This window comes from Sciurus carolinensis, chromosome 11 (assembly GCF_902686445.1).
Source record: "Sciurus carolinensis chromosome 11, mSciCar1.2, whole genome shotgun sequence".
NCBI lineage: Eukaryota > Metazoa > Chordata > Mammalia > Rodentia > Sciuridae > Sciurus > Sciurus carolinensis.
The window spans coordinates 118131792-118202074 of NC_062223.1; the positions used below are offsets into that span (position 1 = coordinate 118131792).

Sequence of the window (70283 nt, forward strand, 5' to 3'; positions counted from 1 at the left end):
TCATGGCCCAGGTTACCTTGAAGTAACCTTGATGTGCCTACCCAGCACCTGCAGCCCATTTCCTCCCTGCGGACTCCTACCTGTTACCTAATGACAGAGGAGCTGTGCGTGGGTGCTGCCTCCCAGCAATGACAGCCTTCACCACCCACTTCCTGTGTTGACTTGTGCTGTTGGGTCCCTGTTGCCTGAGTGAGCTGTTAACATTTATACTACTTCCCACTACCATCTGAAACTCAGTTTCCACATCTGTAATGTGGTAATACCAATATCTAACACTTAAAGACGGTTCGGGGGATGAAAGGAAATGATAGTGTGAAGAACTTAGCTCAGCTCATGGCACATAGTAAGTACCTGATAAACAGCCCATAAAGAGTTTAAGCCTAGTTTTCCCGTTAGATAGGTAAGCGCCTATCACGTACAAAGCAGTCTCTTCTAGAAGGTCACATGGTCTTGTACAGTAGCAGATTTGGTGTCCGTAGAGCTGACTTTAGACGGTAACTCTGCAAACCACTCTCCATAATCATTAGCAAAATAATGAGACTGTTTCTCATCCTCTCAAAAATATGGCCAGGGATGGTGCTGATGTATCCCGTAAGAGGTGTCTTGAAGATTATATATAATTAAATGTAAAGAGTTAGTGAGGTAGGAAGCCGGGTATAGTGGTGCACACCTGTTATCCCAGTGGCTCCAGAGGCTGAGGGAGGAGGATCGTGAGTTTAAAACCAGTCTCAGGGGCTGGGGCTGCACAGCAGTTGCCTAGCATGTGTGAGGCACTGGATTTAATCCTCAGTACCACATAAAAATAAAAGAAGTATTATGTCCATCTACAACTAAAAAACGAAAATTAAAAAAAAAAAAAAGCCAGCCTCAGCAACTTAGCAAGACCCTAAGCAACTCAGCGAAGCCCTATCTCAAAATAAAAAGGGTTGGGAATGTGACTCAGTGGTTAAGCACCTCCAGGTTCAACCCCTGGTACCAAAAAAAAAAAAAAAAGAGAGAGAGAGAGAGAGAGAGAAAGAAAGAAAGAAAGAAAGAAAGAAAGAAAGAAAGAAAGAAAGAAAGAAAGAAAGAAAGAAAGAAAAAAAAAAAGACTGAGGTGTGAAGGTTTAGTAAACTAACTTTAAAAAATTTAAGGTGAATAGATTGGCAAGTGCTGTGCAAATGTTATTGAGACTCTCTTTGGGGACCTAGAGGGACACCCCACTCTTCCTGAGGTTGATGAGGTGGTGACCTGTGGAACTCTGTTCTGCATTGTTGAAAGAGACACAGAAAAAGAAGAGAACAAGTTCTCTGCCCACATAAGAGGGAGACCATCCCAGGTTAAAGAAAGGAACAGGGGTAAAATCCCAATCAATTCCCTATAGCAGCACCTCAAACCTCTGTGGAACAGTTGAATTTTTCTATAGACCCAAGTGATTATAGCTGATATCTAGAACAAATAGAAATTTAATATAACCTATGAACAGCAAGGTATAATGACTGAGAAAACTCCACCTAAGCTGATGTTAAGCAGCCACCCACACCAGACACAAACCCAGTCTTGGCAAAGCTACCAATGCTCATTTCAGTGGAAAGCCAAGAACACAATTCAGTCTCAGTGAAGATGCCCACTGACCGGGTGTTGGATTCCCACATAGATGAAACATAAACAAGTAAAAAACTTAAACAGAATTTGGGTTGCCTTACCTGGAAGGGTCCCACCCCATCTGATTGTCATACACAGGAGGAAGCCCAGTCATTGCATCTTTAAAGTCAGGATTGTAACTTAGGCATTGCCCTCTCTATCTTGAAGAAACTAGTCTGGTTTTATGGGTTTAAAGATCACAAGATCATGTGTTAGTCAGCTTTCTATTACTGTAACAAATACTCCAAATCATCTGCTTATAAAGGAGGAAGGTTACAGAGCATAGTGGCACACCCCTTTAATCACAGTGACTCAGAAAGCTGAGGCAAGAAGATTGTAAGTTTAAGGCTAGCCGCAGTAACTTGGTGAGACGTTGTCTCAAAATAAAATATAAAATAAAAATAAAGAGAAAGGGAAAGAATAGTAGATACCTAAGGACATGAAGCAGGGCTTATCTTGACTTTGTCCTATCAATATTTTCTATCGGGACTTGGATAGGCCCAAAGGAGTCTTTTGTATGTTGTCATCATATCACCAGATGACTGAATCAGGATCATACGTTTCCTCTATGAAATGAAACAATGAGCTTAAACCATACAATTGAAAGCCATTGATATTGTTGTCAAGGTGCGTGGGAGCCCACAGAAAAGCTCATGTGAATTGCAGTTACATAAGTATGGCGTCTTAAAAAAGGCAAATCATACCTTTCTATAGTTTTTCTTGGAGGAGGATTTCCGGACCATTATCCAGAAGTCAGCCAGAAACCAAAGAATAGGCTGACGAGGCGCCCAAACCAAGTGTTTGAAGAATAGTTGAAGGCAGTTGTGAGTGTGTGTTTGGGGGCTGAGAAGACTCACGGGCATGTGATATCTGTCTTCAGAGGCACTTATTGGAAGAGGAGATTCATGATCTGGACCAAGGCACAGCCAGGACCCCTGGGGATGAGTTACAGGAAGACAAATTTTGACTCAGCATGAGGAATAAGTTTCAATTCATTCAACCATCCAACAGTGAATCATGAAAGAAGCAAATTTCTCACCCTCTCCCTGAGATGTTTGTCCTGTACTGAGTGATCATCTGATGACACAGTGACAAGAATCTTGTATTTGCTGAGGATGGGGGTGGTGTGAGGATGGTCTGATTTGTCTTTCAAAATCTCTTTCGATTCCATGAGACTCTATGTTGTATCCTTCCTGATCAATGCCAAAGCTACGTTGAATATGCTGATGGTGTGGAGGGGCCAGAACATGGAGGTGGAGTGCTGAAGGATGAGGAGGCCCAGAGAGCTTTGGACCCCGAAACATGGAGGAACTTTCTCCCAGAAGGTTTTAGGACTGGACATGCTGGAGAGGATCTCTGACCCTTGTCCTGGGATTCTTACTCTGTTGTTTTTTGGGTTTTTTTTTTTTTTTTTTTTTTTTGTCCTGAGGATTGAACCCAGGGCTGCTTTCCCCCTGAGCCCTTTTCATTTTTTACTTTGCAACAGGGTCTTGTTAAGTTGCTGAGGCTGGCCTCGAACTTGTGATCCTCCTGCCTCAGCCTCTCAAATCAGAGAGATTGTGGGCATGTGCCACCACACCGGGCTTGGAAAGCCATTTCTGAAGGAAGTGAATGGAGAAGAGAAAAAGAAGACTTCAGACAGCACAGAGGCTGAAAACTATTCACACCGTTGAAACCTGAAAAAGACGCATGTGTCGGGGGTTAGGTGGGACCAGAAGCAAAGAGTGTAAGCAAGAAAAGGGAAAGGTGACCTTGGAGGAGAAGGTGAAGGAGGACACTCGAAAGGTTAGGGTCTTAACAAGATTTGGCTGGAGGGGAATGATAACAAGGGGAGGGGCAGCAAAGAAACAGTATACCATGGGCAGGCCCCTCTGTGTGAGCACACATAATTTTTACATCATTTTGGACCAAACCATCCATGTGTGAAGGACCTCTCATGGAAGAAAAACCATAAAAAGGACACCTGGAGGGAACACGATCAATGTCAACAAAGGAGCTCCATAGAAGAAGCCCAGGCCCGCAGACAGAGCAGAGCCAGGGTTTCCTTGAGCCTTGAAGAGCAGCAGCCTGCATAGCAGAGAAATGCTGAATGTGGAGTTAGGGAACCTGACTACAGGTCTCTGCTCTGCTGCTGGTTAGCTGCAGGATTCTGGGTAAGTTACTGTCCCTCTCTGGGCCACAGAGACCTCTTGCACAAAACCCAGGGTTTGGACTCTGACATCCTCTCAAGCTAGGTAGTCTGTGATGTTTTGTTAATAATTATCTACATGCCAACCAAGTTCATCCATAAGTAGAACATGATCATTTGTGAATCAGAAAATGACTCTGTGACCGTGTTTATGTTGTGCTTTCCTTTGGTAATTTCATCTTTGCCTTCTAGTACTGTTTTAGGGTTGAAAAATGCTAACCCCTCTCTTCCAAACTTGAGCTGGCAAGAGAAGGGGCTTTGCCCCTGTCTGGGCAAAAGGGTGGTGGTATATTGGTTAACTAAGTGTCCTGGTATGTCCAGGACTCGGGGTTCCCCGGGACAGGGGACTTTCTGTACTGGACAAGCTGAGATGTTTGGTCACCATGGTGGTAAGAAAGGTGAAGAAGGTCTAGAGGTGGCTTGGAGGACAGGTGACTGGAAGGACACTTCCTTGCTTTTCCTTGGGGAGTTTCCCTTGTCAGCTGTGGTTTTTGACACAAGGCACAAGTCCCTTCAGAGATGCAGGGGCAGAAGGGAGGGACAGCCTTCTCATCAGTCCCAGGCCCCGGTTGAGACAACAGTTGCCAGGAAAGACGCTGAAATGCTTGATGAGCACTGGTGCTGTGGGGGATTTTCCCTTTTTATTCAAAAAAACAGAAAAGACCCAGTGGAAAAAAAAAAAAAGATGATTGGTGAGGCCGGCAGCGAGCCGTAGGCAGCCCCAGGAGACAGCGTGAGACTCATTTGTGTAAATTTGCAGCTGACGCCTGCCACCTCTCCATAGGCACCGGACGCAGAGTCTCTCAGACTCAGACAGTGACCAGTCTGGTGACGCACAGCTGTGGCCATGAACTACCCCCTGACCCTGGACATGGACCTCATAAACTACAACCTGGAGGACCTGGTGAGTAGGGGCAGTTAGCTCTCTGTTGCCCAGGTAGGCCCTACTTGGAATTCTAAATATTCTGTGCCAGGGTCCACAGGAGAGGGGACAACTTGGGAGTCCCCTCCCACTGTAGATCTATAGAATCTAGACAGGTCCATCAGCTCCTGCCTTTTAATGTTTTATTTCCCATTCTAGTGGATAAGTAAGGCTGCTGCCCCTTAATAGACATCTTTTAGAAGGAGTTTCAGACCCTGCAGCCTCCCCGACTTGCTGTATGACGAGGAACCCAATACTCTGCCTTTCCATTTTCAATACAGAATCCTCTCCTCATCTCTTTGGGTTGGAAGAAGGGACTAAACAGGAAAGCACTTTGGAGGTTGTCCTTATGTTGGGGGGACTTGCATTGCTATTTAATCGATGTATAGCTGTTCATCTCCTGCTGTGTAACTATATCATCAGGGCATGACATTCTATGTTGGATGGAGAAGTAAAAGACGTAATCTTTGCCCTCAAATGGCTTATGGTCCAGTCAGGAAAAAAATAACCTTTGGAAGTTATTAGACAATGATTATGTTCTAGACTTGAGGAAGTATGAGACCAGATGATAGCAAAGAAGAGGATCCCCAGGGCCAGAGATGGGAACAGTGGGTGCAAGTTTGGGGAGAGAGCCCTGTGTTAATCCTAGAAATGTCTTAGAGCATGTTGTAGCCTTCTGCAAAGAACTGGAATCTCTAGACGTAAGGTATTCTTGGAAGGGTTTCTTAGGTGGGTAAAGAAAGGGTCCCCAGCAACAACAACGAATGGTCTGAACCCACTTGAGTTTCCACAACGAAGCATCACGGTTCAGTTGACTTGGTTGTCACTGGACTCCCAAAGGATGTATGTGGGAGCAACTCGGCTGGAGGACCCCCCAGGGATCTGGTGTGCACGCAGCAGAGGACTGGTTAGGAGGGTTTCTTGGAAACTTGGTCTTGATCTTTTGCCGTCTCTGGTGAAAGGACTTCTCTCTGAGCTGCTCTCCAGCCTCGGTCATAAAGAATCCAGACCCTGGCTCCTGACCGTAAATTCACCCCCAGCAGCTGTTCGATTCCCTCCTTTTATAACTCTACCCACTGTGATCCCAGACTCGCTTGGAGAAGCCTGCCTCTCTTCTTGCCCAGGTCACAGGTTGGGAAGTGTCAGTGGGACATGGGCAGAAGTAAAAGGAAAAGTTCTTTATGCCAAGTCTGGCCTCTGGGATCTAACCTGTTAAAATCAGACATATAACTTATCCATCCCTTAATCAGATCCTGCTCAAGATTTTGTGGGTTCAGTGCCTGATGGAAATGCAGGGCCCCTTGCTGAAAAATGTTAGTAGTTTCAGGACAGCAAGAGCAGAGCATTAAATCAAGCGTGAGGTCCTTCTAAGCGCAGGCCCTCTGTGACTGCCCAGGGGCACGCCCACACAGCCCGTGCTCACTCTAACTACAGGGTCTGGTTTGTGCCCCAGATCAGACTAAAACCTCACTGCCCTCCAAGGCAACATGCCCCTAACCTGGCCCCCAGGTCACCACTGGCTATACCTTCTAGGCCACCGGGTGTCTTCTAACCCACAGCTTCATGCTGTCCACAAGCCCTGACCCAGTTGGATGTTTTAATAACCACCTGGAGAACTGGCCGTTCCTGGCTTCTGAGAAACCTCAAGAGTTTCCCCTAACTGCACACCTCACTTCACTGCGTGACCTACTAGAGACAGGTGGTGGCAGGGGGCTAGCCGGGCATGTTCCATGTTACCAAGAAAAGCTACATCCGGAGGAGAGAGACTGGCAACTTGCTTCATGCCACACCTTAGGCCAGTGGTCCTCAGTCAGGCATCTGAATGTGCCTGGACCCCTCCATCAGGGTCTAGCCAAGAGCCCAGGAGTCCAGAACCCTCCACACTCTGGAGCCCTTCTTCAACCTGCCACCAATGCCCCCTCCCTCCTTCACCTACCTCCTGCATACTCTGTCTCCAGGGCTGTTGTCCCTTGGGAATGCAGACCATCCCCCTCCGTCCTATTCACTCCTTGCAGGGTCCTGAGCAGCACTGGTAGACTGCGTCACAGTCACAGCACAGAGGCTCTGGGGTGGAAGGGCAGGCAGAAAAGTCCTGCCATAGTGCCTTCTTAATAAGTTGTTTCGGGTTTTTTGCAGTACTGAGGATGGAACCCAGGGCCTTGTGTATATTAAGCCACTTCAACTGAGTCAACTGAGCCAACCCCCAGCTGCAGTAAATATTTTTTGGTACCAAGGATTAAACCCAGAGCCACAACCTCAGCCCTTTTTTATTTTTTATTTTGAGATAGGGTCTTGCTAAGTTGTCAAGGGCCTCTCTAGGTTGCTGAGGCTGACTTTGAACTTGTGATCCTCCTGCCTCAGCCTCCAGAGCTGCTGGGATTACAGGTGTGTGCCACCATGCTCAGTCCCAGTAAATATTTCTTGACTTGTGGTATAGTTGAATCCTTAGCTCACCGTTTCCCTCTGGGATCCATTCAGCTTTTCTATTCCTTTTGCTTCCTACTCCCCTCCTGCCCTTGTCCAAACCAAGTACTGTTCCATTTTCTCAGATTACTTGGTTCTATACTCCAGAGTTGGGGTTGGAACTGGGTTTCTTGACTATAAACCAAGGACTGGCCATCCCATGTTCCCTTCCTCCTCTTGAATTCTAAGATTAACTCTGACCATTTAAAATGCCTATTTTCAGCCAGGCACAGTGGCACAGGCCTGTAATCCCAGCAATTTGGAAGTCTGAGGCAGGAGGATCACAAGTTCAAGGCCAGCCTCCCAACTTAGTGAGACCCTGTCTCAAAATAAAAAATTAAAAGGACTTAGGATGTAGCTCAGTGGTAGAATGCCCTTGAGTTTAATCTCCAGTACTGCAAAAACTGCAAGAAATAAAAATAAAACAAAATGCCTGCTTTCCTAAGGTGGGCTTTTAATTTTCATGAATGGAGGATACAAACAGAAAAAAAAAAAAAAAACTAAATGGCTAAGAACTGGAAAGAAGGATCAGGACCCCCGGGATGAGCATGCCAGGAACCCACACTGCTGGGAAGGTAGGTTTAGACAGACAGAGAGAAGACCCTGTCTAGAGGAACCTTGACTGGAGAAAGGACTTCCTCTGGGTAGAACCAGGGCCTGGTCATGAACTATATGTCCAGCCCTGCCCTGCACATCAGCCAACTGCCATAGAGCAGGGAGAAGCTGGTCTCAGTCTCAGAGCCTGGTTTGCTCTGACCTCATTAATGATCGCCACCAGACATGACCTCAGTGTGACCAGAGCATCACAGGCTACAAAACCAGTCCACATGCACTGTCGCATTTCACCAAAGAGGTGAGAAGAAGAGGAACTAAAACCAGATCAGGCTTTTCTGGGCTTTACCTAGGGGGAGAGAAGGATACCCCCACTGCAACCAAGTCAAAAGTCCCAGAGGAACCCAGTGGAGGGCCCAACTGCGGGGCACCGGGGTGGGGTCAGAAAAGAGGGAGAGGCCTGAGGCCATCCCAGGAAGGGATCAGCATTGGGGGGAATCTAGGTTCAGGCACATAGACTCTGTCAGTTGCTCTCACCTTCCTTGGTGACACAGACTGGGTCTGATCCCACTCTTGGCAGGATAGCTTTAAAAAGTGGCCATGTCTCCATGAAAAGGAAAATCAGGACACAAGAATGAGTATTCTTTCAGGAATGTGGGAATGAAAGAGTTCAGATCAATTCTATGCCAGGAGATGGTTTTAAGAGATCACTAAGAGACATGTCTGCATGTGCCTTGTAGTCCCCAAAGTGCCATCAGATGTTGAGGTGCAAGGTGGGGATTCCTCTAAATCTAAAGATTCAGTGCACAGGTGATACTAGCTTAAAGTCTCCTGCAGAACCATAGCCAGAGCAGTGCCACACTCCTAAGGGCCAAAACCCTTGGGTAGAGGTGAAAGAGGGGTCTGGCAGCGCGCTCCTGAAAGAGGGGCAGGGAGAAAGGCAGGAGCTGGAACAAATGGCCCGCCAGAGTCTCAGCTGGTCTTTAGAGTGTGGGTCTTCTGAAAGAGGAGTGGGGCAAGAGGTACAAACCTGCACCCAGGCCAGGAGCCCAGTCGCATTCCCCAGACCCCTGAGCCTTCACAAGAGAGGCCCTGGTCCCCCGCTCTCTGCTCTTGACTGTGCTGGGCTCTCCACACAGGGACACATGTGTGGTCCTCATGGCCAGAGCTATGATCCATCAGCTTGTGTGTGTAGATGCCTCCCTAGGCCAGCGTGACTCGGTCCTTGGAGTCCTGAGGTTGGGCCTGAGTAAGCCATGTGCTTGGTGGACAGCCCTGTCCCCTCCTCAGGACTGGGAAGCAAGGTCAGGCTGGGAAATTCACTGGATGCAGGACGGGCTGGAGAAGCAAAGTCTCCCGTTACTGAGTGGGAAAAGATCATGCTAAGAACCACTAGTCCTGGGCAAGGTGTGCGAGGATGGGAGCTGGGAGCTGGGAGCAGGAGGCATTTGAAGGCCGTGTCCCGTCCTCGCCAGGGCAGGCAGGAATTTCTTTCCATGAACTTGCGCTCAGACATTTCTCTCCCTCACCAGGGCTCCTTCCCATTGTTAGACAGTTCTACCTGTCGGAAAGCTATCCCTCCTTTGACTGAAATCCCACCCCTTAACTTCTGCCCATTCCTCCTGACAGTTTTCCTTCCAGGACAGTTTTCCAAACCCCTCAGCAAAGTGACCACCCTCAAACCTTGTCCAGACCAACCACACTGGGTTGGTGTCCAGTGGCTACCACAGGCTTCTGTTCACCTAGAGATAACGTCAGCTCGCTATCAGCCACATCACTCTAGTGAGTCATTTTAAGCTTTCAGTCAACAAACTCCCAAGTCTTTTTTCTCATGAAAATCTCACGAAATCACCAGATCTTCCCTAGCTTTTCCCTGGACAGTTGATGTTTTGAATCTCTCTCTCTCTCTCTCTCTTCTATTGGTTCTTTTTAGTTTTTTTCTTTCTTTCTTTCTCTTTAGAAGAACTGGAGTTTTTTTGTCTGTTTGTTTTGGTGCCAGGGACTGAACACATTGAGCCACATCCCCAACCCTTTTTATTTAGAGACAGGGTCTTGCTAAGTTGCTTAGGATCTCGTTAAATCACTGAGGCTGGTTTTGAACTGGCTATCCTCCTGCCTCAGCCTCCCAAGTTGCTGGGATTACAGGCATGTGCCACCTCACCCGGCTCCATTTTTCCCCATACAATTCCACCTGATTAGATTGGGACTGTGTTGCCAGCTTGTGGAGAACTCTGCGTTGTCCAAAGCATCCCCCAGCCATGTCTCCATCTGGGGCAGGACTGAGTGCTAAGGAGGAGAGAATCCAGGGTCGATCCCTGAGGCATGCCCTAGACCCCCCACCTCACCCTACAACACCTGCTGACAGAGAATTCCAGTCAGCAGATGCTGGCCACACAGGGCAGTAAAGTGGCCCTGTTGTTCAAAGAAGTCACATGGGGTTTGGAGACCTTAATTGCCAGGGAGAAGCCCGGGTTCTAGGTGGAGGGAAGAAGAGGAACACCTGTGGACCTCACCTTAGGCCAAGCACTTTGAATCTCTGCACCCCACCTTCCCTACCCCACTCCACTACCAGGATGCTGCACTGGCCTCTACCCCACCCCAGTGCTCACAGCAATTTTCTAACTAGATCCTTAACTCTGTGCCCAGCTTCACTGCAGTCATCATGTTTTCTTGCCATCGTTGGGGCAAGAGTCCCTGGTCTGTGTGTTGGTTGTGGTCTGCTAGGGTGCCTGCCAATGACACAAGCGGCTATGGCCCCAAATCGGTACATGTCTTCGTCTATACAAAGTGCCGTTGCCATCAGAGTGGTCATGAGGGCCTTGGGTTTCTGTTGCTTTTTATGGCAAAGAATGAGTGAGCCTGTCAACAGCTATCTGCACAGACTCCCTTGGTTGTAGGTCATGGCTCTCCCTTTGGCAGCACAGGTCCCACGGTGTTCCTGACCCCTCACCTCTTCCCACCAGGGCAGAGCCAACCTTGCATTACTAAGGTTTTGTGGGGAATGGGTGGGGAGGACCAGAACTCCTGTGTATGGGAAGTGGCTTTAACACATGACACTCCCAAGCCCCCAATATGTCTGTTTGACACCTCCCACTGATGTGCTGCCAACTCCCCGTACCCCTCAAACCAGCTAGCTTCCTCCTGTCTTCCCCTCCTTCTGAGCGCTTTGCAAAACCAATACCTGTTGTCAAGGAGAAAGAAGACAGACCTTTCCCTACAAAGTTGGGTTCTCTGGAGATTGGGTCCCTGAGGAGACGTTCCACTGTGTTGACCTTAAATTGTCAATAAATCAGCCAGGTGCGGTGGCACACACCAGTAATCCCAGCGGCTAGGGAGGCTGAGGCAGGAGGACCATGAGTTCAAAGCTAACCCCAGCAACTTATCGAGGTGCTAAGCAACTCGGTGAGGCCCTGTTTCTAAATAATATACAAAATTAGGGTGGGAATGTGGCTCAGTGATTGAGTGTCCCTGAGTTCAATCCCTGGTATCAAAAAAAAGGTATAAATAGTCAATAAGTCGATCAACTTAGATACTCTGAAGGACAGGTAGGAAGTTGAGCCTGTGGGCCAGATAGGCTGGCTGGACCTGTGCCCTCCCCTGAGCTGTGGGGCAGCCAGGCTCCAGCCACTGTCCAGGTAGGTGGAGTCCAGCACCACCAACTGCTTCAAGCTCAGCCTCTCCCCTCCCTACCTGAAACCTGTGCTCAGCAGGGGGACGGCCCACCTCTGTTTCCTCTTGACCTCTTGCTCAATTGCAGTAAGACTCCAATGGTTATATTAAACGACTCTTGAAAACATTTCCCAATAAGGCAAAAGAACCCGAGATAGGTAGGTGCAAGAGGTAAGAACTGCAGAAGAATACAAAAGCGACTGTGTCCTGTTGAGCCCCAGCAAAGCTATAATTTCAAGTGGAAGAAGCTAGGAAGGACGTAGGAGGTTGGATCTTGAAGGAAGGGCAGGAATTATGTAGGCAAACTTGAGAAGATAGGCCTGCCAGGCCAAAGTAGGAGTTTGGGCAAAGATTTGGTGGAAGGAATAAGTGGGATGTTGGGACAGGCAGATGGTAGAATGGTTTCCTTGGAGTACAGGGTGCTTAACACAGTAACGGGGAAGATAAAGTTTGACAGATCAGAGGGATATGCATTGTGGAGAAATTAAAAGGCCCTCAAAGGAGTTTAGATCTCACCCTACAGGTTCATGACTTTCAAATGAAAATAGAACAACTTTCTTAAACAAAATCCTATGTGTTAGCTGGAGATATAACTCAATTGGTAGAGGGCTTGCCTTGCCAGCACAAGGCCCTGGGTTCAATAACCAGCACTGCAAAACACAACAACAACAATAACAACCACAACAACAAAAAACTATGTTTTTGACAACACAGTAGAGGCAAGGAGAACCTGGATCCCCAACTCTAGGGAACCCTGCTATATATAATCGAGAATGACCTGCCACTGGTTCTGAAATTTAGCAATGTGTGTTGAACATCTTTCCCTACGAGGACCTGCCAGGAAGCCTCATTTCTTTCAAGTACGCACTGTCTTTATTGTGTGAACACAAGGAGTTTAACTTACTCCTTTCTTCTCCTGATAAACCTTATCACAAAAATGACTTGTCTTGCTATTAAATGTGAAATTGAAAAAAATAAAGACAAAATGAAAAACAGGTGACAGGGAACCAGTAAGGGAAAGGCAGGACACTGATGTGATAAGATTTGTGGGGGGCTTTGTTGTTATTTTGCTTTTAAGACTGTGTTGCCCAAGACAGTCTCAAATTCGTGGGCTCAAGTGATTCTCCCACCTCAGCCTCCAGAGTAGCAGGACTATTGGCACACACCAGCATGCACAGTTGGAATTTATGTGTTAGAAGATCCGCCCTGTCCTCTGTGCAAGAAGTGGACAGAAGGGATAAGGATATAGCTCAGTTGGTAGAGTGCTTGCCTTGTAAGCACAAGGCCCTGGGTTCAAATCCCCAGCACTGCAAAAAAGAAGTGGACAGAAGTGAAGAAGTTGGCAGGAAAGGGACCATAGAGAGATGGTAGTCCTGAACATTAGGGTGAAGAAAGGCTGGACCCAGGAGATACAAAGAGTGCAATGCTGGAGGGAGTGGCAGATGGCCTTGTTGTTGCATTAGTGCATGTCCCCATCCCTGTCTCATGGAGTCATCTTCTCCAAGGACCAGAAGGAAAGACCCCCAGGGGGGAATGGGCTTTCCCACCATTGGGAGTGAGGGTGTGAACCATATTTCGGCTCCTGTGTAACAAAAAAGTCCTGTGGCAGCCAGTGGACAACCCACTATTTATGGAAGACCCTTGTTCCCCTAAAAGGGGGCTGTGTGATACCACCCAGAGTTAGGGGACAGAGTACCCCATCCCATCCTCTCACTGCCTGGGGCTGATCACTTATAGAATTGTCTTTAGAACCCACATAAGTTGGGCATTATGCCAGGCAAGGTGGTGCATCCTGTAATCCCAGCAATTTGGGAGGCTAAGGCAGGAGGATCACAAGTTTGAGCCTTGGCAACTTAGAGAGACCCTGTTTCAAAGTTTAAAAAAAAAAAAAAATCAAAAGGGCTGGGGATGTAACTCCATGGTAGAGTGCCCCTGTGCTCAATCTCCAATACCACAAAAAAAAAAAAAAAAAAAAGTTGGGTATCATTGGTTTTGCATTGCACGGGATGGGGGTTGATGGGGAGGGTGGGAAGAACGGATCTGGGAGGTGAGGAGGAGCAGGTGCAGGGGCAGCTGTGAGTGAAAGGTATGAAAACAGGCACCATGTCTTCCTCTGTGGTTAGCTGGTAAACAACCTGAGCGCTGGGGGGTGGGGGGGTGAGCTGTTGGAGAGAGGAGGAGGATGGGGAGGGGGAACTTCCGGAGACATAGTGGGCACACCCCCTTCAGTTAGAACAGGCTCCTTCCCTCTGCTGGGCCTGATCTGATGCATTCTTCACTTCCTTCTGCCCCTCCCGGTTCCTGGCTTTCTTTTCCTGGGCTCGCCTTGCCGCCTTGCCACCTTGCCGAGAGAGTTTGCTAGGGATGGACAGGGAGCTCCGCATCAGTCACTCGCCAGGCATCTTCCAGGCAAGCCCAAGCGGTGCTGCTCAATGCTGCTCATTGGCTCTAGAGGTAGATAAATGTGACTTCAAACACACCTGATCCTCAGCAACACTCCTCCATAACGTAAGAGTCATATGGCATGCCTTGAGTTTCTTGTGTGGATGCAACTAGACAGGAGGTCATGATTTCAATGACAATGAATAGGGGCAGAGATCAGGAAGATGCCAGCAGACCACATCAGCACCCACTCTCCCTCCCTGCCAGTGGGTTCCTCAGTTTCAGTGTCCTCCGTTCTGTTCAGAATTGGAACAGATATTTCCTTGTTCCAATCAGTTCCAGTCTCCAAGTGGCAATCCTGACTCCAGTCTCCCAGCCTGCAGCCTTCCATACCTAAGGACACATAAATACAAAATAAGTCACAGGTACACAATCCCTCAGAGTTCACAAAGCACATTCGCAACCTGTATCTCCTTTCATTCTCGTCACCAACCTGTGAGGGATTAGTCCCTTTTACAGATGAGAAACGGAAGCTGTAGGCTGGGAACATGGCTCTGTGGTGGAGTGCTTGCCTAGCATGCATGAGGCCCTGGGTTCCGCCCCCAGCATCACAATAAATAAATAGATAGAGAGATAAACAAATATTTAAAAAGGAAGTTGGAAATGACAAAGTGATTTGTTCAAGGACACACCAAAGAGATTGGAATTTCATCATCAGGACATATGAGCAAACAGGGACAAAAGCATCCTGGAGGGATAGAAAACATCTACAAGGAGTTAGGGTTCCTCTGGAAAGATGAGGTCCTCAGTTTCTCACCCTTCTGTCTCCTGGTCCTTGCAGTACAAGGAGTTTGCCAACTACAATGACAGCACAGAGACCCCCCTACCGGAAAGTCACTTCTGCTCCACAGAAGAGGGGCCCCTACTGACCTCCTTCAAGGCTGTGTTCATGCCTGTGGCCTACAGCCTCATTTTCCTCCTGGGCATGATGGGCAACATCCTGGTGCTGGTGATCCTCGAGCGGCACCGTCAGACGCGCAGCTCCACGGAGACCTTCCTGTTCCACCTGGCTGTGGCTGACCTCCTGCTAGTCTTCATCCTGCCCTTTGCTATAGCCGAAGGCTTTGTGGGCTGGGTCCTGGGGACCTCCCTCTGCAAAATTGTGATTGCTCTGCACAAGATCAACTTCTACTGCAGCAGCCTGCTCCTAGCCTGCATCGCCGTGGACCGTTACCTGGCCATTGTTCATGCCGTCCACGCCTACCGTCACCGCCGCCTCCTCTCCATCCATATCACCTGCGCAACCATCTGGCTGGCGGGCTTCCTCTTCGCTTTGCCAGAGATGCTTTTTGCCAAGGTCAGCCAACCCCACAGCAATGACTCCCTACCACGTTGCACCTTCTCCCAGGAGAACCAAGCTGAGACCAATGCCTGGTTCACCTCCCGCTTCCTCTACCATGTTGGGGGCTTTCTGCTGCCAATGCTGGTGATGGGCTGGTGCTACGTGGGGGTGGTGCACAGACTGTGCCAAGCCCAGAGGCGCCCTCAGCGACAGAAAGCAGTCAGGGTGGCCATCTTAGTGACAAGCATCTTCTTTCTCTGCTGGTCACCCTACCACATTGTCATCTTCCTGGACACCCTGGCCAGACTGAAGGCCGTGGGCAACAGCTGTGAACTGAATGGCTCTCTCCCCGTGGCCATCACCATGTGTGAGTTCCTGGGCCTGGCCCACTGCTGCCTCAACCCCATGCTCTACACCTTCGCTGGCGTGAAGTTCCGCAGTGACCTGTCTCGACTTCTGACCAAGCTAGGTTGTACCGGCCCTGCTTCTCTGTGCCAGCTCTTCCCTAGCTGGCGCAAGAGCAGTCTGTCTGAGTCAGAGAATGCCACCTCCCTCACCACCTTCTAGGTCCTAGCACCCCACCCTTTGTTTCTGCTTTCTTTGGGGCAAGCAGTGGTGGTAGAGCCCCTTCCAACAGGAGCTGGGGTCCTAAGTGTTACCCTGACTACCTCCTGGCAGGGGGGTCAGCTTCTCTCTAGGACATCCCCACAGCTCTTTTGCCAGCCCTGAGGCTAGGCTGGAGTCCAAGGAGGGGAAAGCAGACAAAAGGCAAAGCAAAGGATATCTGGACCCATCTGCATCACCCTGGGCTGAGAGAACTCCACACACCTCCCACTCTAGCCAGCCCAGGCCTGGCCATTGGGAAAGTCAGTCCCCTTCCGGAATACACTCATCCTCTTAAGGGTCGCTGACTGCCACAGATACTCACCTCTCCTCCTATACCCCTGCCAAATGAAGCCAGGAGAAGCTGGCACTGGGGGATGAGCACAGATTAAAGCTGAGGAACGGCCAGCTAGCAACAGAGTGTGGCCTTAACGTGTCTTAGTTCCTTAAATACAGACATTCTGCCAGGCCAACCCTGCAGCTGTCTTGACCAAGAAGGAAGCTTGGACTGATCTACTTTAGGTAGCTGCCTTGACTGTGACCAAAACAGCACTGGATCAGCCCCGTGCCAAGGGGTCCTGGATTACAGATGGAAGACAGACTCCAAATGCTCCTGGAGGCCAGCCAGTGTCCTAAGGAACAGCAGAAGGCAGGCCAGCAGAAGAGGAGTGGAGGAATGGAAAAAACTGCTACCCCAGCCCCCACAGAGGGACAATCAATCAAATCCAGCTGTCTTCTCTGCCCAGGGAGCAGATGGAGGTGGGTGGAAAGCTCCCAGGTTGGGCCAGGGGAGGCAGGATCCAGGGCCCTGGTGGGCTCCGGGCATCGATGGAAGGAGGCAGACTCATTCTTTCCCTGGCACCCTTCTACAATCTATGGGGCCATGGAAACTGGAACAACAGAGGGTCCTGGTCACAGCAGACTGAACCTTAGCCAAGAGTCAGAATGGAGACAGAGACCCCCTGGAAAGGTCCTCTGGAAGTCATCTCATCCAGTTCCCCACTCTATGGTGTCCACTTAGGCAGGGCAACGTGAGAAGCAGACCTGGGCAGGGAAGTCCCCAGACCCCAGGAAGCCAGGCCCAGCCCCTCAGAGGATACTACTCAGATGGAACCAGACAAAGCTGCTCCTCGCGCACTCAGGGAAGGCCTGTCGGGACAATCTGGGCTCTCCCTCTCAGCCTCCGGTCTGGGGTGGGGCATCAGGAGTCTCTGCATCACCCCGTTCCACTGGAGTCAGGCCGGCCCCTGGAGGCCTCCACTGGAAATCAGCACTGCGGCCTGGGGGGCTGTGCCCTTGCCACAGAATGAAGGTGAAACCCTGGCATCCCCCCTCTTCTCCCAGCATCCAAGAGCAAGCTGGGCAGTGGAGGAGCCAGACACAGAAGCAAAAAGGCAAAAGGTTGGATTCTGAATTTTCTCTTTTTAATAAAAAGGCACCTATAAAACAGGTCAATACAGTACAGGCAGCACAGAGACCCCCAGAACAAGCCTAAAAATTGTTTCAAAATAAAAACCAAGAAGATGTCTTCACATATTGTATTTATATATTTATATTTATATATATATATTTATATAATGGTACAAAATGGCTGGGGGTATGGCCATGGATGGAGGGAAGAAGGCTGACCTGTGGAGTTCACCTTGGGAAGCTAGTGGCGGAGGTGACAGAAGAGGGGACCTGGAGGGCCCTGGGCCCTTTGAGGTCTGAGCCCTCTCCTCAGAGCAGGAAACACTTAGAGAGTAGGATAGTTTGGGCAGTCTTGGGACAGGGGTGGGGGCTCCAGGGCCCAGGTGGAGGCAGGGTGGGCAGAGTGCCTGGCAGGATGGAGGACAGGTGCACCCCCACCCAACGCGGAGGGCCTGGCCATGGCCCCTGGGAGGTGCTAAGGGAGTCAGGAGCCTGCTGCCAGCCCTGGAGGAGGCGGCGGCTTGGCCTGGCTGATGGTGGACCTAGAGGACAGCACCAGACTGGGAGAACTGGGCATGAATTCCCTTTGTGTTACAGCTGCCAAGGTGAGGCCAGGCCCTGCAGGTCAGGAAGGCTAAGGACTGGGACCTGGTAGAAGACACCCTGTGTAGAATGACCCTTGGCCCTGGAAGCAGGGCGCAAAAGGCCTCAGTCAGGGAACTGCCCTGCCACCTCACAAGGCAGGAAAGGAAGTGAGAAAAGGAGAAGTATTTTACTCCTGGGACCAAGGGGGGCAAAACACCCAGTTGTGTATGGCTTCAGCTCTGACCAGTGGTGGGTGAGGAGCTCTTCTGGGAAAGAGCAGAGGGGGCGGGGGAGGCAGTGGCTGCGCCTGGGTGGCATAGACAGATCTGATCCACAGCCCTGAGACTGGGCAAAGGAACCTTGCCAGCGAGTGGGCAGGCAGAGACAAGGCGGCAGGTTGTTCCCCAGCCCCCTCCAATAGTTCCCCCATTCCATCCTCAGAGGGTGGAGGTTGGACGGGAGCAGACTGACTCAGCCAAACCCTGTTCCTTCCTTCTTTGGTAAGAAGTAGGTGGCGGCCTCTGGAAGAGTCAGAGCCCCCCACCCTGGGTTACCTGGCCCAGGGCTACTGCAGCCATGGGTTCCAGTGGCATTATGCCACCTCACGTGTGGCTCCACCCAAGGGAGCCACCCAGACACTGCCCCTTCTTCCTTTCCTTCATCCCAGACTGGGGATAAAGGGTTTCAAGTTCTGGCTAAGATGTAGCAGCAGGGGCACCCAGACATCCACAGCAGGAGGCCGGGGCCCATGTCACCGGTGCAGGAGAACACATGCACACGTGCATGTTTTTCCCTGAATGACTCAGCAGCGGACAGGCTGCCGCCCTGGGGTCTCAGCCCTGCTAGGACTCACCAGGTGGAAGCCTTGGTGGTGTGACCTCAGTTTAGGTGTGGGCATCTATGTTGTCTGACCATTTGGAGAGGGGACAGAAATGGTATCCTTTATAGACCCAGACACTGCAAACAGTGGGGTGGGTGTGGGGAACTGCATGTCCCTGGGTCCAGGGGAATGGAAGGGGCAATCATTTGAAGAAGGGGGAAGGGTTTCTTTTATCCTTTGTTTTTTTTTGTGTGACTTCTATCAAAACACAGAAATACAGCACACGCACAAACCAGCACAAAAGCGCAGCGCTCTATTTACAGCCCCGCTGGCACCTGCCCACCTGGCCAGCCGCCTGCAGAGGGGGTTGGGAGAAGGGGTCAGCCACGTCAGCAGAGAAAGGAAATGAGGCAGGAAAAGACAGAAGGAAAACCGGGGAGGAGCAGAGAAACCAAGAGGAGAGAAGTGGAGCTCAGGCAATGAGGAGACAGTGGCACAAAGGGACAGAGGGGAGACCCTTCCTCTCCTTCACCCCTCCCCCAAGGACCCAAAGCATAGTTGAAAGTGGGGGTGGTGCAGAGAAAAAAGGGAAGATAGAGGTTCCATAGGAATCGGGAGGGAAGGGAGGGGCAGTCCTGGAGGCAGAAATGGAACAAACCCCAATCCCAAACCCCCCACCCCACTCTGCCACTTCCCCCTAAGCTGCCAGCACATCTGGTTTCCACAAATGCCACTCCCCACACAAGCCCCCTCCCACCCCTCCACCCCAACCCTGGACCCAGGCCATCCCAACACTGGAGGGAAGAAACTTTTTTTTAAGGTTAGCATATTTGCAATATTGCCCAGCTCTAGCCCCCAAGGGGACTGCTAGAAGGGCAGGTTGGCCATGCTGCCCGGCGCCGGGAGGTAGCCCATCTGGCTGTCCAGAGACACACTGCGCTGCCGCAGGGGGTGGGACACCATGAGGTTCTGCTGGGGTGGGGGGCCCATGAGGGAGCCCTGTGGGGAGAGCATATGGGGGGGCTGGCTGTAGACCTCGCCCCCCACACCCCGTTGCTTCATCAGCATGAAATTCTGCTGGGTCATGAGGCCTTGTGGTGGGGACATGACCCCCTGGTGCAGGCCATGGGGCACCATGCCCTGCTGTGGGGGCACACCTGTCCTGCCCAGCAAGGACATCTGTCCGGGGTGGCACATGGACATGTTGAGCCCCCGCTGGACGCCCTGCTGGCCCGGGAGGTTGGGGGGCCGAGAGGGGGTCTGCTCCGCCATCATGTTCTGCAGGTTCATGAGATGCAGATTGGGGGGCTGGGCCTTGGGGGGCTGGTTCTCACTCTTGGGGAAGTACTGGAGGGTGCTGCTTGGCTTCTCAGAGGGGATGATCCTTGACAAGTCGAACTCAGGGATCCCCGTCGGGGTGGGCCGGATCACCTCGCTCAGCTCAGGGTCGTTCAGCACTGATGCCACCCCAGGGAGTACCCCCGGTGGGTATGCGTCTCCCATGCGCCCAGCCATGCCTTTGCCCATCAGATGCTGTTGGGAGGGCATGGGACCCGGCGGCTGGGTGGGCAGGTCCTCTGGAGGCAGGGGCATGCCTGAAGGGTAGTGCTGCTGCAGGCCAGGCCCCCCGCCCCCACCCGCAGCAGGGGCCATGGCACCATGGGGCTGCTGCAGCCGAGGGGGGAAGGGCATCATTTGGGAGGAGCTGGGCACAGGGCCACAGGGGGCACTCAGGGAGTCTGGGCCCCCTGGAGCTATCATCATTGAGTTTTGGGGAGGCCCTCCTGTCGCCTGTGCGTTGGGGTGCAGTGGAATGTTGGAGCCCAGAGGGGTGGGAGAGGGCAACATGGTAGGTGGGGGCTCATGGGACAGGGGCTGCTGGCCTGGCAGATTCATGCCCATGGGGCTCTGGGCAGCAGCGGAGTTCAGGTGCATCTGGTTGGGCTGGTTGTTGCTGATGCCTGTAAGAAAGAGGACGAGGGGGTCAGAACTGTGTGCACCAACTGGGGGAGACAGAACCAGGCCTTCCCCCCACTCCCCACCTTTTACCACTGGTCACCCTTGGCTGCAAGGGAAGAGACTGGAAGTGTTTAAGCTGGAAGCCAAGAGTCCAAGACCTGGCCCTGTGTTGCCATGGGTATCTTGTGGGCTCCTGAAAAGACCACTTGAGTGCTCGGGGCTGGGTTCCACTAAACGACTACAGGAATGGGAATAGGGCCCCAGACCTCACACCCAGTGCCCAGGGCCCTGTGGAGCATGGGGAAGCCAGCTCCACCACAGGCGCAACTCCCGGCATGCCCGCTCTTCCCATTCCCAGTGCCCCCTGCCTGTCCTCCTCGCACCTGGCCCGGAGCCCTGCGGTGGTGGTGGAGGGGGTAGCAGGGGCCGGTCAGGCAGCAGCTCGTCGTCTGAGGTGGCGATGGTCTTGATAGCATTGTGGTAGAGCGGGGTGGAGCTGGGCATGGCGTACTTGGACATCTGGGACATCATCAGTGACAGGGGGTTCTGGGAAGGTGTGGGATCGGGGGAGGAAGTGAATGGTAGGCTGGGGTTCATGAGGCCGCTGGGAGGATTGGCGGGAGGCGCTGAGGAGCTGCTCCGGGGGCCGCTAGGCGGGAGGGCACCTACAGAAGCAGGGAAACAAAGAGAGTGGGGGGGTGACTGGGGAGGGGAAAGTGACTTTGGCTGCTCACACTGGGGGGTTTAGGAAGAGGTTAACCCACCAAGTCTCCACCTAAGTCCACCAGGCACAGCCACATCCCACTGAACACAGGCCCCTGATGACCACCACCCATGTTCAAGCAATTCCTATAGCCTTAGGACCCCAGGCAGAGGGGAGATCCCAAGGGCTACACCTCAAAATGCCTGGGTACATGGTGCCTCAGAGAAAGTCCAACACTGCTGCCACCACCTGACCCAGCCCAAGCCTACTGACCACAGAAGTGCCCACCAGGAATCCTGCGACCCCTGGCCTACCCGGTTGACTCACCCTGTTCCATGTTGCCCAGGGTGGAGGAAGAGTTCATGTTGAGAGGCGGCTGCTTATTCTGGGAGACCCCAGGGCTGGGCATGGCTGTCTTGGGCGAAGCAACCCAGCCTGGAGAAGGCACCGCCATGGAGGGAGACTTGAGCCTGCTTGGTGAGCCAGTGGGTGAACGGACATTGAGGGAGGAGCTGAGGACCTGGGGCGACTTGAGAGGTCCTGGTGGGTTGGCAGAAGGTAAGGGCACCATCTGCGAGGGAGTCTGGGGTGACTTGAGGTTGGCGGAGGGTGAAGTGACCAGGGGTGAGTGCACCTGGCTAAGAGTAGGTGACTTCAGGTGCCCCATCCCTGGCGAGCCCATCTGATTAATACTGATGGTGAGGTCTGAAGGCCGTCTGCCCAGTCCCCGATTGGGGGCTGAATGCACAGACCCAGGAGGAGGATTGGATGCAGGGGGCAGAGGCATGTGGCTGAGCCGAGTGGTGCCCACAGTGCCCATGGGCATTGAGCTCTGGTCAGGGCTGAACATGTCTTGGGTGTTGCCCATGTCCTGGGGCATGGCTTGGTAGGGTGCCTGGCCCCCAGAGAATCCCTGCTGGCCCTGGTTGGGAAACTGTGAAGGCATTAACATCTTCTGTGGGCCGCCCATCATGCCACTGCTATTCTGAGCCCGAACCCGGGCCATCTCCTCAGGACTGAGGCCCTGAGGCCCCATCATGTCCCCAGGACCCCGCATCTTCTGCGACATCAACATTTGCTGCTGCGGGGTCATCTGCACGTTCAGGTTCATGTTCATGTTCATGTTCACGTTCATGTTCATGTTGAGGTTGCCTGGCCCCATGGGTGGGTCCACCTCCCTCAGCCCAGATTGCGCCATGGGGGGGCTCAGGAGGCCCCGACCTCCACCAAACTCCATGCCGATGGGTGTTCCTGCCAGGCCCTCGCCACCAGACATCTGCCCAGGAAACATGGCAGGATCCATCTGTCGATGTGCTTGCATCATTCGCTCCATCTCCATGCTTTGCCCCATGTTGCTGCCGGCCATGCCAAGGGGCCGCTGCATGCCCATCGATCGCTTCTCCAGCAACTGGTGCCGCAGCAGCTCCTCCCGAACCCGAGGGGTCATGAATCGCTCCGCCTCACCCTGCCCACCTGGGTAGGGCACAGCATTCTGGGCAAAATTGCTGGGTCCCCCCATAGGGGGCAAGTCTTCAGTCCAGCCCATGCCTGGCCTCACAGGCCTCTGCATGGCGTTCATGGGCACCTCCATGGGCATACTCTGCATGCCCCCAAACCCAGGTACCCGTTGCATCTGGTTGCCTGGGAAACGGGGACCAGGGAAGGGAGGTCCGCCCCGAAGCTGCATGGGATCTTGGACATCCATAGGCCCCCGCAGCTGTGCGCCCATTCCAGGTGGCCACTGGTCCCCAGGCTTGCTGTGGTAGGGAGGCGGGGGCCCCCTCACCATCATGCCTCCCATGCCCATCATGTCCTGCAGAGGGCGGCCCCCATGCAGTCCAATCTGCTCCTCTTTCCGCCGCTTCTCCTCATAGTACTCTTCCTGCAGCTTCCGCCACGCCACCTGCTCGGGCGTCAGGCTATCTTGGCCTAGCCTCTGCATCATCATGTTCATCTGCTGCCCCATGTCCCCTCCTGGGGGGTGCCCAGGCACTTCATGCTCCAGTGGTGGACCTCCGAGGCTCTGTGTCTGTGAAATCATGGACTGCAAGGGCTCCTCATATTTCTTTAGCCCACTGGGAGGGGCTGTGGGTGGCTGCTGGGGGGCAGGAGGGGCTTGTGCTGGTGGGCCCCCCTCGCCGGCTGCTCCTGGGGGCCCCTTGAGGAAGGGCTCAGTCTCTCCGCTGCGGAGCAGCAGCCTCTCAATGTCTCTCAGCGTCTGCAGGGAACGCTCACGATGCTCCAGTTGCTCTTTGGACAGGCCCTCGGAGCCCACCAGGCTGCGCTGCCCATTGCCGGTGGGTGCAGCCTCCCCCAGCAGGGCGGGGCCTGGGGCACTGCTGGGGTCTCCTCCGGGAGGCAGAGGGTTGTTCGTGGTGGCAGCCGTCGGGGTGTTAGGGTGGGTGCCCCCGGTCCCACCACCTGTGCTGGCAGCTCCCACTGAGTTGGGGGCCAGGTCCTGATTGGTGTCCTCAGGAGGTCCCTCCGGGGGCAGAGCAGGGGGTGCACTGCCAGGGGCTGGGGGTGGTGGAGGCGGCAGTGGAGGTGGCTGGGACTGTGGGGTACCTGCTGACGGTGTGCTCAGGGGCAGCGGTTCTGGGGTGGGTGGCACTTTGGGGGCCTGCAGGTGGACAAAGGCAGAGGGTGAGATAGGTAAGGGACATCCCAACCAATCTCAGAGCCAAACAGACACCACACTCACCTGGTCAAGCTTGGCCCGGGGCACGTTCTGCTGGTGGTAGGCGAGGATGGAGTCTGCCCGGCCCTGCAACACCGCCTCCGCAGCCCTGCAGCAGAGAAGCAGGCATGGTCAGCTCAGAGTCGGGGGCAGGAGGGAGCCCCCGACTCACCTACCCCACCCTGCCCCCTGCCCACACACAGAACCCCAGGCCCAGGGGCGCTGCGCAGACACAGCAGACCTGGCCTCCCCTGAGGCACTTACGTGTTGGCCAGGTGTGTGGTGAAGACATACACGAACTGCGAGGGGGGCTTTCCAGGGACGCCCCCGCCCCCACCCCCAGAGGCATCAGGACGAAGGCCTGGTGGGGGGCCATGTGGAGGGCCTGGTGCACTGCTCTCACTGAGGGGCAGTTGGGCAGTTTGGCCAGGACCCAGCTGTGGGGCCGCCATGGCTGGGTCTGCTACATTACAATCTGCAAGAAGAGAAAAGAGAGAAAAAGGGGTGAGCGGCTCAGATACAGGGGGAACCAGCTGGCGTCTCTTGCCCAGGAATGTCCACTGCCTCTCAGTGCCTTTCTGAGGGTCCTTTGTTGCTGCAGTCTGGTATCTTCACCAATCTGGTTTGCCCAAGACCAGTCCTTGCCCAGGATGACAAGAGTGGTATCCATGGGGAGACAGGGAGGGAAAACGTGGCCCTTACCAGCAGGCTCCCACATGCCTGGCTTTCTGCTGGACACTTAGAGATGGGATTTCAAGTCATCAACACATCCCTGGAAGGAACATGTCGCACACCAGTTTACAGAGGAGGAAACAAGCCTGGCAGGGATGAACTGGCTCAACCTTAGGTCATACACCCAGCTAAGGCAGAGCCAGGATTTGAACCCAGGGTAGCACACCAAAGCCCTCCTTAGCTCTGTTCTGACCCTTCCTGCTGTGGTGTGTGTGTGTGTGTGTGTGTGTGTCCATACTGTGTAGTAAGTCAGGCAGGGAGAAAGCAAAGAAGTTGCATGAACTGATGATTCAAACAATGGTTCATCCTAGCCCCACCACTAACTGACTTTATGTTTATGAACAAGACATGTTCTCCCTCTAAGCCTCAGTTTCTTCATCTACACAATGGGAATACTAGTTTAGCAGCCTTTACAGGGGACAGATGAAATAAATATATTTACTATGTCACAAAGTAAAAAGTCAATTTGAAAAACAGAAGGTTAGAAAGGCTCTGTAGAAAAACAAACCATTTTCCTCTCCTCTCATACAACAGTCAACACAACATTCAACACAGACATCTACGACTTCTGGTCACCGAGAATTATGTGGGGATTTCTCCCCACCAGCAACCTATCAATCAGTTCTGCAGCAGCATACTCCAGCTGGGTGGCCTCTAGTTCAATTCAATTCTGACATTATGCACCTGCAATAGCATCTGATCGCACAGGTTAAGGGCTCTGGCCCACAATACCACCACCACCACCTCTGCCCCCACCTGCTTCCAACACCAAAACAATTGCAAGTCCTGAGTTGTTTATCTCTGAATGACCTGCAAACCCACTCCTGAGGGGTTTGCTAAATAAAGCAGCTCACAGAACTCAGGGAAACATTTTACTTCCTTTCACTGGTATATCATAAAAGATATTACAAAGGAGACAGATGAAGAACTGCAGAGGGCAAGGCATGAGGGAAGAGGTGCAGATCTTCCACACCCTCTCCAGGGGTGCTAGCCTCCAGGAACCACCGTGTTATATAACTACATAACACTATAACTCCCCAAAGTCAGTCTTTTTGGAATTTTTACAGAAGATTCCTTAAACATAATTGATTAACTCATTGGCCACAGGTGGTCAGCTCAACCCTCAGTTCTTCCCCTCCCCAAGGCTGGAGGATGGGATGGAAAGTCCAATCCTGCCGTGGTCTGTCCAGTAACCTGTCCCCATGCAGAAGCTACCTAAGAACTGCCAGCCACCAGTGAATTCATTAGCATATAAAAACACACATCACTGTGGAGATTCCAACGATTTGAGGAGTTGTATGCCAGGAAATAGGGCAAGATCAAATACATATTTCATAATATCACAGGCTGACATACTGGGAACACTCCCAGAATAGACCCGCTACTCTCAGCACCAAAAGTCCTATTCCATAACCACAAACTTGATTCTCAGTCCTAGTCTAGAAAAGATCCACAATTGCACATCAATGGGTCTAGGTAAGTGGGTGGACTCGGTCCCATGCCAAGATAAACCAATCAAAGGCCCTGGCCTGCAGACAGTCCTTTGTACTGTCAGTAACAAAGGACCACCGCCTAAAGCTGCCTCCCTGCACCAGGGCAGGGCTCTGGCTCATCATCAGGATCCCTCCTTGGATAAACCTCTGAATGACCCACCCCATATTGGCCTTGCTCTGGACCCTGTCTCTCCAATTACACAGAGAAAAGCAGAGACAGAAGTTTGGCCTGGGGGAGACCTGAGAACAGACCTCAGTGCATAAGGACTGCCCGGGGAAGTAGACAGTATAAATTTTGCACACACAACAGGTTCCTGGCTACAAGCTATGGGGAGGGAGGCAGAGTTTACTTCAATAAAGAACTTTCTAGTACAATGATAAAAACACAAGTTAACGCTGTTCTAAGTGTATTGCATATATCAACTCACTCCTCTTACCTACCCTATGAGATAAAGATTATTTTTATAGAGGAGGAAACTGAGGTCTTTTCCCAAAATTTACACAAATAACAAGTGGAGACTCTGGGATGCGAACCAAAGCAGTCTGATCTCTGACCCTGTGCTATTAATGTCTGCATTATTCTGCCCCTCCATTAAGAACTCTTCAAGAATCCAATAGCAGTAAAACTAAAATAGTTACTGTGGTTTGGTATGGGACCTTAGCAATTTCTTTGCGTCTCCCTGCATTTTCCAAAGTTTCTACATGGTGTAGTCTAATGTTACAAAAGTGAATGAGAAGTACGGGAAGGGTCCTACCCTAGGAAGCAGTGAAGGTTCTACCATTGAAGGGTTTAGCCAAAGGTCATGGACCACCAGGCAGTCCCACCTGAGAGAGGGGACCTGGGACTAGATGGTCTTTGAAGTCCCAGCCAGCTTTTTCCCTCCCCAGCATGGTGCAGTCATTCCGCATTTGTTGCTGTTTCCTCCTCTGCAATAAGGAAGTAAGGATTCAATAAAGTATATATTTTTTCTTTCTCCTTTCTATGGTCCCTACCTTCAAGCAGTTCACAATTTAACACTCTCTGACTAGCTTTTCTTTTTTCTTATCTTTTTTCTTTTTTGTTACTGGGGATTGTACTCAGGGTACTTTACCACTGAGCTACAATCCTCAGACCATTTTTCATATTTTATTTTGGACAGGCTCTCACTAAGTTGCTGAGGCTGTCCTCAAACTTGTGATTCTCCTGCATCTGTCTCCCAAGTCACTGGAATTACAGGTGTGTGCCAGCATGCCCAGCTTCTGGCTAGTTTCTTATGCATTATGTTGCCCCAACCCTGTCAAAAAAAGATGTAAGCTTTGAGGAAAAAGCACCAAATAAATGAATGCAGGTTTCCAAAGGGCAGTGGTTCTCCCTGTTACTCAAAGAAGGCCCAGGTATACACTGATCGATAAAAGAACGTGAGGAGTGGGCATCTATCCACAACCACTCCTCTTCCTAGTAACACGCCCCAGGCACTTGCTGGAGTCAATCAGAGGTTAGGGAAGGGCACCAGAGATCCAGCCAAGTGTCAGCTCACACCCAGGCTTAGCACTGCTTTGCAAGCAGAGTCAACTTGTCCTGCTCCCAGGGAGGCTAGACCTTCACCTCTCACTGCTGACCAGTAGGTGGCAGCATAGGCCAGGATTTCATGGTAGAGGTTCAGGTGAGGTGGACAGGAATGAGGCCACCTGAGAGAGCCCCTCCCCACAGGGATCCCTAAGAAGAGATGGCCACTTAGCATTGGGAATGTTGGGGCTGGACTGTCACAGTACAGAAGGAGATCTACGAAGTAGACAGGAGAGAGGAAGCCTGGAATCCTGGCCCTTGCTATTTCTTGCCCAGACTCAGTGAGAAGGAGGTTGCCCTAAGGAAGCCATCCCTGGGGAAACCATAGGCCACAGCATCATGGCATCAATGGACACTCACTGTGGGTGGCCCCAATGGGCTTGTCATCCTCTTCGCTGTCAGGTCCAGAGCACCATTCGTCCCCGCTGTATGGCTGCTTCCGCTCCAGGACACAGCGCCGCTTACTCCGGGGTGCCACCTCTGCCCAGGCAGAATGTAGGCAGGCAGGGGTAAGAGTGAGTGCCCAGAGGTCCTGTCCTCCCACACCCAGGTTCCCTCCCAGGTCCATTCTCCAGGATGCCGCACCCCAGAGGGCACTGCCCAGGCCATGGTGGGCACTTTGCCAGTTCATGGCCCCCACCACACCACCATTTGTTTCTGATTTCTCTCTCCAGCCCCAGCTGCCTGTCTCCCCTCCCCCCCCCCAACACCAAGCACAGCATAATCCCCAACCACAACTGGTTCTAATTAGGGCTGGGGGGGGGAGGGGGAAGCCGCATCCACCCTTCCAGGCCCCAGTGCCTGTTCCCAAACAGCTCCCACTAGCCAGGAGCCAGGCGATCAAGAGGCTTGGGGAGGTGTGAGGGTCTGTAGTGGGAAGGCAGGACAGAAAGACCAGAAGCCCATCACTCTGTGTGACACTTCACGGGTGGGATGGGGATAAAGGAAAGGTGCTGGTGCATATATACTGGAGACATGGAATGAGGATCAGGCAAGGGGACAGATAAACGGTCTCCTGGCCAGTTTAGGTGTTGGGTTAGATGTTGCAAAGGTCTTGGGGATAAGGAAATGGGGTACCTTTGGCCTCTGAATCCAGGGATGGGGTCCCAGCCTCCCGCTGCTCTCCAGAGTCCACAGACACGCTCCGCTCCCGCTTCACCTTGCCTTTGAGGGAGCTGAAAGGGGGCACCCCTGCTTGGGGGTTCTTCAGACTTGAGTTGCTAGGTGAGATCTGGTTGGCTTTGGCCCCATGGCTCCCCGCCCCCACGCCCTTCGAGCCCAGGTTGCAGGTGGGTCCTTGGTTCACATTCTGGTGCTGGGATTGGGCCCCGCCATTCCCTGTCTTGCCATGATTGGTCAATTTATTTTCTGGGTGCATTGGCTTGGCTGGGGCAGGGGGGCAGTGGCCGCGGGGAGACAGCGGCGGGCTCCCTGGAGCTTCTCTCCTCCTGGGGTGGGGTAACCTGGGAGAAGGTAGGAGAGACGTGAAAAGTTAACTTTACTAGAGGCTAGGTATGTCTGGATTTTAATTGTCCCATCCTACCTTAATTAATGATGGATATGGGGGGTGCTGAGTAACATCTCAAGACCACCTGCTATTCCCTATCTCCCTCCGTGGCTCCTCAGACAAGGGTTGATGCCCTTGCCCACCTTGGGGAGGGGAGATGGGGCACCCTCCTGGCCAGCCCCCACAATTCAAATGGAAACCAGGGTCTGGAGTTGACAGAAATTACCCACTACAGCCCCTGTATCCATCAGGCTGCAAGCTTCTCTGGCAAACCTGCCCCCCAGCACCTGACCAATACTTTAGTACCCGCTCTTCTAGGGTTTGTTGTCTTCAGGCTCTTTCCAAGGTCCCAAACCTCAACTCCCAGGTGTCCCAACACAGGCAGAGAAGGGACACAGGACCTGTGAGTCACTGCTCATGTCCCAGCCCTACTCCCCAGGGGAGATGGGGAAAGCACACTTGAGAGTGGTACCCACTGGTCCAGACAGCTCCTCAGAGCGGGAGGGGAAGGCCTGAAGAGGGTGGGCCGGCAGGCCTGGCGGGCAGGCAGGAGCAGGAGGGGGGAGGGGAGCGGCGTGTCAGGCAGACGGGAGTGCAGCTTGAAGCCAAGGATTCCTGCAGCCTAGGCTGCGGGCCCTTTAAGCTCCAGCCCGCTCCCCCCACCGCCTCCCCCTCCCCGGAGACCTATTAATAGCCGCTGGAAAGATCACATCACGGGAGAGGATATTTATCCCCCCTCATTCCACACCAGCTCAGATTTATTTCAGCTCTGCTGTCCTGCTGCTGCCGCCTGGCCCTGTCTGCCGGCTTCTCCTGGGGAGGAGGAGGGAGGCAGTCACCACCCCCACTCCAGCCTCCACCCCCAGCTAGACTGTGGCCAGGGGGCGCCATCGGACCCCACAGTAGGGTGGGTGGGGGTCTGCTCTAACCGTTTTTGGAGGGAAGAGCTAGAAGGGACCAGAAGCAGCTGCCAGTCCCTGCTGCCCCCTGGGCCTGGGTGCTAAGGCTGGCAGCGGCTCCTGCCTGGGACTAGGCCTTCCCACTCCACCCACCCCTGTAGCCCGCTGGTGGCTCAGGAGCCAGGTGTCCAGGTGGGCTCGTTCCCCAAACCAGCACAGCTCGGTCCCATCACCACTGGACCCTTCCCTTCCCCGCTCTCCACACACACATCCCGCCCTCCACGACACCCACACACCTTGTCTTGTTAGCCAGGATCCTCATGACTCCCACACACAGTGGGGCTACGGCCCCTGTGCGTGCCCAGGGCCCAGCCAGGTACTCGGTACTGGAGCACGGACTGCAGCAACAAGCCCCAAAGAGAAAACTTGTGACTTGGGGAGGGGGTATGAGAGGGGGAGGGGAGAAGGGAGGACCCAACAGCCCTGGGACTAGGGAACTGGATAAGGAAGGGTGGGACTGGAAGAGGAAGACTACGAGACGGGGTCTCGATCCTAAAGACCAGTCCTATCCCCATCCCTCCCGCACCTTGCCCTCAGGGAGCTTGCAGTCTCCAGCAGGCCACCCCGGCCCCCCACGGGCTGCAGACGCAGAATTCACTAATAGGCTAGGTTGCAAAGGTGCCGCGTGGGGCGGCCGTGAGTTCTGCCCTGGGCCCCTGGGGGACTCCCGCTCCCTGACACGCCCCTCACCCTGGGCTCGGGAATCCCTCACGCCCCGCCCCAGCGCTGCGCCCTGCCCCTAGGCGCTCCAGCCGCCAAGGGGCCCGGGGTGGGGGGCAATGCCCCGCCCCCAGCTCGAGGCCTAGCCCGTGCCCATCCCAGCAGGCCCGGGCGGGCAGCGAGAGGCCTGGCGGGGCCCCGGGGCTGCAGCTGGGCTCTTCTGGAGACCAGTAACGCTGGCTCAGATTCCTCCCCGACCGCAAGAATGCAGGAGCCTCCCCTCCCCCCGCCCTGCACCCCCACCCCGCCCCCTTCGGCAGAGCCCCAGCGGAGAGGCAGAGCGAGCGAGCGACAGAGCCAGCGAGGCAGGGAGCAGGGAGCAGGAGACGGACAGGGCTGCAGCGTGGTTCTTCGCGGCCCGCGCGCGCGCGCGCGCGGACAGACACACGGACGAGTCCCGCGAGGGGCTTTGCGCGCGCCGGCCGGACAGAGGCGCAGGAGGCTCTTGGCGCGGCGGGGCGGGGGCGCAGACCCACAAGTACCCGAACTCTGACTCACACACTCTCACAGCTCACACGTGGACAGGGAGACAAAGACACGCACGGAGCCCAGGAAACTAGAGGCGCGCTCACGGCCAGCCCGTGGAGGTGTGCCGGAGGCCCCAGCAGCGCTGCCGGGGCCAGAGCCGCCGACCAGCCTGGGGCGCACAGACACCCGGGCCGCCAGCGAGCCGAGTAGAAGTTCAACGACTCATTGAGCAGATGAGAAGACTGAGGCCCCGCTACAGGGGAGCCATAGAAAGTTGAGCTTTACAGTCACAAAGAAACACACAGGGCCATAGATACACCAACAAACAGACTTACACAAACACTGACGCCTCACCCAACCACCCCCTGCTCTGTCCCCTCCCCCTCCCCCACCCCCAGCAGCCGATCCCGGTAAAAGGTGGGGGAGGGAAGGGGAGGAGTCTTGGCCCCAGGAGCGCCGTCCGGTGACAGGACCCACTAGACACACCCGTGCACACTCCCGCAGCTCCCTGTGTGGCTGCGGGAGCCTGGTCTGGGACCTCGGGTGGAGAGGGCCCCACCCGCCACCCTGTGGGAGTCTAACCCTAACTTAACCCAAGAACACATTGACTTTCCCCACTCCCGCCCTGCCCTGTCTCTGGGGAGAAAGGCTCCTCAGGGAAGGTTCCAAAGTCCAGGGCCTAGCTGGGACGCAGCCTCCCCTCACCCCTCATCACAACCAGGGAAGATCAGAGGCAGAAGTCACTGGAGACACCTGGGCTTAGGGGTGGGTGGGCCTATGGCTGAAAGGTATCCCAGGCTCTCACCTCACCCGCTGGTGGATTTTCAAAACTATCCCATTTCTCAATGAGGAAAGTGAGGTCTGGGGTAAGGAAATGATGTGCCTTTGGTTCAGGTGACAGCATTGGCATTGCCATGACCACAGGCACTGCAGTGTCACCTGGGAGCCATGATGCACATCTGAGCCTACACCAGATAAGCAGGCTTCTTACATTCCAGGTGCTGTGTCCAGTCCAGTGTAAGGGTCAGGTCAGGGGAAAAGCCGCCCACTACCTTCTGTTAACAACCTCAAAAATTGGAGATATATAATAATTTGGAGAGGGACCCATAGAAAATTAGTCCTCTCCAGTGGCCCCAGTGAGGCTAAGGCTCCTTCCCAGAAGAGTCTTTGAGTTGCCCTCCCCTCTAGGACTCCACTCCCTGCTCCCACCCAGCCGCAGTGCGAGCTGAGTCAAGCACGGATGAGTCAGGACTTTCCCATCTCACACCTCCCCCCTCCACCCCTCAGGAGTTGGCCCCAGCTCCCAAAGACCCCCTCCTCCTTCACACAGTCCCAAAAGACACTGGAAAGGCCTGGCCATGGAAGGCAGGAGGGCTGATTTTTGGTGGGGAAGTTTTTAATAAAGGAAGGGGCCTTCCTAGAAGCAGGTCTGGAGCCCCCAAGATGAGTGAAAAGAAAGGGAAGGAACTCTGGGAACACATCACTTTTGGGCAACAGTGGGGGGAAGAGATGACATGTGCTCCAGAACAGGGAGCAGGTGCAAGTCACCTGAGTGAAAGGCCAGTAGCATACCCAGGAGAATGTGCCTAAGGCAAGGTGGCTGAGAAAGCCTGAGCTCACTGCCCTGGCTGTGTAACTAGGGGCTGGGAAAACAGCTGTCTAAGAGTCAAAATGGGCCTGACCCCAGCTAGAGGAGGGAGACCAGGAAGCCTCGGTGCCCAGAACGTCCAGGTGGACACAACTGTTACAGGCAGGGCAGATATTCACACAGCAGCAGGAACCTGCTTGCTTGACCAGCTGGCCCACAGGTCAGGGTCAGTCACATTGCTCTGCTGGAAACCACCCCCAGGTTGGAGATGCAGCTCAGTAGTAGAGCCCTTGCTTCACATGCCCGAGGCCTAGGGGAATACGCCCCAAAGAAGCAGCCGGAAAATGCTGTGAAGGGACCATGTACCCACATGCAGTGTGAAGGCACCTCTATAAGTGGAAAATGAGCAGCTAGGAACCCCATGATGGGGAGAAGGCCAGGGCCCTGCTGAGGGCAAATGGGATGAGATCCTTGGCCTCTGGTTCAGGGAGATACAGCCCCCAGGACAAGTTCCCAAGTCTCCTTTCTCCTGGGTATCAGGACTCCCTGGTCCTTAGACCTCTCCTCCACCACTCAGGTCACTTCCTCTTCCTGAGGTGGTGACTCAGCGGGGTGGGGAGGTCAAGGATTCATAACCCAGCAGGAAATCTGCTTAAGGACCAAGGTGTTGCTCTGCGACCCTCTGTATGGGGACTTCCAGGCTCTGAGGGCCTTCCCCTGGCCCTGGTTCCTAGCAACTTTCCCCACTTCCCCCCGACCCTCTGCCAAAGGAGACCATGCAAATCAACCATTTTTGCTAGGGAGGTTTTGCCTGGGAGTTTCCAGCCCTACTCCACCTGTAGCCCCAGGGTAAGGTCAGGCAACCCCAACCCTGCAGAACCATGGTAACTCCTGATCCTAGACCTTTCCAGTCTGGGATCTTTGAACAGGGTGCCTGGGGGAAGGCAGTTCTGCCCATACTGGTCTATGGTCCCTTCTGGAGTCTGCAGGGACAAGTGGCATTGCCTGGACAGGCCTGAGGTCAACTCACTTCTCCTGGCTCCTTCGACCATTACCAGTGTAGCCAGGCCTGGGGAAGTAATCATGCCCTGGCAGTGGGGTGCCCCCAAAGGCTGCTGCCCAATCCCTGGCTGTTCCCTCCCCCCGAGGGGAGGGGTGGGGAGAGGGTGGGGGGCACAAGGAAACAAGACAGGGCAGGAAGCCCAGGCAGGCGGCGGGCACTCTGGGCCAGGCACAAACAGCCAACACAGGAAACCACAGCCCACCCCCGCCCACCCCACCCGCCCAAGGGTTTGGGAGAGAGGAGTGCCAAGAGCCTGGTACCCCAGCGAGGCCAGGGCCAGAGGTTAGCCCTGGGGAAGGGATGTGTGCGAGGCTCTCTGGCCCTCTCTCAATCCCAGATCCTACCTGGGGAGGGGGAGAAGAAGCCCAGCTGCCAAGGATGGTGCTGCCTCTTTAAATCCACCGAAATCCTGAGCTAGGCCCAACCCAGCTCTGGTTTCACAGGAAGGAAAGGAGCTCAAGAGCCAGTAGGGCAGGCGGTGGTAGCTGGAATTAGCCCCACCGGCCCAAATATATCTGGTCTCCGCCTGCCACCCCATTGGCACTTCCTGCCCCTGGCACCTGTAGTAAAATGGGGGTGGGAGAGGGTCTAGGTGCTACTTCTACTCTGTGGGGGACCTGTATCTCAGGAGGTGGCCTCTTGTAGGGTACACATGGGTAGGAGGTGACTTCCCAAGCCTGGATTCTCAGAACAGGGAGAGAGGGCTGGGACGCTCCCTGTGACCATCACCTGGCCTCAGTCCTCCAAGGGGTTAATCTGGCCCCTATTTAGGGGGGTAGGGGTGGCCGAGGAACCTCCTCCAAACTGCCTGGCTGCTGGGAACAATGGGGCCATTGTGGGAGGAGTGGAGTGCGGGCAGGCTGCTGGCACAGCCAGCGCACCACGGGGCGGGACCTCACCCAACGCCTGCCTGCCTGCCTGCCGGGCTCTGCGCTCTCCCCCAGGTACACATCCTTCCAGCACCCTCACCTTGCCTGCCTGGCCTTAACTCTTGGCACCAGCAGCACCTAGAGGGCAATCGAGCTCTGCCCACATTGACATCCAGACTGCCGTGACCCTCCAGGAAGCAGGGGCATGTGGGCCAGGACAGGGTGGGGGTGGGGTGATGAGACAGGATGTATGCCTGTGATCCTCCTGCAGGGGAGACAGGAAGGCCAAATGGGGTTTCTGGTGTCAGTCCTGGCACCCTGAGGCAAGAAGGGCTTTAGGGGATTGTAAGAGCAGTGACAGGCAGGGTCCCCTGCCCCCAGGCCTCCTTTTCCACACCATTCCATAAACCTGCACTCTGAGGTGGGCTAGTGCTCTCAGCAGCTTCCAGACTGGGATCCTGGTAGGCACTGTGGTGCAGTGGAATGAGAACTGGCTTTGCAGTCAGGCAGACAGGGTGCCAATCCACACTCTGCCCCTTCTGAGCTATGGGACCTTGTCCTTCCCTTCATCCCTCCTACAAAATGAAGATGTGTGTGTGTGTGTGTGTGTGTGTGTGTGTGTGTGTGTTGGTTGGTTGCTAGGGTCTCATACATGCTAAGCAAACACTCTACTACTGAGCTACATCCCCAGTCCCAAATGAGGATACGTTTAGAGTAAGATAACAGCAGTGAAACTGTCTAATAACTAAGCTACTCGAAATCTCCTCTGACCCTGATGGCCCTTTTTTAATCTCTTTCAATGGCACCCAAATATGTGGGCATGTGGTAAAAGTAGGCATCATCCAGATATTTGCCCTTTGAGTATCCAAGTTAGCAGGGCCCATGAGCATCATGTTAGTGTTACCAAGTACAAACTCAGCTTTTCCTTTGCCCTCCCTGAAGAGGCCAGCTCCCTCTGCTACCATGCCCCTGGGCACCACTAAGCTCACAGACATACTCCAACCCAAAGCAAGCACCTAGAGAACAGTTGTTCACCCCCTTAGCCTCAGGTTTGTGTCTAAAACCCCAGGAGGCAAGTGAAGGGGGATTTCCCTTCCACAGTGACCTGCATCCCCCGCAACAAGCACCCCTCTCCCTGCCTGACCCCTTGGCAATCCCCTGTGGTGTTGGGTGGGAGGAAGCACGGCCTATTCTCTCACCAAGAGCTTCTTTAAAGAGTGGAGGGCCTGGGAGCAAGAAAAGGGCAACTGATGAAGAGTTCTGGAAAGTAGGAGATCCAGGGGAAAGACCTGTTCTCTTCTAAGCTAGAGAGGGCTGTACCTCTCAGGGTGGCCCCACAAGCCCCCAAAGAGTTAACAAGTCCCTAAAAATAACCTGCTCCCAGCAGGACCCGCTGATCAGAACCCTCCAGCCATCTGTTCCCATTTTCTCCTGTTCACATTGGAACATCTGAAACCAGCCCCAGAGCCCCAGCCCAATCCCAAAAATAGCCCCAGCCTGCCCAAGGAACAGGCCCCAGAGGCTGAGCACTGCAGGCATGGCCAGCCCAGCAGTGAGGCATGGCCCATGCAGACAATGAGCTCTGACCACCCCCACCCCACCCCAAGCTCACAGAAGCGGGAGATTCTCTCTGTTCCACGAGGAAGTAGGGAGCATAGCCAGGGGCTCTGGTCCATCCCTCTTGGTACCAGACCAGAGAGGGCACCTGCTAGCAAGCCTAGGCCTCAGACCAAGGCGCCTTGGTATCCCAGGCACTTCTGCCACATCTTAATTCCTAGATTTCCACCCATCTTTTTGCATAGCTCTCCTCATTGTGAGGGGCACCATCTACGTCAGGGCTCCTCAAGTAGAAGTTCCCAAGCCTGAGTCCCTCCACCATCCATTCTCATCCCAGGGCCTTTGGGAGGTCTGGGCACCCAGTGGCATTCAGCATTCTTTGCTCCAGGGCACGCAGGCTAAGGGAGAACTAAATGACTTACTTTCTCTCTCTCTTCTCTCTTTCTTTGCAGTGCTGGGGATCAAACCCAAGGCCTCACACATGCTAAGCAATGCTCTGCCACTGAGCTACAACCTCCAACCCCAAAGCATGACCTTCTCCAGCATGGCCAACACTCCCCCATGCAGCCCTGGGAGAATTTCTGGACATCATGGATGCTGATATGACCCTGCTTCCCTCTAGGCTTAAGGATGCCCTTGACCCTCTATAGCTAGCAATGCCAGGCATACCCTCCTGGGCTTCTATATGCATCACAGTCCTGGGCATTGACACTCCACACTCAAGGAAAATGCCCAGGCAGGGAATCCAGGGAACCCAGAGACCTGAGGCAGACATAACAGCTGCCATCCACAGTACAGCTCCACACTACCACTATTCTCCCCAAGGAAGGTCCCTGATCCCTAGGCCAGGAAGGAGAGGAGGCAGCCATTGAAGTCATTTAAAGACTAAGTGTCTTGTTCAGCCTGATGAAAGAACAGAGCAGCAGGGGATGGATGGTAGGAGGGGTGCTGAAGCTGAACGGAGCAAACAGCCTGGGGGAGGGAGGCTCAGCCCTGAAAAGTGTTGGGAGATAGGGAGGGAAACAAGTCCATGGCTCCTGTCCTTCCCCAGACCTGGTGGCCATCCGGAAACCTTGCAATCAAGGTGTCATCTGACACCAACTGTGGGAAAACTGAGGCAGCAAGAAAGTGGGCCTGGAAGGTATTAGAGTTGAGGACTCAGGAGTGCTAGAAAGGCTGTCTCCGCCCCACCCACACTCCAGCCTTCCCTGCTAAAGCCCCCGGGAAGGTCAAGAACTCCTGTGAACAGTTCTGGCAAATAACAATGAGGGAGATCCCAAACATTTTCTGAGCATTTACTCAAGTCCTTCACTTGCATTATACAATTGAATACTCAGAATAACAACTAAAAAGTACTTATTAGTATCACTATTATTATTATTATTATTATTATTACTGTTGACACAGAGTCTCATTATGTTACCCAGGCTAGCCTTGAACCCCTAGACTCAAGAGATCCTTTTGTCTCTGGAGTAGTTGGGACCAAAGGCACAGGCCCCAATGCCCAGCCCTAGAAAGCAACTTCTATTATTCATATCTTACAGGTAAGAAAAAGGAGGAAAAGGAATTAAGAAGCTTGCCCAAGACATACAGCCCACAATCAGAAGAGCTAGGTGAAGCCAGCAGTTGGGTTCTTCACCAATGCACAATGCAGATGCACCACGGTATCAGTCTTCCTGCTGTGACGAAAGAATGAGCTTCCCAGCCTCACATCCTCATCCACACACCCTCCCTCCATTCCTGATGAGTCCAGGTCCAGCACTCGAGGTCACAGTTCCTGCCAGGGGAGGAGATCAAAGTGTGCCTCACCCCCTTTATACAGGTGCCCTGCCTGGTCTAAGCTACCAGAGAGCAAAGTTCTAGGTACTAGCCATAGCCCCACCCACTCCAGTCCGTTACCTCCTCACCCATCCAGGTCCCTAACAGTCAGCAATGTCACAAGGCAAATTTCCAGGTCGACAGAACACAGCCCCTGCTGTGAAATGCCCTAGACTAAAATGAAGTCTGCTGCCCCCTCATACCCCAGGTGGGGGTCAAAGGTCAAGTTTGACCTGCCAGGCAAGGGTGGAGTCCAAGTCCTGCTCCACACCCACCTGCTCAGCCACACCTGTCTACTGATCCCCACTTTTTTTCATTGCCTGAGTTGGAATCAGGTCCACTTCCTCCCTGTCCCTCGGGATAGTGGCCTCCGGCAGGGAAGGGGCGATTAGGTGAAGGGACTAGAAGCTTCTCTTTCCTGAGGAAGGTCCAGGAGAAGCACCTCCCTATCCCTGGCTTCCTTTAGCTTTCCCTAGTCCAACAGGAGCCCACAGGAGTGTTTGTTGTGAATTCAGGGAGTTGTTGCTAAGTAAGGAAGAAGGGGAGGGAGGGAGGCTCTGTGTGTGTGTGTGTGTGTGTGTGTGTGTGTGTGTGTGTGTGTGTGCCCGCGCACATGCACGAATGTGCCTCTGTACGTAAGCTGCACCTATAGGGCCTGGGCAGCAGAAACCACACTAGGGTGGCTGGTGGCCACCCTGGACTTGACTCAGTCAGGAGAGGTCAAAGCCAGGGAGGGGGAAGTCTACCTTGCCCTCCAGGGGAACTGGGATGACTCTCCCACCTCCCCAGAGAAAGATGCAGCTTAGAAAAGCTGTGGCCCTTCACTGGAATCCAGCTTTAACCCTTCCTGTCCCAGCCCTGCCCCCACTCCCTACCAGTTCTAAATTGAAGGCTATTTGCCCACCAGGAGCCAGAGGAGACCTCCCTCCTCTGCGGGGAGGGGAACACAGAAGAAGTCGGGGCAGAAAGCCAGGAGGAGGGAGCCCAGAAGACAAACAGCCGAGCAGGAGGCTAAGCCAGGATGATGCGGCCACTGCGGACAGAGATCAGGGAGGCCAAGAAGGACACACACAAGCACATGGACCTCTCACCTCCGGAATAGAGTGTGTCGGGCTCAGGCTCAAGGGTGTGGTCTGGGAAGGGGGCTCCCTGTGGAGAGAGGGTCACAGCTAGAAGCCCCAGGCCAGCAACCTATGCCCCTGCTCCTCCCAGAACCCCAGTCCCAGCCCCCCCCACGACATAAACACGTATACACGCACACTCAGCCTGCAGCTCCAGGAAGTCTCTGAGCTGCTCAGAACCCCCACCCCCCCAGGACTTCTGTGGACTGGCTGGGAGCCAAGCCTGACCCAGTTGCCCCACATCGCCACTCCCCTCCCTATCCTGGAAGCAGGAAAGGAGAAGCAGCACTGGAAGAGCTTAGAGCTCCCTGAGAGCTTGGCCCCACAGGGAGAGAGGAGAGGCGGAGGACTCCCACGACCTGGCCTAAGGACCTGGGGGAGGGAGGCCAGGGAGGCCTGAGGACCCTGGCTTCCAAAGGCAGCCACCCCCAGGTTACCCTATGTCAGGAGAAAGAATAGCTGCAGGGCCGATGTCCCTGTGTGGTCTCTTTGGCTATAGCCCTGGTTCCCTGAAGACACAAAGTCCTGAGGACCTGGTCTGGGTGGGAGGGCCTGGGGTGAGCAGTTCAGCAGAGGGGGGCTGGGTGAAGCTCCCACAGCAGGCGGGAGGAAAGCTGGTGGCTGGGCTCAGTTTGTACTGGGGGTCAAAGGGGAGTTCTTTTCCGAAGAATTCTGGGAGAGACGCCAACTAGAGCAAGCTGCTAACCACCCCTCCCTCTCTCTTACTGCACTGATGTGTGTTGGGGGGGGTCTCTGCCAACCAGATTTAACCCTCTCCAGCCTGTGTTGCTCCCAGGCCCAGAACAGGGCTGCTGGGAGCGGTCCTCTGGCTTTCAGAGTTAGGGGACAGGTAGCACAGGGCATCAGTCTGCAAGTACACAGCTGGTTCCACATGGCCCCATCTGGCACCACCCTGCCCTACCAACACCTGGATGACTTTTCTGGGCTCATCTCCTGAAGGTGTCTGCAGTGACGTGTGTGTGCGTGTCTCAGAGACAGATTGAGAAACAAACTGAAAAGTCCTTGCCAAGGCCCTCCCCCTGCTGGGTTACTGAACACTGTGCCAATCTGTGCCTTTCTCCCTCCCTTCTTCCCACTGTGCCCTGGACCAGAGGCCACAGGGAGGGGGGTTAAAAGGGACAGCCTATCCTCATGCTCACCCCTGCCGCTATCTCCACAGGTCTTCAAATCATACAAACAGCCCCTGCCTCAGCCCTCTTCTTTCCTCACTGGCTTGTCACATGTACTTCTAGAGGAAAGCATTGCCTGAGATTCCAGAATGGGAAACTGAGTCAGAGCAAGGTATTAGAGCTTCCAGTGCCCATAGCCCACACAGACAAGTCCGCCATCACCACCCTTGCTTTGGTCAAAAGAAACAAAAAATAGCTGGGCATGGTGGTTCATGCCTATAATCCCAGTGGCTCTGGAGGCTGAGGCAGGAGGATCACAAGTTCAAAGCCAAGCCCCAGCAACTTAGCAAGAACCCACCAGTCTCAAAATAAGAAATATAAAATGGGCTGGGGATGTGGCTCAGTGGTAAAGTGCCCTTGGGTTCAATCCCCAATGCCAAAAAAGAAACAAACAAACAAAAAATAAAACCCTTGGACCCTCCCCTCCTACAGAACACTGTCTAACTGCAGTTGAGAGAACGAGATTAAACATCAAGAAGGACTTCCCTGCATCAAGGATACAATAGCAGCTGGTCCCACCCCAAATGCCTGGGCCTGGATTCCATGGCCCTGTCTCTGGCTCAGGTTGAAAATATGAACATCTTGTCTTATTTTGTTATTTGCCCCTAGCTGGGGAAATCAACTGTTCCGAACCTTAAATTTGCCACCAAGCTCCCAGTTTCCATGTGGTTGACTGTTTCCTGTCCCCAAAGAAGCAAGTGATTCTAGGAGTGAAGGGGTCACTTTCCTTTCCCCAGCCCTTTACTTCAGAGCACTGCTGAATCAACCACCGCTGTATCCGTAGGACAAGAGGGTAGGCTGGTGCTGTGGGGCCCCTGGCGGTGAAGGGCAGAGGGAGAGGGAAAAGCAGAGGCTCACAAGGCAACAAGGGTTCATCCCAAAGTCTCCCCACTCCAAGGACCACAGAATTGCCAGAAGCCTCGGCCCTACTCCAAGAAACCTCCCTATCAAAGGGCAGAGGACTCCATGTCCCAGGGAGCTGCAGGAGACCTGTGACTACACACCCCAGACATGTTCCCAGGGAGGGGGGTATGCAAAGCACAGGAGTGAGTGTGTGAGCACGTGCACATGCACACATCACAGACACACCCCAGCACACTCTCCTCAGGATACCCCCAGATGCATGCAACCAGAAAACAAGCACATTCAAGGTAGCTCCTAAAAATATACCCCAAGCCCTTCACAGAGACGCCCAAATTTCCAGGCAGCTCAAGAAAGCTCAGGAAACATCCAGGATACTGGCCAGTCACACAGAACTGCCAGCAGAAGATACACCTACTCTGCGATACACACACAGACACAGGCACACAAAGTAGTACGTGGCCATGTGCTAGCACACAAACTCAGAGGAGCCACCTCTCAAGGCACAGCGTGAAGTCAGATTAGAGGACAACCCCTGGGGGCCGGGAGTCAGAGGGGGTGGAGAAGCACTCAGGGATTTCAAAACAATCCTGGTTTCGAAATGCTAGAAATGCTGGATTCAGGGCCATTCCCAGTTGAGGCTGGGGGTGGAGAGTGGGGGGGAGGGGAAGACAGGCTCACCCAGGGCTATCGCAGGAGAGAACTGGATAGAGGGAGTCCCAGACTATGCGAAAGGGGGCCCAGAAAGAGACACCAAGGTTAGGAGGTACGGCTGGCCCACAGCCAGACAGGGAGGGCCTGGGCTGCTGGACAGGAGGCAAAGAAGGAAAGGCCTTGGCTTTTGACACTGACAGAAAACTAAGGAGGCAGAGGAAGGCTTCCACTCAGCCCTCAGGACTGAGAGTAAGGGGGAACCTGACAGCGTCCCTTCCCCACTCATGGGTGGCAGTGACTACTTTCTCTTCTCCGACACAGCCCATGGCTCTGCTTCCCAGCCTGCTAGCAGAGCCCCAAAATGGGTTGAAAACTAAGGGGTCGGCTGGTGGGGGGCAGCCCAGGCCTGCAGAGTTAGGCGTTTCCAGGACTGCCCAGTCAGGGCAGCCTCCTGGCAACCCAGGGCTTCCCTACCCTCCACAAGAGGCCTCTAGGGGAGACTGAGGCAGTGAAACACAACATACCCCACACCCAGGAAGTCACCCCTCCCATGGCAGCCAGGATGCCCTTACTGCCCCTCCCCCAACCTCTAGGGAAAGTCAGCAGAGCTCACAGAGGGAGGGGGGAGAGAGGGGAGGTCAGGCCAGGCTGGGGGCGGGGCTCTGGAGGCCTGGCCCTGGCACCCAGCAGAGGAAATTCCAGGCTGTAACTCCAGGCTGCCTTCAGGGCCGCCCATCCAAGTGACATGCAGCAGCTCAGCTGCTCCAGGGCTGTGGCCTTCTTCACCTAGCCCCTCGGCTCAGGGCCCTGGCTATGCAGCTCTCAAGCCTCAGCTGTGGGACTTAGAGTATGGGACCTGGGGAAACTTAGCACTCCATGGAAGAGATCCTCAGCCCTGACAAGAGCCCCTACCTGATCCCTGGAGTCAATCTGAGTCTCTTCCCCAGGCCCCTGGTGTGAGCCTCCACAGTGTAGCTATGGGTGGGCAGCTGTTGGGTCTGGCACGCAGGGGCACAGAAGCCAAGCTAGAGCAGCCAGGTGCTCAACAGGTTGAGCCAGTCCCTGGAACAGCCAGCCCCACCCCAGGGAGAGCGGGCTGGCAGAGGCTCCCTGCCCGCGGCACCTAGCCTGTACCCGCTTCGCTCCCACGGCTGCCCACTTTCCCACGGTGCCATCCCCCTTTATTGACTCCCCCGGGGGTCAGCAACAGGGCAGTGCCCAGGGCTCTGGTACAAGGAAGCAAGGGATGCCATTTCCCTGTCACCCTTGGGTGCCCAGGCTCTTGAGGTTCCTCACTATCAGCAACCAAAGAGCTCCAGGGAAAGGAACACAGCATCAGGGCAGCAGGAACCCCACAGTGCCCTCCACCTCTTTGAGGGCCTCTTGTGATCCTGGGAAGACTGGACACAGACACCGTGGCTCCCCAGAGTTGCCCCAGGGCACTGGGACAGAACTTCAGCCTGCAGGCGCCAGAGGCAGTGTGCGTGTGTGGTGGGGGGTGTCCCTAGCTCCTCCTCTGACTCCCTGGAGAAAGGTTGGAGAGCTGGTGTTATGTTGCTCCCTTCACTCTTGCCAGAGCTGCTGTTGCCTGCAACCCCTAGCACCTTCCTCCCCACCACCCTCCTGGGCTCCCTGGAGCTCCATCCCAGCCACACCCCCAAAGACAGCAGCCCCCCTATGCACAGCATCTCCTTTAATCTAAAGCAGGTGCCAGGCATTCCAGCCCTTGCTGAGTCGACACTGCCACCCGCTAGGCCTCTGCCCAGAAGGCTACTGCCCTGCCTGGTCATGGAAGCTGAGCCACTAGCCTAAGGCTCCTGCTTAACCCAGGTACCAGGAGGTAGGAACTAGCTAAGCAGAGTCATGGGTATCCAATGTACTTCCAGCAAGCAAGATCACTTGTTTCCAAATTAGTACAGATGTGCTAGCCCCAGATTTCTGTAGCTGGACCCCAATCCTTCTCTAGGACCCTGGCATATCTGCCCACTCCCAGACTTTCCAACCTAGTAATTAGAGACTCATTCTGAGCTTTCCTATGGGCCTCCAGAACCCATTTCCAGTCATACAGCCCCTGCTACCTTGGGGCACAAGAGGCACTCTGGACTCAAGATTATAGGACAACTGCCCTTCATCGGCACCTCTCGCAACATGAACCCTTATCCCAATAAGGGTAGCTGAGACTCCCCTAGAAGGAGATGGCCAAAAAGCTGGCCTTCCAGGCCTGGTCATCCAAGGCCAAGGAGACAGATCCACCTGGGGAAGGCAGCACCTTCCTTCCTAGTACCAGATCCCTGCTGCCCACTTTGCCCCTCACCTTCCTCCTCCATTCTCACTCAGTCCTAAGGCGTCTATCAGCCAGGCCTCAGAACAGACATCAGGAAGACAGGGCCTCAGCATGCTCTTCCCCTGGGGCCATGAAATTGTGGTCCTGACCCAGTGAAGGCAGCCAAGCCTGTGCTGGGGGATAGCAGAGGAATCCCTGCCCTGAGGAAGTGGCTGCTCCCGGGAGAGTCAGCGAGAAGAAGGAGAATGGAAGCCCTCCCCACCCCTGGTCTGTTTTGAAAGCTGCTCAGAGACACCGGTGGGATTTTGGCAGATACAATGCAGACAGCCTTCCCAGGTAACACAGTACACCAAGGCTAGGAGGGAGGGAGGGCAAAAGATCAAGGGGGCCATAGAGCCCCTTTTCCAGCTCACCTCTGTCAGAACAACACTTTTCTTCCTGTAGCAGAGGCCCCCCCAGACAGGGACACAGACACACACTCCAAGCAGCAGACAGACAGAAGGAGGAGGGAGGGAGGGGGTGTCAGAAAAACCCGGAAGGAAGGAAGCTGGACAGACAGACAGAAGCTGATCCTGGCTTCATTGCTCCAAGGAGACATGCTCCAGACTCCCAGACTTTAAGGGACATTCCCCTTCTCAGCCCCCAAGAGGGAGAAGGGGAGACCCAACTTCCCTGTTGCCTGAAACCAAATTCCAGCAGCACTGGGATAGTACTACCCCAGTCTGGAAAAAGGCCTAAGTCTCACTTTTCTTCCTCACATTCTTCCCCAAAGGCTCCTTTGGACCGTGGCAGGGGCCACCTCCCCTTAGCAGTGCGGGGACACCTCCAAGGAACTGTGACTGCCCCACCCCCAGCCAAGCCCACAGCACTCAAGAATCCTTGGCAAAGAAGGCTCCTTCAGTCTCGGGGCTCCTGCTGCACAAAGGTAGTGCCTGGGGGCAGAGGGTGACCCCAGCTCTCTCCAGCCCCAACCCACCTCCTTCTGGAAGCTCCCATCAGGCAAGAGAGGAGTGCTGGGGTGCTGGGACCCACGGGGTTGGTGAACCTGGGAGGGGGACTACATCTCCCAGAAGCCCCCAGGGCAGGGTTCGCTGCTCCAGCTGGCCCAAGGCCGGCCTTGTTCTCTATGCTAGGGTGGCAGGGTCCCCAGGCTGCCCCTAAGCCTTTCTCCCTATGTTTTGGGGCTGCCAACCTAATTGGGGGCCTAAGAGTAGCCTCCACTGACCCTGGGGGCGTCCCCCGCCCCTTGAACAGTCTGGGGGTGCGTGCCAGAGGGCAAGAGACAATCAGACTGTGTTTCCCCTCCCCGATTCAAACTGGATCTCCCTCCTCGCACTGCTGCTGGCCTGGCATGACTTTCGCCCTCGCCCCAGCCCACCCCTCACCTCGCGCGGGTCGGGGGTCGTCACGCCAGGCCGGAGCTGGACGCCATGACCAGGTGAGGGTCGGCGGGTAGAGTGGGGTCCTCCTGCTTGCCACTTGGAGGTGCGGAGAGGGCGGGCAGGCGGTGATCTTTTGATCCTGGACGCCTTGATCTCAATACCAGCCCGGCCCGGGAGAGGTTATCCTGGGATCGCTGGGAGCCTGGGTTCCTGTCTCCCGACGGCGGAGCATGGTCGTGGGCGCCGGGCAGCGGCGGGAGAGGGCGCACACCCGCTCCGGCCAGGGCTCGGGGCTGGGGTCTCGGCCCCGAACCTCACGGCTCGGACTCCTGCTCCAGCTCCTCCTCCCTTCCTTCCTTCCTTCCGTCCTTCTTCCTTCCTTCTACTCCTCCTTTCACTTTCCCCAAGGCCCGCGGGGACGGCGGGCGCGGGGCGGGGAAGGGGCTGTCTAGGCGCTTATTGTTGGTCGGACGCCGAGGGTCCGGGTCTCAGCCCCCGGGCGGCGCGGCGCCGGGGGACCCAGGCGTGCGGGCGTCCGACCGGCTGGCTCCGGGCGGCGGCGGTGGTGCAGCGGCCCCGGGTCCGGGGCATGTCCGGCCACTGGCTCCGCCGCGCGCCGCCGCCTCCCCGGGCTCCCTTGCACTGCCGGAGCCTCGCTCGCCCCTCCACTCGGTTCCTCTCCCCAGCCTGAATAAGCATCGGGGCTCTCTGGCTGCCTCCTTCTGCCTTCATACCAGAGCCCGGAGAGGCCCCTGTCAAAATAAGAGCTCCCCCATCTCGCTCGTCTCCTCGCCCAACCCGGCTCCCCCAGCCTCCCAGTGGTCTGACTCGGTAAGGCGCCCAGCCGGCTAGCGCGAGGCAGGTTGGCCTGGGGGCGGGGAGGGGGGGCTTCTGTCTTTCTCTCCTCCCCATTCCTGAGGACTGGGGAGGAGACGCACCAACAGCATCCCAGGCTAGGGAGAGGTCCTACAAATCTACCCTCCTATGTGTGCGGACTGGAAGGAGTGGGAGTTGCCTGGACACACACACACACACACACACACACACACACTCACACAGCGCACTGGCTTCCCTCTTCAATGTACCCACCCACATCCATTATGCACTGAACATCTCTTTTATTCCTCTCCCCACCGCCCCCAGTACACCATGAGGACATAGACTGAATTTTCATCTCAAGCCTCAGCAGGGGTGTAAAGTGGATGCTAAGAAAATGTTTGTGGAAGTGAAACCTTTGTCTTCTCAAAAGAAATTTCTCCTAACCTTAAAAGGCTTCTCTCTCTTCCTCTCTCTCTCTCTCTCTCTCTCTCTCTCTCTCTCTCTCTCTCTCTCTCTCTCTCTCTATCGCCTTATGGGATAGTAGATACACTGAAAAAGAAATTATAAGGCACTTTTTAAAAGCATATCACATGTTATTTCAGTGTTCACCAGGACCCTGCAAGAAAGATGTTTTGGCCCCATTACACAGGTGAGGAAACTGAGACTTGCATTATCTAAGGACTCACTCAGGGTTAAACAGCTAGACCATGGTAGACCCAGGACTAGAATTTGAATCTCCTTATCCCAGGGCACTTTCCCCACCCACCAAGAATTAATACCAACAAGTGACAAACATTGACTACTTAAGAAGGGAAGGAAATTAACAAGTCTGTTTGCTCCTTTCTGTTTCCACTGTTCTCTCTCTCCAGAAAACTCTAGCTTCAGCAACCTCCTTCTCTTCTGACCAGCTATCATTTGTATACCACCCACCTGAATGCTTACTTGTATTTTACCTTGTTTCTCCTGTGTGTCTGTCTAGTTGGCCCCAAAGATTCCTGAGGGCTCAGGCTATGCCTTGTGTCCTCTATGTTCACCTCAAGGTAGGCTCAAGTACTGGCTAGGTTCATAGTAAAACTTAAGTAAATGTTGATTTGATGGATTGACAGTGCCAGAAATTAGGTACTGAGCAAGGTCAGGGGAGGTTCAAGTGCGTGAGTGCGTGCGTGCGTGCGTGCGTGTGTGTCTGTCTGTCATGAGGATGAAGATAGCCTAATAGACAGAAGATAACATCATAACCCCTCATGTGTGCCTAACACAGTTTACAGAGCACTTTCATACACATGATCTCATGGTCATGCTTCAATCCAATCAACAAAACTTTCCCAAGTGCCTACTAACTGCTGTACCAAGCACTGTGCTAGGTTAGGGGTTGAATCATCATGATTCTGAGTTAGGTCTTATCTTCATTAAAAGAGATGAAACTGAAACCCAAAGAGACTAATCCCAGCATCTAGGATAGTACCTAGCTCAGGGAACTAGGTTTTAATTTCTTCCCCTCCTCTCCCAGCAGAAGGCCATTTCTAAAACAGAATAGTATTTAGAAGGGTCCACTCCATTTACAGTATCACATATATGACAAGCCACATAAGCTTTTTGTGATCCTTTTGGCACAAGTTCAGTTCATAGTAGGTCTGGAAAACAACGTTTGTAGGGATGAGTGTGGACGCATTGCAAGGGGTCTCAAATGTGCTACACAGTCAAGTTCAAGAGTGTTCGGTATGTCCTGTGGAGCAGCCATGTGGAGCGCTCCCCAGGGTGGGGCTGTGACTCATTCCCCTAGCGTAGGTTCCAGGTCGGGATGCCGAGCTGAGCTCTGGGCAGCCACGAGTTCTGGGTGGAACCCTGGAGCGAAAGAGGAGGCAAGCGGCACGTTGCTGGAATCGAGCAGCTCCCTCTACTGGAGAACTCGGGGAACTACTGTATTTCCGTATATCTGTGTGTCACTGTGTCACGAGGGATGTCACAGGTGTGTCAGCGAGAGTCGTTGTCGGCATTTGTGGGTGGAAGTGCCGGCATGGGCAAGGGTGTGTTAAGTTGCCTATTCGTGGCTCACTGTGACTGTGCCAGAGCCATGAGGGGCTTTTTCTGGAAATACAGTGTGTATCCGCAACCACATCTTGTGTTACAATTTATTTACTTTGGGGCTGGGACTGGGGGAGGCCATAGCGAAGCGTATTATCGGAGATTACGCATCTTTCTGTTGCTGGAATTACTGGGACGAACGGATCTTCCAGCTGGCACTCCTCACCTGCTCGTGCAGTAGCCAGAGAACGTGGGAGCTGTTCGGGCCAGGGGAGCAGTTCCTGGGAAGCGACTCTATCAGCTCAAACAACTAGAGACCCAAGAAAGGGTTAACCTGGAGCCCCACAATGACTTCAATCATTGGTTGAGCATGCTGTCAGTCAGCGTCCGAGGGCGGGGTTTGCGAGGCCGCAGTCGGATTGCCCAGCGCCCCTCACTTGCCCCTCGACCCCCCACATCATTTCATTGCTGGGCTGCGCCCACACCCCCATCTCGGTGGAGACACCTTCCTGGGCCCTGGAGGAGAAGCAGATCCTGGCATCCTGGCTTCCCCACTCTCTCCAGCTGCCTGGCTTCCTGATAAATGGTGATTATTATATAATAGACTTGCTGGACAGAACCGTGCCAGCGCTCGGAACACTTTGCCCCCTCCTCGAAGCCTGCCGTAGGGCCTGGCACCTGCTGCACTGAGTCTGTTTCCCAGCTTTGCCGACGCCCGCAGCACCGCCTCCATCCCCGGGCGGGAGACCCCAGAGCCACCTTCCTTGGTGGCCTGGGGCCGTGTTCTGGGATGGGGCGGGCGCCAGGCTGGGGAGTCTCTCCGGCGTCCCGCAGGTCTCAAGGTCGGCTTGTGGAGTGTGGCTTACCAGCGCCTAAGATTATGGGATCCACTTGATCCCCTCCAACCTGAACTTGGAACTTGGGAGCCAACAGAGGTGGGGCTAGGAGGCGCAGGGGCCAGGGTTGGAAAGGGAAAGGATTTTGGAAAAGGTGCGGGGGCAGGAAACGGGAGGCTGAGAAAGGGGGCTGACGGGGGCAGCGGGGGAGGGACTCTTATCCTGACAGGGCTCCCGCCTTCCCCGACTGGAGGGTTTGGAAAAACTGAGCAGGCAGCCAAGGCTTGGCTGGAAATCCTGCAGCCCACCCTCCTGGGGACACAAAGCTAGAGGGCGGGGGCAGGGCGAGGGAAGAGAGCACGACCCCGGGTGGGCAGGGCCTCATTTGGGGCTGGGGGCCCAGGGGCCAGGTCCCTGGGGAGGGGGTTCCTGGCGCTGTCTCCCTGCAGTCTGCTTCCCCCTTCTCCTTCTCCCCCCTCCTCCCCCTCCCCCTCTCAAGCTCCAGTCTTGCAGATTGCGGGCAGACTTAACTCCTTGCATGCCAGCCCGGTGGACTCCGAGGTGGTGACGCCGCGAAGGAAGGAAGGAAGGAGGGAGGGACTACGGACCCCACTCCCACTCACAATTTAACACCTTATGGCCCGGAACGCAATCCCGGAACTTGGGCTGGTCCGACCCTGAGAGGCCGCCTGGTACAGGAGGAGCAGCACGCAAAGCTGCGCACCTGGGAGCTGTGGAATCCAATCCGCTCTCTTGCCCAGTCTTAACCATCTACCCTCCCCACTCCCATCTTCTGTGTCTGTTTCCACTCTTTGGCTACCCTACCCCCCGCTTCACCCACTAATTGGGGCCGGGGCCTCTGACAGATAGAAGACTGCAGGGAGCCCGGAAGTCTGGGTTTGGAAACTACCTGAACTTTCTCCTCTGTATCCCTCTTCTAAGACCCCCCCTCTCAGGTGACCAAGCCCTTGCCTCTCTCTCGTTGCCAGAGGGGCTTTCACCCATTTGAGGGCCTGGCTACCCAACTGAATGCTTGCCTCCCCCAGGGAGAGGACAAGGACCTGAGTTCCTGGAAAATCCTTCACCTCTACCCAGCCCTCCTCTAGACGTCGCCCCCCTCCTCTGTCAGATTTGTCCCCCAAGTTCTGCTACGAATGATTCTGCCTGAGAGATACTGCAGACTAGGCAGGAAGGAGTTAACGAAGCTACCAGGCTCAACGTGACAGCCAGGTGAGGCACCGCCGGTCTTGGCCTCAGGTGCGAGTAGGTGGGAAAGACCAGGGACACTGACCTTACGGGCTGCTTTTCTTTTGCCCCCTGGTGGCTAGATGAGGCTTAGCAACCGTTGGCAAAAGTATGTTCACGTGGGGGTTCGCGGAAGAAGGACGTTGTAGACTGCTAGAGGCTAGGGTGCTCCTCTTCCAAGGGAAGGAGATCCCTCGAGGGGGTGCAAAGAGGGAGCTCCCACCATCCCTGCCTGTCATGCCTTCCCCACTCAGCAGGCTGCCAGGCGCTTCCATATCCTTACCTTAAGAACTCTACTTATGACACCCAAGTATTCCGGACACCTGAAGGAAGGCATGGAAAAAAGCAGAAGACCCAAGGGCCTGTCCTCCCAGGCTCTCCATATACTAGAGGGGGTAGTAGGAGGAAGCTGTCCCCCACCTTCTTTCCTTTTGCGCCCCAGTTTGTCTCAAAGTTCTCCTCTCTGCAGATCCCAGCACCAGATACCTCAGGCCAGGTTCAAAGCTCCTACCAGCTACCTTGTTCCTTAAGCTTCCCTCCCCTCTAGCCAAGCTGTCTTCTGGGTCTCCCCATAAAAAGACCCTCCATGTGGGATTCTAGGAGCTCACACCCACTTCCTCTTATCCCTAGCATGGCTGAAACTCTTCCCATCTAAAGCCCTCTCAGGTTAGCAAGGCCAATGATTTGAAGGGTTCCCTTTTTCCTCCCCACCCCCATCTTCAATTGCCTCACTTCTCATTTCCTACTATCCTCTAAGATTTGCTTTTGCATAGGCAGTTCACCCTATGGGGGACGATTCTGTCGTTTTGTACACTGTGATATCTGACGTAATATTTGCCTTTTCCTCCAGGAATTCTTTTCTGACCAACTCCACCTACTTATTCATTCAACAAATATTTGTTGAGACCTACTATGTGCCAGGCACTGGACTAGAACTGGATATATGTTAGTGACAAAATAGATAAGGTCCTTCCTTCACACAGCTGACACCCTAGCTGGGGATAGACAGGTAAAGAGAGGATTCAATTCAGTGGGACAAGGGCTTGGGGAACACTTAGGAAAGACCCTACCCTGTTTTGTGGTATCTGAAATGGAGTGAACTGAGACTTCTTACAAGCCTCAGGTGTGGTTCTATCCAAGCAGACAGTACACATCTCACTGGAGTTCTAAAGGTAGACAGGATTGCTGTAAGAGAGCTAGACCAGATGTCAGAAGAGATCACCAAGGCTTAATTTCCATAAAATCCCTTGCTAATAAATTCTCCTGGTCCACAAAGAAAGAAGATGGACCTGAGAGTCCACAGTATGTGACATTGGCCTAGTCACTCCTACTCTGTGGGCTTCACTTCATTCTTCTTCTTCTCCTTGTTGTTGTTTTTTTTTTTTTTTAATTAAAATATTTTTTATTTTTACAGGCTGCATTTTGATTTATTGTACACAAATGGGTACAACTTTTCATTTCTATGGTTGTACACAATGTAGAGTCATACCATTCATGTCATCATACATGTACATAGGTAATACTGTCTGTTTCATTCTACTATCTTTCTGTCCCCCACCCCTTCCCACCCTATTTTCCTCTACACCATCCAAAGTTCCTTCATTCTTCACTTTCCCCCACCACCTTCCCTCGTTATATATTGTCATGCACTTATCAGAGAAAACATTAGGCCTTTGGTTTTTTGGGCTTGGCCTATTTCACTTAGCATGATATTTTCCAACTTCATCCATTTACCAGCAAATGCCATAATTTTATTCTTCTTTATGACTGAGAAATATTCCGTTCTGTATATATACCACAGTTTCTTTATTCATTTGTCAATTGAAGGGATTGTTGGTTCCACAATCTAGCTATTGTGAATTGACCTGCTATGAACATTGAGCTACATCACTGTAATATGCTGATTTTAAGTCCTTTGGGTATAAACTGAGAAGTGGGATAGCTGGGTCAAATGGTTGGTCCATTTCAAGTTTTCTGAGGAATCTCAACACTGCTTTCCAGAGTGGCTGCACCAATTTGCAACTCCACCAGCAATGTATGAGTGTGCCTTTTTCCCCCACATCCACACCAATACTTATTATTGCTTGTGTTCTTGTTAATAGTCATTCTAATTCGCATTTCTCTAATTACTAGGGATGATGAGCACTTTTTCATATATCTGTTGATCACCTGTATATCTTCTTCTGTGAAGTGTCTGCCCATTTCCTTAGTCCATTTATTGATTGAGTTCTTTGTATTTTGGGTCTAAAGTTTTTGAAGTTCTTTATAAACTTTGGAGATTAGTGCTCTGAGGTGTGTATGGAAAAAATTTTCTCCCACTCTGTACTCTTCCTTGTTGTTCTCTTTTAACCTATCTTTGAGGCAAGGTCTCAGTGTTCTTCATACATTAAAAAGAAGGATGGGTTGGATTTAGCTCCAAGATCTTCATTCTGAAGACAGCAATTAGATAGCAGGCTTGTTGAAAGAGAAAAACACTCGCTGAGCTTTGACCAGCATTGGGAGGGGGCGGAGTTCTTAAGCCCAGAGGCAGGTAGCTTGGTGGTAGAGTGCTTGCCTAGGTTGGGCAGGGGCCTGGGTTTGAATAAGCATAAAGCTAGAAGAAGTCATCAGAGGCAGGGCCCCCAAAAGAAGTCGCAGCCCGTCACCTCCTGCTCCTTGCCTCCTGCCCAGTTGGTCTGGCAGTTCCATCCTGGGAACATAATTCTTTCCACTTAATTCTTGTGTTAAAGGCAAGAGCCTTTCTGAAATGCTTCTGGGCGCAGGGTGCATTGGGGGGCATCGTTCATAGAATAGATTTAGTTACTGCATTAATTTTCTCTTATATGTAGTACCACAGAACTGGAACTGATATTTTTGAGTGAAAGGTTTACACACAGGTGAAAGGACTTGTCTAAGATCACATGGCTGGTGAGTGAGAGCTGGAAGAGAGACCCAGGCCTTCTAATTCCACATCCAGACTCTTTCCACGACACCACCACAGCACTTGTTTCCAACTTTCCACTGGACTTTTTCCTGTGTCTGGCTCATTTCCCTGTGAGGCCCTAAGATCTGGGAAGGCAGGCTTGGCTTCTTTATCTGGACCTCCCCCAGAGCCTGGAGCGGGTGCTCAGAATTGCCAGTCTCCCAGGTCCCCCCTTTTCTCTCTTATCATGACCCTATTTACATGCATGTAGAGTCATTTTAAAGATTGACAGAGAGAAAAACACTTGTGGACAAAGCCCTGGGCCAGGCATAGTCAAATTCCCAGTCAGACCTAAAACCTGCCCTGTGACTTGAAGTAAACTGATGGACTCCCCTAGTCTTCAAGTTCTGTTGAGACCTACAGCCTAACTCCTAGGACTTTGTAACTTGAAATGCCAGCTTGGGAAGTGTTTAAGAGGTAGAACTCAGAGGCCTTTTTTCAGGATTCCACAGCCTCAGGACCATATGTGCACTATCTGCAGGTACCAAGATGCTATGGGCTGGGATACCCACACCATGGCACTATGCTTAGCCTTATGAAAGTTACTGGATGTGTGAGCTGAGTCTATTCTGGGCCCCTACAACCCAACACCGATCATAATTGTAAAAAGGGATTCCAGGTTTTACTCGTATCTCTGAAGGCTGTCCAGTTCATAACCTACAGCCACATGTGTTCAAATTCCCTTTCCTCTGCTGCTCTGCTACACCTTGTAACAGTCTTGGTCATTTTGCAAACTTCCAATCAGCCCCTCTGTCTTTTGTAGCCAACAGAGCTTTTTTTTTTTTTTTTTTTTTTTTTTTTTGGTGGTGCTGGGGATTGAACCCAGAGCCTTGTGCTTGCAAGGCAAGCACTCTACCCACTGAGCTATATCCCCAGCCCGACAGAGCTTTTCTGTCTCCCTTTGTCCACTGTCATCTCCCCACTGTGTGGAATGGTGGAGCCACTTAGCTTTCATTATTTTCCTCTTTTCTTCCCCCTCTCACCTACTGTCCTGTCCTCCCAGTTCTGTATTACAAAAGCCCTGGAAGGAGCAGGCCAAGACAAGATTTCCAGCAACAGGTGAGGGATAAAATTATCTTGGGGGTAAGAGGAGGCGGGACAGAGGAAGGCTGGGAGCAGTCAAATGTTGGTTTTTTTGTCTGTCTGTTTTGTTTTGTTTGTAGTACTGGGGATCAAACCAGGGTCTCACACATGCCAGGCATACGCCCTACCACTGAGCTACAGCCCCAGACCTTTTTTATTTTATTTTGTTCAGCATTTCACTAAGTAGCTCAGGCCGACTTTGAACTTGTGATGTTCCTGCCTCAACCTCCCAAATGGTTGCATTACAGGTGTGCACTACGGCATCCAACTAATGATTAGGAAGCTTTTATCCTGTAACAGATAACATAGGTATCTACCCTCTGGGGGCAAATGAGATGGAGGCAATGAAAGAACAATAAAGAATGCTAAATAATGTAAAGGTGTGGAGGTTATGCTGTCAGTTCAGGTTGCAAGCTTAGATAGATGGAGAATGAGGAAACTGACCTGAGTCTGGAAGGACAGGCCAGGTGGGTACCAGGGAGCACAGAGGGCTGGGTGAGGGGCACGAAGAACACAGGCAGGAGCAATCCTGTTCTTAGTCCTGGAACTGGACCTCAAAGACCAACTACCTAGTTCAAATTCTTTCTGGTGCGGAACTCCCTGCCAACATCTCTGGGCAAGCAGTCTCCCAGAATGATCTTGAACACCCCCAGGAATGGGGAGCTTATTGCCTCCTGAGGCAGCCCATTTCATTTATGAGCATCTGCTTTTCCTTCCTCTGAGCTGAACTCTGTCTCCCAGTGGTCTCCACTGAACTGAACTTCGCTTTGAGCTGAACTTCACTTTGAGCTGGACTTCACTTTGAGTTCCTAGTGGTCCGTGTACTACATCATGGGGGTCACACAATGTAAGTCTAATTCTTCACATATTTGAGCTTCCGTGACCCTGACTCTTATCTTCTTTAGCTCAAACATTTCCAGTTCACTAAACAGTGACTCCCATGAAAACACCGAGTAAAGCAGGAGTGTCTGTCCTGTCCTTTATTCCAAATGTCATATCTCCAATAAAATACTTCTTACTGAAACCCCTGATTCTTTTTCACCAAAACTACCTCTAGGTCATGCCTGACCATTATGTGCTATTAAGGTCTTACTAGCATCTCTGATCATTTCATCTTATTTGGTTTACATACCATTCTAAGCCTGGAACTGATTTATGGATCATTATCCTGTATTTCAATGTTTATTATCCTTCCAGGCTTGTATCTGGGATTTGTGATATTAGATCTTCACTTACGGTGTTAATCAAAATAGTTAACAGGACAGAGATGAAGACAAAACCCTAAAGCACATAAGTGTTCTTCACTGATACCAATTTATGTCACATTGAGAACTAGCAAGGTTGACTCAGGAGCCTGAGGTAGGAGGATCACTTTTGAGGTCAACCTGGACAACTTATCGAGACCCTGTCTCAAAATAAAAAAATATAATAAAATGAAAAGAAAAAGGGCCGGGAATGCTGTTCAGTGGTAGAGTGCCCTGGTTTCAAGAAAGAAAATGAAAGAAAGAAAAAGGAAGAGAAGTAGCAAGATATATGTATTAGCAGGTAGGTAGGAGACATGTTTATTTGTATGTAGGGTAGAGTCAGATCAGAATAAGCCTAGAGAGCTTAATGGAAGAATAAGGAAATAGGCTCAGAAGGTTTTTGAGTAGAAGAGTAATACGGGCAAAAAACACTACCTTTGGAACTTTACAAATCTGGATTTGAGTTCTGGCTCTATGGCTTACAAATTGAAGAGCATGGAACAAATTAACCACTCCAAGCACTGATATCTTCTGTAAAATGGGATAATATCTCATTTATAAAGTATTGTGAGAATTGGGATACCATATATGAAGAGCCTAGAACATAAGCTCAATACATGAAGAAGAAAACAAAGGAAGGGTGAGGAGGAGGAGAAGAAAGCTGTCCTTAAGACAGGGCAGGTTTCTGAATAGGGGCTGCAGTAGCCCCAAGAGAAGCATCCACCTCAGTGACCGCAGTGAGGACCTGGAATGACTTGCTAGGCATTTGGTATAGGGTGATATAATTGGAATGGCAGAGGAAAAGGCAGATATGAATGGCATTTCACAAGAAGAATTGACAACACTCTGGACTGTGGAGAATGACAGAGAGGGGTACCTACACCCTGGCACCCTGACACCATGCTGGGTCCTGTGAAAGTTGTAAAACATGAAGGTGAATATATTCAAAGGCCTCAACCCCAATACCAACAGGAAGCACCAAGATTTTTACACTGGGTAATGACAGGGAAGTACAAAGGGGTGATGGTTTAGGGTTATTGAATTAGGCACCATAGTAGGACACTCCAATGGACATGACTGGCGAGGTGGAGAGATTTGATTGAAACTTGGGAGAGAGAGAAGTTGGCCAAAGTTTTTTAGGTTTTCAGGAAGCACCCCATGTCAGTGGTACTTGGCATTGGCTGAGGTCTCCAAAGACGAGTTGGGAAGCAAAACAAGGGCACTGCCCCATAGGACACCTCCGGGCTATCATGAGTCTGACAAAGGACTGTAGAAGAAACTGCCCAATACTGCTGTCCCTCCCCACCATTCCCAGCCCCCTGGCCAGAGATGAACAGACCACCCACCTACTGCATCACTGTAGACAGACTGTCCAGATCCCCCTGGGACTTGAACTCTGTCTCTCCATGACTCTTCCTTCTCTGCCCTGACAGCAGAGAAGGGTCTGTTGTCTAACAACAGACCCCCGCTAGTCGCTACTTGAGAAGGAAGAGACAGGAGCGGGGCTATAGGAAGAGTGTGGACAGAGGATTGGCAGGGTGTCCTTAAGGAGCAAAGGAGTATCAGAGAAACTGAGAGATAAGGAGACAGGTGAGCACCCTGGAAAAGCAGACCCACAAAGGAGGAGAAAAGAGAGATTGAAGGAGGGGGCAGAAAAAAAGATTTGCCGACAAGCTGATGAAGTGCAACTGAGAAAACTGTTGCCATGGTTACAGGTCCAGAGGAGGGAATGGGAATATAAATCGGATTATGAGTTGGGGGAGTCTGTGTGTGGGGTTTTGAAGGCCCAGAGGCAGTTCACCACGCCGGGCCTCCCACCAAACTTCCTTCCACCCGTGAGGAACACTTTTCCCAAGGGTCTCTCCCCATCCCAGGCCAGGCAAGGAACACAGTGAGCAGCCGCACAGGAGGGACCAAGGGCTCAGGCATGAGCTCATGCGTTCTCCCTGGAGTGAAATAGAAGAGACCTGTGTCCTAGCCTCCAAGGTGCCCCTGCCTCTTGGAGGGCTCTCTCCAAGGGCCCTGGTTTAATTCATTCTACCTATCCTTCAGAGGTTCAAAGAGTGAAAGAGAGGGGAGGAATTTGTTTTAAGCACCTACTATGTGCCCAACTCTGTCCTGGGCACTTGCTGCCTCCTTTAATTGGTCCTTGCCACCACCCCCATTTACAGACAGGAAACAGATCAAGGTCACTAGCTGGAAGTAGCAGACTGCAAGGTAGAGCCCTAGCCCATCTATTCCAGAGACATTTGCTCTCTTAGCCTGCTGCCTACTGCAGGAGCCTGTCTCCCTCTGCCTGGCTTTTCCTGTCCCCTTATGGTAGGACAGGTATCATGGGAGCTGCTCAAAGAATGGACTAGGGCAAGGTCTGCCTCTATTCTTAGAAATAAAGAGAAGTGGAGAGACATAAGGCAAATATGCCAGGCTCAGACTCTGGGAGGCACAGAGGAGCTCTGAGCTCAAGGCTGGGGAGCAGGCAGGGCTGGGGTTGAGAGGCCCTGCGGTGGGTAGTGGAAAGCTCAGAGGCCAGGCTGTTTCCGGCAGCTGAGAAGAAACTCTGAACGCAGCCGCCACGTGGGGAGCTGGGGAAGTGGCAGCCCTGTGTTTGCCAGTCTGGAGCTAGCCAGTGAGAGTGACTGGGGGTTGGTATTTGCCTGCAGGTCCCTGCAAGTGGAAGTGGCAGGAGGGAGGAGGGAGAAAAGAGGAGGCAGCGCCTTCTTTCCCTCCCCCTCCTCGGGCTTCTGAACAAATAACAGTTTTGCAAAGGGCACCATATCTGATGTGCATATCAAACAGGGCCTGGGAAGGTGGAAGAAGGCCAAGTTCAGGGCTGTGGCCTGGGAAGGCGGGCCAAGACCACCTACCCACCTCAGGAGGATGAAATGGGACCAGATTTAGAAGCTTTCTTGGCCCCTGCCCATCACGCCTTGCTCTTCTTCCGGGTAGCTCTCATGAAACATCTTCCTGTTCACTCTGGGGACTGATTTGGGTCAAACCAGGACTTTAACCTGGAAGTACCTGTTTGGATTGGAAATGCTGGACTCTTAAGAGGGGTTAAAGGTCACAGTTCTGTTGGGTCCTTTAGCCACTGGATCAGAGACCCCAGGCCTCTGTCCTCACACCCCTTCTGGGAAGGAACTTCAGGATCAGCTCACTTCTTCGGCATCATTCAGGCCTTCTCCACACTCCACCCATCTCCCTGGAAGCCCCCGATCCTCCCTCCCTATACCCACCAGATAATCCACACAGGGCCCAGCAGGAGCCAAAAGGGTCTAAGGACCTTTCCCTGTCCTCCCCCTTCTGCTCTGCTTGGGCTGTCCGGCTTAAGAAGCCTTTCACAGAGTCCACACAGCCAGGTAGTCCCTCCGCCTCCTCTTGCCCAGCCCCGTCCCTGTCATCCACGCTCCCTCCAGTCTGAAGGAACCTCCAGTGGCTCCCACTTGCCAGATCCAAGGAGCACATTTCAAATCTCTTTGATTCCCTGAGGTCCTGATGTTGCTCTCCATGCCTTCGGCAAATGTTCTTCTTTGGGCACCTGGGAAACCATTCCCTCCTAGTTCTTTTCTTTTTTTTCTTTTCTGGAAGCTTCTGGATCTTCTTTGCAGACTCCTTTTTTCCACTGTCCACAAATGATGGGGTCCCTTGGGTGCTGTCTTGACCTTGTCTTCTCAGGGGCACGCACTCCTCTCCAAGGCATCGCTGTCAACACCTGTGCTCACAGCCTCCCTGCTCCCCAGAGCACGCATCCAGCGATCTCCCACAGACCCCCACCCAGTGTCCGTCAGGCACCTCGACTGGCAAGTTCAAAACTGAAGCACCCCCACCCCAGGCTCTGCCCAAGGTCTCTTCCCCAGCTAGTGGCAGTGCCATCCTCTACCAGCTGCCCAAGCCATATCCTCCCAGCCTAACCATCACCAGAGCCCCAGCACTGCAAATGACAACAGCAACCACAAGAACAAAGCACACACACACACACACACACACACACACACTTTCTTAAAGGGACTTTAAATCTCTTCATCTTGTGTCAGCTACTTCTCCAGTGACTTCTTCAAATTCTTCTCTAAACCTCCAATGGGACCATCTCTGACTTTGAGCCTTTGCAGTTCCTTCGGCCTCCCCTCGCTTAGTTCTTTTAGGTCTCCCTGCTCCACCTCTCCCTGCACCTTGCTCTTACTCAACTTTTAAGTCTCCATATTCACCATTCCCTCCACCAAGCCCTTCCAGAATGTCCACCCCACATCCATGTCAATTGCCCCTTTGGTAAGGAGCCTCTTTGGCAAGTTTACTTAACTTTTCTGTGCCACGGTTTCCTCACGAATACAAAGAGACTAACAGTTCCTACCCCTCAGAAGTTGTTATGAGGGGGGCTGGGGTCGTGGCTCAGAAGTAAAGTACTTGCCCAGCTCTTGTGAGGCACTGGGTTCGATCCTCTGCACCACATAGATAAATAAATAAATAAAATAAAGGTATTGGGTCCATCGACAACTAAAAACATTTTTTTAAAAAAGAAGTTGGGGGGCTGGGGAGATAGCTCAGTCGGTAGAGTGCTTGCCTTGTAAGCACAAGGCCCTGGGTTCGATCCCCAGCACCCCCCCCCCCCCAGAAAAAAAGAAAAGAAGTTGCTATGAGGATTAAGCAAGGAAATATACGTAAACTCAGACATGATGGTGCACGCCTGAAATCCCAGCTATGCAGAAGGCTGAGGCAGGAGAATCACAAATTGAGGCCAGCCTGGGCAATGTAGCCAGGCCCTAAGCAATTTAGCAAGACCTGGTCTCAAAATAAAAAATAAAAAGGACTGGGGATGTAGCTCAGTAGTAGAGCACCCATGACTTCAATCCAATACCAGAAAGGGGGTGGGGGAGGAAGGGAGGGAGAGAGAGAAAAGATAATATATGTAAAGGACTTAGTACAGTGTCAGGCACATGGGAAGCACTCCATAAATGATAACTGCTCTTATTCTCCTCCTCCTAAACTCCGGGTGCAATGCGGTAGTGAGCTGAGTCTTCTCAGCACTGTATTTCCCGTCAGACCCTAATTTCAGTGACAACTATGTCTCCCTCACCTCCGCATGTCCAGTGAGTGCTTGGCACACAATCATTTAATAAGCGTTTACTGATTGAATCAATTCATGTGAATTTGGACCATCATCTTCTCGCCCTACCCCCTGCAGGGCTAGGAATGGAACTTAGGGCTTCGTGCATGCTAGGCAAGCACTCTACATCCTAGCCCAATCCTTATTTTCTGTGTGGATGACATCTGCTTTAGGCTCAATTACCCCAAATCAATTCTCCACTTAGTTTCAGGGTAATCTTTCAATAATCAAACTTGATGTCACTTCCCTGCTTAAACCCTGTCAGAGACCCCTCGTGTCTGCAGAAAACACATGGGTCAAACCTTTCCAGAGCAATCAGCCTTCACCTCCTCCACCAACCCCACCCCATTCTTCTGCAATCCCTTCTTACCAGGACTCTGTTCTCTGGCTACAGTGGACCCTTTGCTACTTCTAGAACCTTCCATTCACTTTCCCTTGGCTCCAAATGTCCTTCTTCTATGATTTGGATATACTTTGTACCCCACAGGTTCATGTTCTGGAAGCTTGGTTCCCAGTGTAGAGGTATTGAGAAGTGGTGGGGTCAATTAGGAGGTGATGAGGTCATGGGAGTACTACTCTAGGAAGGGGTTAATTCCTGTCTCCTGGGAGTGGGTTAGGCATCCTGGGAATGAATTACTTCTCTCAGGAGCTGACTGCTATATATAAACACCACCTTGTGTGTTGACTTCTGCACATGGTTGTTTCCTCTTCTACTTCTATGCCGTGAGCATGTGACCCTCACAGAAGGTAAATAAATGCTGGTGCCACGATCTTGATTTGCCTGCTTCCAATACTGGGAGCTAAATAAACTTTTTTAAAAAAATTTTTATTAGTTGTTGATGAACCTTTATTTATTTATTCGTATGCAGTGCTGAGAATCGAGCCCAGTGCCTCGTACACGCTAGGCAAGCGCTCTACCACTGAGCCACAATCCCAGCCCAATGAACTTATATATATATATATATATATAACTTACCAAGCCTCAAGTATTTTGTTATGTCTACACTAAATAGACTAAGACACCTTCCTTCCTGCTCACTTGGCAAAAATTATCCCCTTCCAACACCCTGTCCCAGGTGGCGCAACCTGGGGTCCCTGAAGGTCTCGAGATCTATATATATTTATTGAAAGTACATTTTAATAATGTGTTAAAATTGAGAATAAGGACATTTTTACCTAAAAAATCCAGATTTCTGACACTTCTTGAAACAATGAGGCCAACTAGGCAACAGTTAGGTTCCCCTTACTGCAATACAACTTTTCAAGAGCCCCCAGGAATGGACCCTTAGACAGTTTGTGCAGCTACACTCACTCCAATTGGCCCCTCTTTCTGCTGTTCCTGTTTTCTGCCTGGTCTCCGGGACAGCTGGATCCGGAACCCCTTTCCTGGCCTCACAATTTTTTTTTTTTTTTGTACCAGGGATTGAACTGAGGGGCACTCAACCACTGAGCCACATCCCCAGGTCTACTTAGTATTTTTTTTTTTCTTTAGAGAGTGTCTCACTGAGTTGCTTAGCACCTCACTTTTGCTGAGGCTGGCTTTGAACTCTCGATCCTCCTGCCTCAGCCTCCAGAGCCGCTGGGATTACAGGCATGTGCTATCACGCCTGGCGTGGCCTCACAATATTTTGATCCACCCAACTGCAGTGAGGTCCTGGGCAGCCACCAGTTGGTCACCACTCCGTGTCCTGTGTCAGGCCCCACTCCTCTGCTCTGCGCTCCTTCCCCTTGGGTCTACACTTCTGTCCATCACTAGGCTGGATCTTACTCTCCATTCCATCACTCTCACTGATACCCACAATTTCCTTGCTTTGAAAATCCCAACCCTAAGTCAATACAACCTGACAGTATTATCATTCCTTCACTCAAGTTGTTAAGTAATTTTAAAAACTCCCAAAATGTCAAGGTTGATGTGATGGTTAATTTTTTTCATTTAAATCTTTATTGCAATAGATGTAAGCATTTCAGATTATATAACTTGAGAAGTATAAACAGAAATGAGTGATTAGCTTGCTTAACTTTTTGACATGTAGAAAAACATACTTCATTATGAATTTTATAACTTGGTTACCAATAGAAATCTCTCTCTCTCTCTCTTTTTTTTTTTTTTTTTTTTGGTAGCAGGGATTGAATCCAGGGGCACTTAACCACTGGGCCACATCCCCAACCCCTTTTCACCTTTTTTATATTTTATTTAGAGACAGGATCTCACTGAGTGACTTAGGGCTTCACTAATTTGTTGAGGCTTTAAACTCACAATCCTCCTGCCTCAGTCTCCCAAGCCGCTGGGATAGGCATGCATCACTCTTCCCTGCAAAAAGTGTGGTTTATTTTCAAATCACATCCCTTGTTTTCTATAACTTGAAATTTTCTTTACTTTCACACTACTTCAAATTTATGGTTGATTTAGGTCTAGTGCTAGATCACATCAATTACACATTTAAATACATTGTGAAGAAACACAAAAATCATACATAACAAAATTTAAAAACTTTTGTAAATGCATTCAGTATAATTGGTTTCCTTTCTAAACCTATTTTTTCCATGCATTTAAAAACGTATTCTAAGGGCTGAGGTTGTGGCTCAGTGGTAAAGCACTTGCCTAGCACATGTGAGGCACTGGGTTTAATTATCAGCACCACATTAAAAAAAATAAAGTTATGTTCATGTACAACAAAAAAAATATATAAAAAATATTCTGGGAGCAAATCTATAGAATATAACAGGTTCCTATTCAAATAGTCCATGATACAAAAAAAGGGTGCAACTACTTTTTTCCCCACATTTTTCTTGGTGCATTATAATTGTAGATAATGATGAGACCTGTTGTTACATATTTATACATACACACAATATAACAATATAATTTGGCCAATGTCACTTCCCATTACTTCCCCTTCCCTCCGTCCCTCCTATCCCTTGTCTCTTTCCTTTGATCTCCCTTTGATTTTCAGGATATCCACCTCAATCTTTCTTTTTCTTTTTTCCTTTCTAGCTTCTGCATATGAAAGAAAAATATACAACCCTTGACCTTCTGAGTTTGACTTAAGTAATTTGAAAAAACCCCAAAATGTCAAGGTTGATGTGATGATTAATTTTACATCTCCACCTAGTCAACTTTTTCACTGCTGTGACAAAAGGACCTGACCAGAACTGTAGAGGAGGAAAAGTTTATTCCGTGAGGGCTCACGGTTTCAGAGATCTGTCCATAGACAGCAGGTTCCATTCCTTAGGGTTCATAGTGAAGCAGGACATCGTGGAGGAAGTGTGGCAGAGAGAAGCAGCTCATGTAAAGATCAGGAGGCGGAGAGAGAGAGACTTCATGTGCCAGATACAAAATATATACCCCAAAGCCACACTCCCAATTCCCACCTCCTCCAGCCACACCCCGCCTGCCTCCAGTTACCACTTAGTTAATCTCTATCAGGAGATTAATTCACTGATTGGGTTAAGGCTCTCACCATCAAATCATTTGTTCTCTGAATTTTCTTGCATTGTCTCACACGTGAACTTTTGGGGGACACCATTCAAACCATAGCACTGACCCGTGGTGTTCTGAAATTGGATTGGGTCAAACATCATTCTGGATATTTCTGTGATGGTGTCTTTTGGTTGAGATTAATATTTTGATAGACTTTGAGTAGAGCAAATTACCCTTGGTAACCTGGGTGGGCCTCATCCAATCAGTTGAAGGTCCGAATAGAACAGAGACTGACTCTCCCAAGAAGAAAGAATTCTGCTTAGCAGACTGACTTTGGACCTGAACTGAAGCTCTTCCTGAGTCTCCAGTCTGGACTTGCCAAGGCTCACAATCATGTGAGTCAATTCCTTAAAATACATCTCTATACACACACACACACACACACACACACACACACACACACATCCTATGGGATCAGTTTTTCTGGAGAACTCTGATTAATAGAGTTGATGTTTCTAAAGACCGGTCAGCCCCAAACTCAGCTAGACCATCACCACCAAGTGTCTTTGGAGCCCCCAATCCCCAAAGCAGCTATTTCAAACTCACAGTTCTTTGCCCCCAAACTCTTCTCTAGTGAGTTTCTTACCTCTCAGAAAAACCAGAAGCCTTCAGGAGGGAGCTACCATAACTTATACCTCCCATCCCCTTCCTTTTCCATCCAGTTCTTCAAAAAACAAGGCATTCTGGGGGCATTATTTCCCCCATTGTTGCTTTCACGGGAGAAATGTCACTCCTAGGACCAAGGCTAATGCCTCCACACTCCTGATCAGAACCCCATTTTCTTCCTCCTCCAGAAGGCTCTCCATTAATTTTACCCATCTTTCCTCTGTTTTTAACTTAAAAACAAAACAGACAAGGCTTTCCTATACCCCAAGTTCCCCTCCAGTTGACTGTATCCTTCCTTTCCTAGCCAAGAGCTGTCTGCACTGTTCTAACCCTAAATCCTCACCTCCCTGTCTCCTCCAGGATCTTACAGTCTGGTTTCTGCCTTCCTCACCTGCAGAAAGCTGCTGTCTCCAAGGACATGTGGATATGCAGAACCCCTAGATACCAGGCCCAGTGGACATGTTTCCTCTCCTTCCCTTCAATCCTTGATCTTCTTGACACTTTTTCCCCCCAGTGCTAGAGATTGAACCCAGGGCATCCTACATGCTAAGTGCTCTTCTACTGAGCCACATCCCCAGCCCTTTCTTTAATTTTTTTTTTTTTTTTTTTTTTTTTTTTGAGACAGGGTTTTGCTAAGCTGTCAAGACTGGCCTTGAACTTGAGATCCTCCTGTGTCAGCCTCCTGAGTTGCTGGGATTACAGGCATGCACCACCACACCCAACAACAACTCTTTTTTAAAACTCTCCTCCCAATTCCTGGTTTTCCTAATTTTCATTCTTCCTTCATCAGCGTCTCTTCCTCTGTCTGTCGTTTATCTTTTTCTTTTCTTTCACACCCTGCTTCTTTACCTTTTTTCCCAGAAGCTTGTCCATGGCTGCCTTCTCCTTCCCTCAACTATTCTTCAAGGAATATTCTTCCAAAGTCATGATTATAACCATCACCCCGCTTCCCTCCCTGTGTTCCAGACTCAGAAGCTCAATTATGAACATGACCTATTGGACATTTCCCAAGGCATTTGCATTAGTTATCTATTACTGCATAGCCAATCACCCCCAAACTTAGAGATCTGTCACCACAAACATTTATTCAGGGGGTCAAGAATCTAGGAAAGACAGCTGGGTGGAGAGAAATGTCACTCCTAGGACCAAGGCTAATGCCTCCACACTTCTGATCAGAACCCTTGGAAATCTGTAGTGATGGTGTGAGCCTAGGTGCAGTCATTTGAAGATTTCACTGTGGCTAAATGGAGGACCCCATGCCCCTGGTATGTCTTGGGGCCTCAGCCTCTTGCCACAGGGGCATTATTTCTCCATGTAGGTCCTTCCAAGTGAGCAAGGGACAGGTGAGCTGCCTCTTATGGCTAGCCTCAGAAGCGAGGTCTCATCACTTCTGCTGTATTGTTTTGTTTTGGTTTTTGCTTGAGGCAGGGTCTGGCCATGTTGTCCAAGCTGACCTCAAACTCCTGGGCTCAGGAGCTCCTCCTGAGTTCTGGGACTACACATATGAGCCACTGCGCTTAGCTACTTCTGCCGTATTCTATTGGCCACACAGACCAACACCTATGCAAAGCAGGAGGTGGCTACACTCAGGGTCACAAGAAAAAAAGAAAATGAGAAAGCAGGATTAAACCAGATGTTTTAGTCAGTTTTTTTTTTTTTTTTTTTTTTTTTTTTTTTTGCCACTGTGACTTAAAGACACAACCAGGACAATTATAGAGGAAGAAAATTTTATTTGGGGGCTCAGAGTTTCAGAGGTCTCGGTCTATAGATGGCAGGCTCCCTTCGTCAGGGCTTGAGGTGAGGCAGGACATCATGGTGGAAGAGTGTGGCAGAAGGAAGCAGCTCACATGATGATCAGAAAGCAGAGAGAGAGAGCTCTCCACTTGCCAGATACAAATATATACCCCAAAGTCACGTCTCAATTCCCACCTCCTCCAGTCATGCCCTACCACTTCAGTTACCACTCAATTAATCCATAGGTGATTAATTTACTGGTTGGGTCAAGGCTCTCACAACCCAATCATTTCTCTTCTGAACCCATTCACATTGTCTCACATGTGAACTTTGGGGGGACACCTCACATCCAAACCATAACACTGGGCGTGACGGCACACACCTATAATACCAGTGACTTGGGAGACTGAGGCAGGAGATTCCCAAATTCAAGACAAGCCTCAGCACCTTAGTGAGACCCTGTCTCAAAATAAAAAGTAAAAAGGTTTGGGGATGTAGCTCAGCGGTGGAGCGCCTCAAGTTCAAACCCCAATACCGAAAGAGAGAGAGAAGACAGAGAGCAGGCGAGCATAGATCATTAGGGGCATCATGAAGCTTGGCAATCACAGCACCTCAGACTTAACAGATAGATCCACAGTGAACTTCCTTCTCCCCACCCTCCCTTCAAATCTGTTCTAAGCCATAAACCTGGAAATCATTCTTGATTCCTCCTTCCTTAAACATATTCTTCGTCAGTCTCTGATTCCCATCCATCTCTCCTTAATACCACTGCAATCTGTCTGCCTCTCTCTATTCCCGTGCTTACTGCCTGGCCACATTTTTTCTTTTTTCACTTGGATCATTTTGCTTCTCACCCAGTCTCCTTGCCTCCTGTCTTACCTGCTGCCAACCCATCCTCCACACTGTTGCCAGAATGATCTTTATACAACTCAAACCCCTCAAAGGCTTTCCATTTTCTTGAGGGTCAAAACTAAGCTCCTTGGCATAGGATCCAAAGCCACTGATGACCCAGCCAGGCCTATCTTTGGATACTTCTTTTTTAAAAATTGTTTTAAAATTAATTATTAGTTATTGATGGACACAATAACTAAACAATTTTATTTATTTATTTTTATGTGGTGCTGAGGATTGAACCCAGTGTCTCACATGTGCTAGGCAAGTGCTCTGCCACTGAGCTACAACCCCAGCCCTGGATACTTCTTTCTTCCTAAAAGACGTGTTTTACCGTTCCCAGAAGATGTGAGGATAACATATATCTCTGAGCCTTTTTTTTTTGGGGGGGGGTGCTGGGGATCGAATCCAGGGCCTTGTGCTTACAAGGTAAGCACTCTACCAACTGAGCTATCTCCCCAGCCCTCCGATCCTTTTCATATACTGCTCCTTCTCTTTAGATTATCCTCTTCCCCTTACTTGAGTCCCACTAACTCTGATTCAATCTTCAAAACTCAGCAAGTTGGAAGCAGGAATCATCTCGGTAATCTCAGTACCTAACATGGTACCTACCATAGAGGAACTGTTCAATGAATGGACAAGCAGTTCCTATGTGCCTGGTACCCTGAGGAATACTTGGTGTTATGGTTTGCATCTGAAATGTCCCCAAAGGCCACGGGTTGAAGGTTTGGACCCTGATACAACAATGTTCAGAGGTAGAGCTTTTGGGAATGGACCGGATCATGAGGGCTCTGACCTCATTGGTGGATTAATCCATCCTGACTGAATAGACTACGGGAGGTGGTAGAAACTGTGCCTATTGGAGAAAGTGGGTCGCTGGGGGTATTCCCTGGAAGGGTTTATCTTGTCCAAGCCCCTTTCTCTCTTGCTGCTCTCTCTCTGCTTCCCAGGTGCCATGAGGTGAACAGTTTTCCTCTCCTGTGCTCTTCCACCATGACTCTGCCTTGGAGACAGCTGACCATGGACTGAAACCTCAGAAAATGTGAGCCAAAATAAATCTTTCCTCTTATTTTTTCCTCAGGTATTTTGGCTACAGCAACGAAAAGCTAACACACTTGCTGTATAAAGTCCACATCTCAGCCATTTTCCCCTTGAGCTAGTTCCCCCATGCAAACCTTTCTTTATCTTCAATGACAAGGCTGGAAAAGTGAATTCTGAGTTATATCCCACCTCATTCCTATTTGTTCTGTGACCCTGAGAAAGTCATTTATTGCCTCTGTGCCTCTAGTCTTCATCTGCAATAAGGGTTAATAAAAAGGAAGGGATAAGATGAATTAATTAAATTAGTATGTATTGAGCCAGATATGGTGCTAAATACTTTTAAATAAATTAGTTTGAGTGATAATCACAATATCCCCACGAGACAGATTTTATACCCTTTATACGAAAGAGGAAAATACAGATCAGAGCAACTAGGTGGGTAACTTGGCTCAAATCACAAAGCTGGAAGATTTGGAATACATGGCTAAATCACAGGCTACATTAGAAAAAAAATGGACCATCCAGGTCTCTTCCAACCCTGAAAGATGAGGAGTTTGTTTTTGTTTGTTTGGTTTTTGTTTGTTTGTGTGGAACTGGGGATTGAACCCAAGGGCACTGAATTACATCCCCGGTCTTTTTTATTTTTATTTTGAGGCAGGGACTCACTAAGTTGTCCAGGTTGACCTTGAACTTTCCAATCTTCCTGCCTCATCCGCCCCAGTAGCTGGGATTGCAGACATGTGTCACCACATCCAGCCCCAATGAAGAGGATTTTCTTACTGTCACAGCCTTTTCTAGCCTTAGATGTCAAGGAGAGAGGCCCTACATTCCCAGCAGACCAGCATGTGGTGAGTACCACATCTGACCTCCAGATCCAAGCCCTCAGTACTCCCCTGAGTACTCTTACAGATCTTGACGATCATCTCCAACATTCCTTCTGCACCTTTATTTAAAAGTATTTTAACACATATCATATCTTGATAGATCTCCTGAGCAAGGGAGGAATGAGTTTTCCCATTTTTGAGCTGGAAAAAATGAGACTCAAAGTGACTTGCCTAAAAAGTCATATGATATTATTCCTCAACAGGACAATAGTATCATCAGAGACTGGTATGTCCAAGGAGCCAAGTTGACATATTTTTCTAATTGAGAGGCAGAGAAGAGGCATTGTGGAAAGAGAACCATGGGCATATCAGACAGATCCGAGGTGTGTGTGTGTTTGTTTTTTGTACTGGGGATTGAACCCAGGGGCACCTAACCACTGAGCCACATCCCCAGCCCTTTGTGTTTTTTATTTTGATACAGGGTCTCAATATGTTGCTTAGGGCCTCGCTAAGTTGCTGAGGCTGGCCTCAAACTTGAGATCCTCCTGCCTCAGCCTCCTGAGCCCCTGGGATTGCAGGTGAATGCCACTGTGTCGGGCAAGACCTGAGTTTTGATCCCAGCAACCATACTTCAAACCGGGGACGGGGGTTCCATAGTCCTGAAAGAGGAGGTCTATTTTAGGAGT

General features: G+C 51.9%; 2 protein-coding genes across 5 annotated transcripts; one reads left to right on the forward strand and one right to left on the reverse strand.

Annotated features, from left to right (window-relative positions):
* The first annotated feature begins 4659 nt into the window (after window positions 1–4659).
* Cxcr5 (C-X-C motif chemokine receptor 5) lies at window positions 4660–17262 on the forward strand. The gene is made up of 2 exons (XM_047518019.1): window positions 4660–4716; window positions 14642–17262. Exons 1-2 carry the CDS (start codon window positions 4660–4662, stop codon window positions 15707–15709), a joined length of 1125 nt encoding a protein of 374 aa, XP_047373975.1. The 3' UTR covers window positions 15710–17262.
* Bcl9l (BCL9 like) lies at window positions 17123–46517 on the reverse strand. Of its 4 annotated transcripts, XM_047516426.1 has the most exons (10): window positions 45715–46517; window positions 39311–39368; window positions 30373–30474; window positions 28748–29133; window positions 28031–28150; window positions 24164–24374; window positions 23924–24008; window positions 21550–23842; window positions 20903–21184; window positions 17123–20521 (listed from the first exon to the last, which is right to left on the reverse strand). In XM_047516426.1, the coding sequence occupies exons 3-10, from the start codon at window positions 30396–30398 to the stop codon at window positions 19428–19430; spliced, it is 4497 nt and encodes a 1498-aa protein (XP_047372382.1). In that variant the 5' UTR covers window positions 30399–30474; window positions 39311–39368; window positions 45715–46517; the 3' UTR covers window positions 17123–19427. The 4 variants fall into 4 exon arrangements, with proteins under 4 accessions (XP_047372382.1, XP_047372383.1, XP_047372385.1 ...); XM_047516427.1 differs by lacking the exon at window positions 39311–39368; XM_047516429.1 differs by lacking the exon at window positions 30373–30474 and having other exon boundaries at window positions 45715–46516.
* Between the last annotated feature and the right edge of the window lie 23766 nt (window positions 46518–70283).

Coding starts and splice junctions, on each gene's coding strand:
- Cxcr5 (XM_047518019.1), top strand. CDS start 4,660: ATGAACTACCCCCTGACCCTGGACATGGACCTCATAAACTACAACCTG. Junction 4,717..14,641: donor ACTACAACCTGGAGGACCTG/GTGAGTAGGGGC, acceptor TGGTCCTTGCAG/TACAAGGAGTTTGCCAACTA.
- Bcl9l (XM_047516427.1), bottom strand. CDS start 30,398: ATGAGGATCCTGGCTAACAAGACAAG. Junction 29,134..30,372: donor ATCCTGGCTAACAAGACAAG/GTGTGTGGGTGT, acceptor ACCTTCTCCCAG/GTTACCCCACCCCAGGAGGA. Junction 24,009..24,163: donor ACCACACACCTGGCCAACAC/GTAAGTGCCTCA, acceptor TCTCTGCTGCAG/GGCTGCGGAGGCGGTGTTGC.